The following is a 70,033-nucleotide window of genomic DNA, read 5'->3' on the forward strand; positions in this document are numbered from 1 at the left end:
GTTGCTTGCAGGTGTTTCCTCTGAGGCGAGACTCCAATCTCCTCAATTGTTCCTTATGCAAATATTATGCTAATGACACGTCAGCGCACCCCTGGGCCCAGCTTGGGGAAGGTGAAGAGTGGGTTGATACCCCAGGTTTCACTTTGGCCCAGATGGTCCTCTTCCTCCTCCAAAAGAGGAGCAGATGCTGGTCCTCTGACAACACCAGTCCTGGGGCAGAGAGGGAGAGAGGGAGAGGAAAGACCCTGATGGTGAGAGAAACAAAGAAAAGCCCCAGTCTTGGTAGGAGACGGACAGCCTCCTCATCGCCATAATCATCGACATCAAAAAGGCCTTTGGAAACGTCAGATTCTTCCCCGCCCTGTGAGGACTACTCTACAATTACTGAGGCCCAGCTTCGGGCCCTGGGGAGCTGGGGCGGGGGTGGGGGTGGGGGTGGGGTGGGGGGCCGTTGTTGAGGAGGAGTGAGAGGAGGGAGGGGAGGGCTAGGGTCTGCTCAGAGACAAGTGGCCATTCTCTTATTGTCCTGGAGGGCAGGGGCCTCACTTGGGCCTTCCCAGTGCCCCAGCTTCTTCCAGAGAGTGGGCTCACTGTAAAGCAGGGAGACCGTAAATCAGAAAGTAATCCTGATCTCTCTCTTCTGTGTCTCTCATGAATAAATAAATAAATAAATCTTAAAAAAAAAAAAAAAAAAAAAAGAAAGAAAAGAAAAAGTAATCCTGATCTGGCTTCGGTTCTGGTCTTGCACCTTTCACTTTTTTTTTTTTTTTTAAGATTTTATTTATTTATTCTTTAGAGACACAGAGAGAGGGAGAGAGAGGCAGAGACACAAGCAGGCTCCATGCAGGGAACCTGATGTGGGACTCGATCCCAGAACTCCAGGATCATATCCCAGGCTGAAGGCAGGCACTAAGCCACTGAGCCACCTGGGCTGCCCCTCCTTTCACTTTCTTACAGGCTGTGTAGCTTCACCTCTTTGATTTCCCCAGCTGTAAGATGGGCATCCTCATCCTGCTTCTCTGTGTTCTTGCAAGAATTAAATAAGATCCCATAGGCCTCAATGAAAGATGATCCTGACTGGCAAACACAGTGATAGCCAAGAATAAAGCCAGTGCCCATCCTGCTCCATGGCCCCACGTTTGGGTGGTCAAACAAAACTGGTCCCACCTGCCACATGGCAACGCGATGTGGGATTGGTTTTCTGAATGGAGGTAAATAATAAAGTCAAATGGTGTGTGCCCTCCCCAACTAGTGGGTTGGAGATCGAAGTCTCCGCTGAACATTTAACCTGCCCTGGGAGTTAATGTTGGACGAGATTTACAGTTGAACTTTAGTCTTCTGAGGCTGTCGCCCGGATGGTATAAAAATAGAGACAGGAGGGGATGTACGAAGATGACACTGCAGGCACAGCTACAGCAGCAGGCAAGGGGTGCTGACAAAGCCAATGTGAAACCAGCCCCTTCCCGATAGGGAACCCCTGTGAATACTGCCCTTGTTTTGCTGAGATGTCCAGGCCTGCGGGCAGCTCTGCCATGTCCCCTCCAGTCCCTGTAGAGAGGAACTCCAGCACTTGGAGTCTACTCAAGGGCAGACCCTGCCCTCGAGACTTAATAGGTGCTCAATAAATACAAATTAGATGGATAGGGGAGACAGCCACGAGGACACTGCCAAATAAATACCGAATTGTGCAAGCACCAGGCCACTGTAATTAGACCAAGGAGGATAGTCAGTTATTAATATCAGACACGCAGCAGGGTTAACAGCCACTGAGGGTGGCTATAATGAAGAGAGAGACACCTCCTGTGCCCTCAGGGCCTTCCCTCCAGCCAAGGGCCAGAAAGGGCTGATTGGCACCAGGTGCCCTCCCTGCCTCAGAATCTCCTGCTTTCATAGTGCCCCCAAGTGAGGGCCCTGGCCTCTCCCATTCCTGCCTCCTTCCAGGAACCCCCACAGCCCTTATCTCTAGCTCCATTATGATGCCTATCAGTATGGAGCCCAATTAGCGTTTTTTTATACCCAAGCCTTATCACCACCACAGGATCCTAAACTCCCTGGGGACAGGATTTATCCTGTCCCTATTGCTGTGTCCCCAGTGGTGGAAGCCAGCACCCTCCCAAACCTCCCATAACAAGAAGGAGAAGGGGAGTTAGAAGAGAGATAAAGATAAAGACTCTAGGGAGAGGGAGGACAGGCTAGCTCAAAGAAGGAGGGAGAGAGGAGACTCAGGGAAAAGGAAGAAGAGGGAGATGGGAAGGCAGCAATGTCTGTTCTCTGGTCACAAACCTAGCCCTGCCTTTGTTTTTTGTTGTTTTTTTTTTTTTAAGTTTATTTATTTATTCATGAGAGACCCAGAGAGAGAGGCAGAGACAAGGGCAGAGGGAGAAGCAGACTCCACGCAGGGACCCCGATGTGGGACTCTATCTCGGGACTCCAGGACCGAAGGCAGGCGCTAAACTGCTGCACCACCCAGGGATCCCCCTAGCCCTGCCTTTGGTGTGGATGGTCTTCCTGGAAAGATGAGGAGGCCACACCAAGAGCCCTGCCCCCGTGTTCCTGGCCTGGACCTGCTCTTGTTGCCCTGTCCAGGTCCCCTCACTCCCCAGCTCCCCTTGGCAACCCGCCTCTGAGGAGGTGCTCCTGGGTGCCATCCAGCGGGGTGGGGGCCCGGCAGGAACCATGCCAAGCCAGGGAGCACGGCCAGGAAGGAGTCCGCAAGGCAGATGCCGCCCCTCTCCTGCTGCCTTGATTAGAGAAATTGAGATGTTAATAATATTCCGAGATGCAAGGTGCTAATTAAAGTTAATTACTGTTTCCTTGTGAAGTAACCTCTCCTCGTGTTTACCAGGAGCAAGGCTGCCAGCCGCTCCCCTGGCTCGTGCCAATCACTGTGCCCACTGCTTGGTGTCCCCACACCCTCACGGGTGCCCTCAGCTGCCCCAGCCCAGCCTGGCCCGGGCAGGCACCACCTTCTGAGGCGTAAAGAGGCACCTGAGCATGCATGTCCCATGGAGCCCGGGGACAGGACCAGTGGCTTCAGGGGCTGGTACCCCTTCCCCCTGCTCCTCCCCTCCTGCAGAATCTCACACGATCTCTTTCCAGCTTCTGGATCTGGAGCTATTTACTTAACCTCTTAGAACCTCAGTTTTCCTATCTGTAAATAGGGCTAATTCCTACTTTGTCTAGTTGCTGTGAGGATCACATGAGACACGGCCTATAAAAATGCTCAGCACAATCACAAAGCTGGAATTTAATAAGCTCTCAATTAAGGTTAACTGTGATTATTGTTGTCTTTGTTAATAATCATCTCCCTTCCAAATCCCTCTTCTGTGTGGTCTGGCTTAGGGACTGAGAGTGGGGTGGGGGTGTCAGTTGAGTATACATATGTTCTCTACACACGCTGGGACAGCACCCAGGCACACCACACACAGAACCCCACACCAACACACTTGGGAACACACACACACACACACACACACTCTCGTTGCGGGGGTGAGGGGGGCTGCCTCACCCTCCCTGGCCCCAACACATCCTCTTCTCATGGCGCCATCTCTGGTCTCACTCAGCCTCACCCAGAGAAGTGGAGAGAAGAGAGAGGAAGCTGATAGGCCTCTCTCAGAAACAGTTCTGCAGACCCGGTTGTGTGTGTGTGTGTGTGTGTGTGTGTGTGTGTGTGTGTGTGTGTGTGTGTGTATCTCCACTCTTGTGTTCCAGGCTGCAGAGGGCTTTGGGGGATAGACCACCCTCTTGGGAACCAAGTAAGGTTGCCATGACAACCACTGCAGGTGTGCACCTCCAATCCCTTCCACTCCCCGCCCCCCCTCCGCCCCCGCCGTGACACACAGCCACTCTGGCCAATTCTCTCTGGCCAATTCTAGGGGAGACACGATCATTCTGATGGGAGTCTCCCCGGCCGCACCCCAGCTACTACCACTGTCCCTTGCATGCCTTCTCATGAAGCCCCTGGGCTGGGGAGAGGGCCAAGGAACCAGGCAGAGCCCTGTGAAAGAACTCCTCCTTCACCCCCAGCTTGCTGTGGGGGGCTTAAAGCTAACGAGTGAATTTTGCTGTCACCTTTGATTTGGGAGGTTGGAGGCTTCTAAAGGGGCCTCCCTGGGTATAACCTGGGTGGTCAAAGGGTTAAAGCTTCCCTGCTGGCTCTATGCACACCCCCAGTACCCCAATGGGGAGTGTCCTAGGCTCTGTCTCTGAGGGAAGCACTGGCCAGTCCACCCTGGGGCATTTCCTGTTTATGAACCTAGAAGGGTAAGGGGAGGGGAGCTGAGGCTGGGCATCGGGGCCAGATTTGGGGGTGAGGGTGGGTCAGAGGGACATTGATGGCACCAGTAGGCGCTGGGAAACTGCCAGTCTCTGCTGTTTCTACACCCCACCCACTGTAGCCCCAGACTCAAATTCCAAGCATAGCCTTGCTGAAGCACACCCTGTCCTTATCTCCCAATTCCAAGCTTGACCTCCTCCTGCCCCAAAGCCCCTGGCTCTAGCCCCTCTGGGAGCCTGGATACCTTCCCCCAAATCCCATGTGCCCTGGCTTCAGCTCCATTTATCTCCATATCCGCCTCCCCCCCCCGCCCCCCTCGCCTTCCACACCTCCTTCCCACTCTCTCTGAAGCTCAGTCCTTCTGGCCTATATCCCTACTCACCTGGGACCCACCTGCCCTCTGGCTCCCTGGGCATGCTGTTGCTACAGAATCCCCAAGAAGATTTCCTCTCATTCATTCATTCATTCATTCAGCAAACATTCTGAGTGGTGATAAATAAGTTAAACAAGATTGTTGCCTCTTGCAAGCTTTTATTCTAGAGGAAGAGACAAAAATTGAACGTAAACAAATAAATGAAATGATGATAGACTGGGATAAGGTCAAGGAAAGGAACAAATGGGGAGCTGTGACAGAGCCTCCAAGGGCACCTTCTAATCCCCTACTTAGATATGGAGTCGGGAGAAGGGTCAGAGAGAGTGGGGAACAGGGGCCACCTGGAGGCAGAGATTTGGCAGAGGCAGTCTCCTAGCTCATCTGTAAGTGGTGGACCTGGAAGCCAGGAGACCCTGCTGCTAGCCGCCCATTCTCACCTGCTCTAACAGATACCTTCCTCCTCAGTCAACCTCCTTACACCTCCTCCCTGCTACCCCCACCCCTGTTTCCACCCCTGCCCCCACCCCCATCCCCCAAGCTCTTTCCAACTACTGGGCTCTCCAGATAATGCTGACCTGAGGGACAAAGGGGCCCATCCTTGGGGCATCTAAATGGGAAACTGATGGGCGCCTGGGTGGCTCAGCTATTGAGCATCTGCCTTTGGCCCAAGGCATGATTCTGGGGTCCTGGGATCGAGTCCCACATCGGGCTCCCTGTGAGGAGCCTGCTTCTCCCTCTGCCTATGTCTCTGCCCCTCTCTCTGGGTCTTTCATGAGTAAATAAAATCTTTAAAAAAAATAAAGGGGAAATTGAATGGGCAAGACAAGCATGACCATGTCAAAATACAGCTACAAACCCGCACAAACTCCCACAGCTGTAAGAAATAAAATCTGCATGTGCTGAGGAAGTTTTGGAGAGATCATGGCCAGGAAGGGGTTCATCGGGGCAATTTTCTGTGGGTGCAGCACTTTGAGGGTTGGAGCACATGCAGAGGGTGCTGGGCATGTGGAAAGGCTCCAAGCCATGTGGAGCTGCAAGCACATTCACAAACACGGCTCGGGAACTTTACCCTTCCCAGTGCTGCAGCCCCATGAAATATTTAGGTTTCTGGACATTGCTCATCCCTTTTGTCCCCCTCAGCAAGTACACTTCCCCTACATCATTTATAGTTGTCCCCTTTCCTCCTCTTGGAATACTGCAGAGAAGGGAAGGCCAGACCCCAGACTGGAGGAGGGTCTGACCTACCCCTGTGGCCAGGCGGCAGGATCACAGCCTACCTTGTCACACACCACGCCCCTCCATGGGTAGCTCCAGAGCAGGCAAGCTGAGAGGTCTTTTTCAGCCTGAAAGACTGGGGAAGCCCAATAGGGAGGGAGTTTGGAAGATGCAGATGTCCTGGCTCCAGAAGGGAGAGGAAATGAGTCTGAGAGTGATAAGAAAAGCTGCATTTATTGAGCACTTAACAATTTATTGTGCTAAGCCGGTTACATGCACCATCACCTTAAATCCACACTACAAATTTAGGATTTATTATCCCCATTTCATAGCTAAAGAAACTGATACTCAGAGAGGTTAAGTAACCTGTTCAAGGCAGCCCAGACTGTCTGGCCCCAGAAGTCAAGCTCCACATGTACCAGCGAGGTCTCACCTTAGGGGTGGGAAGAGAGAGAGAGAGAGTGTGTGTGTGTGTGTGTGAGAGAGAGAGAGAGAGAGAGAGAGAGGATGACAGGAGAGTCATGACAGGCAGTGTCTGTCCCATTCCCTCTTACTTCCAGAAGATGAGGTTGCTCTCAATATAATCTCCTCTCCCTGCTTTTCCTCCCCGATTCAGCCCCAGCCAGAATTCCTAAATACTTCACCTGTTTATTAGACAAATACTGTTGGGCAGATATTAGGAGATCCTGAGGAAAGGGGAAAAAGAAGAGGAGGAGATAAAGAGGGGTAGTCAGAGAGAGAAAGAGGGTGGGAGGTAGAGCAAGAGACACAGAGACACAGGGGCCACGCAGAAAGCAGGGGCATTTGAGAGAGTGCTGGGACAGAGGGCCAGGATGTATACTGACCCACAACCTGGACAGTTAGAGCACAGCCCATCCACTGGCTGGTGATGGAAGGGATAAAGGTCATAGAAGGAACTCCCACTCCCCACCCCCAGCTCTGTCTCCATCCACCCTTCCCCCTTCACACCCCAGCTTCTCCTTCCCCTCCCCCACTGTCTTCTTGGGAACAATTCTAATTAGACTAAGTGACTAAGAAGCGGTTTCAGCCTGAACAGCCAATTAGGCAGGGAAGAAGGGAAAGGAGCTCCCCCAAGTCTCCCACCCCCATCCCCCCTCATCTGTCTTTTACCCAGACCAAGTATTCTTCACCCAAGCCTCCACACTGTCACTCGGGTTTCACTGCCCCTGCCTGTGTCCCCATTACCTGTGTCCAGACAGCCCCCAGCCCACTGTCTAGTCCTCACCTACAGTCCCTCCATCCTCAGGCCCTGGGTCCATTCAAGCCTCTCTGGCAGGGGGTGCAAGGAAAAGAGTGGGGTCCTCCTTGGGAGACTGTCTTTCTGAGTCATTTTATTTCTGATGTTTCTCCTCTCTCTCTCCCTCTCTCCCTTCTCTTCCTCTGGCACTTATTTCTAACATCCATGGACCAGGCCTACTGGTTGCCATGGAGACGCAGTGTGCAGCTGGATGGTGAGTGTGTGAGAGGAGCTGTGTGCGCTCTGCAGCACAGGAGGGGGGGGGCTGTGTGTGAAACATATCCATGTGCAAGAAATCTTTCTTCCAGGTCTCCCTGAAGAGAGACCCAGGCAGGTCAAGGAGGAGATTCCAAAGGGCCCCAATGATCCTAAAACGCTGGGCCATATTCATCAGGGACACCTCCTAACCCCCTGCAGGTCAGATACTATAAACACTGTTCAGTCCAGGCTCTGGACTGGCAGATTCTGGAGGGGCCCCAGCCTAACCCTCCTATCTAAGGAAATGATCAGAAACCCTGGGAAAGGAGCAGGGGTAGGCAGAGGCCTTTCTTCTACAGAACAGCTTGAACACAGATTAAGCTGTGCAGATGGACCTACTGATAAGGCTAGCAATCCCCAACACCACTCCAGGGGCTGGGAGTTTGTGGAGGGGGGGGTAGCCCAGCAAGCTGGAAAATCTCCTCCAGTTCTATTTACTTTACCCTGTATTTGTCCAGAAGGGTGGGAGAGGTAAGAAACCTAGATTCCTGCCCTCAGGAAGCTTACCATCTTACAGGAATCAGACAAACTCTTCTCTTGCCTCCCATCCCAGGGCCTTGGCAGGCCCAGTTTCCTGTACCTAGAATGCTCTGTTCTGAGCTCTACATCTCCAGGTGCCATCAGAGAAGCTTCTCAGGCCACAGTAAGGCAGCCCGGTCCTTTCCCCCCCCCCGCCTCGTTATCCTCCTTCATGTCCTACTGTTTGTTTCCTCCACAGCACTTTAACACAATCTGTAATTATCTCATTTGTTTGTTTGTTTGTTTATTGTCAGTCTTCTCTACTAGAATGGAAGTTCCAAGAGACAGTAGGGATCATGCCTGTCTAATTCAAGACTGCAATGCCAGCACCTGGCACAAGGCCTACCACATAGTAGGTGTTAAATATGTGTTTAATAAAAGAAGGGACAAATTGTTTCACTGAAGCCCCACAAGAATCTTCCGTAATGGTAAGATTATTGTCCCCATTTTACAGATGAAGAAATGAAGGTACAGTCATCTGCCCAAGGTTATACCACTGGGAAGCAGGACAGTCAGATTTCTAATGTAGGTCTCTGATTCCACGTGTGAGGGAAGGAGGTAGGGACCATCTTTCCTAACCTACAGTGCACTTGGCTCCTCTTCCTGTTTGTCTGTGGGTGTGTCTCCACTCCCAACCTAGGCATCACCAGAGAGACCTGTGCAGAGAAGTGAGGAGGACAGTCAAAACCTGTGAAGAATGTGAATCTGACCTTTTCTTTCAGGGGCTTAGAAGTTCTCCATGGCTTTGCTTTCTCTCCTTAGGTTGACTAGCAGGCCCTTCTAGGCCTGCCCCCCTGCATTCTTCAATTTTGCCTGCCCTCCTGCAGATCATCACTTTCTTCTCCTTCTACCCCAGGCCCTCCACACTCACAACTCCCTCAGGCCAGATCTGTCCTTTGAAACTCAGCTCCAGCACCCTGCCTTCTGCCTTCCAGGAAGCCTTCTTGACTCTCCTGGAGAAGACACTCCTTTAGCACTCCAGCCTGAATTTACAGTTCAGGGCAGGGCTGAACACATGATGCAGTTATTATCTACCTGTCTGCCTTTCCCACAGAGACTGCGTGTCATTCTCAGGGTGTCCCAGCACCCTGTGCTGGGCAGGTCAAGGGAGAGGCTCAGGAAATGTTTACAGAATGAGTGAACCAACCAAGGGCAGGATTAAAATACCCACGTTTCTTGACCCCTGACATCTTTTCCAAAGCTAGGCCTTAATAGGAGCCCCTCACCCCCAATTGTCTGGCCAAGTCTGGGGTGGAGATGATGTGAGGTTCTCTGATTCACTGGCTGCCTCCACTGATCAAATGAGGCCTCAGGGTTAGGGGCTGGTCAAGTAGGAGGATTTGTGATTCTTTAACTGGAGGATTTGGCGGGGGTGGGGGAGTGGGGGGCGGGATGGGGGGGTGGCGCAGAGGTTGCTCACTGAACTGGAGAGTTGACCTGATCCCTTGTGGGTTCAGAGGCTGTCAAAGGGGCCTCAGCCCTTCCTCCACCCCCCCACCCCCACCCCCGGCTATGGAGCACTAGATCAAGCCTGATCTTGGTGGTGTCTTCTTCTACCCACCGCCGCCTCCCCCGGTCCGTCCCTCACAGCACATCCAAGCACAGGTCCCTGAATGTAGTAAGGGGACCTCGGGTGGGCATCAGGCTCTGCGAAGCCCCGTGTATAGGAATGGATGAAGGGGCGCCCGCGACCTCCGCTGTACCCGCGGCCGATCCGGGTTTACACGGAGGCTCAGCCAGGATTAGTCCCTGCGCTCCGCTAATCCCAGCCGCCGAGGCGACCCCGGGTCGGAGAGCCAGGCCCACCGGGTGCGGGCGGGGCCCGGGCGGAAGCGCGCGGAGGGGGCGGGGGAGGGGCGCCCGGGGAGGCGGGGCCGGGAAACCGGCGGATCCGGCCTCTGTTCTGCGACCTCTCCCCAGCCGGTGTTTACCCGGGAGCCGGACGGAGGAGGCCGGGGCCGCGGCGGCCCGGAAGCGGGGGGAGGGGAGCGCAGTGGGAGGCCGGGGTGAGACCTTTCCGGGCCCCCTAAATCGACCTCCAGCCCTGGTTGCTGAGCGCGGGACGGAGCGACAGGCGTGCCTCCAGCCCCTTCTCCCATTCAGTGCGGCAGGTCCTACTTGTTGCCAAACGCGAGGGGAACAGGAAGGGGTTCCCGCCCTTGGAAGAAGGCAGCAGGGCTCACCCCTCCCCAGCGCCCCTCACCGCCCCCCCCCCGCTGCAGGTGGGGCTGCGTGGCCCGGAGCGGGCGGGCCGGGCGGGCCGGGCGGGTGGCCGCGGAGGGAGGCGCAGGCGCTGGGACAGGCGCGGAGCAGGCGTCCGGCCTCGGCCCGCGTCCTCCCGCCGCCGTCCCCGAGCGGCGCGGATCCAGCTCAGCGGGCCCCGTCCGAGGCCTCTAGCCCAGACTTAGCCCCCAGGCTCCCCGGGACGCAGGCCTGAGTGCCCGGAAGAAGCGAGGTGGGGTCCGGTTTTCACACTTTTATTGTAAAGCTCGGGAATAATTACACGGGTCTTCCATTGACAGCTCAGCAAACAAACCGGAAACGAACCGAACCGGAGAGGGTAGGGGCGGTGCCTGCGCATGCTCGCGGCGGGGGAGGGGCGGTCAGAGAAAGAGAAAGACAGAGACAGAAATCATTACAAATCAACGGGATTGTGCTCGCAGCGCCGGGGGCGGGGCGGGGGAGTAAGGGCGGGGCGGGGGCCCTTCCCGGGAGGAGCGAGGCGGTGGGAAGTGGCACGAACCAAGAGAAACACGACCCCAGTGTGGGCACCCACGAGCCCCAAACCCCCCTCCCCGAACCCCACCCCCCAACACACGAGAGAGACACGGCCCCCCTCCCCACTCCGAAAACCCGAGGAGACACAGTCTCCCTCTCCCCACGGGCAGGGCAGACACACCCGCCCGGGGACCCCAAGGGCGAGGCAGAGTCCCCCCTCCCAGAGAAGTCCCACGCGGAGGCGCCCCCTAAGAGACTTTCTCATGGCCAGCAGAAGCCTTCCCAACACCAGGAGACAGCCCACGCCCAAGGAAGAAATGGCTCCAGAGGCCGGATCCTCGGGAGAGAGGTATCGCAGGGCCTCCAGGAGAAAAGACAACTCGGAGCTGCCCAGTCTCATCCCAAAGTGCTGCAGGTCAGAGACACCCCCAGAGGAGAGATGCAGGGAGGGTCAGAAATATCCCTTCCCAGACATGCTTCAGAGATAGCCCCCTTCCCTGGGAAGAGAGATGGCCCAAGACTGACATGCCTTAAGTACTCCCAGGAACCCTGGGAGGAAAACAGGCTCCCCAGAGAGCCTGGGTAGGGGGGAGACATGCTCCCATGGTCCCCGGAGGGAATACATGTCCCTCCAGAGACTCCCAAAGGGAGAGATAGGGCCTAGGGAGCCCCCAGAGGTGAGAGATGCCCCAGAGACCCTCCCCCGGGGATGTGAGACTCGCTTCAGGGACCCCCGGAAATATGTCCCCATATACCCTCCCCCTACCAAGAGACATGCTCTGAAGTAGGGGGTTGGGAACCAACTAGGTCCCCTCTAGGAAGACACTGACTGGGTCAGGCTGGGTTTGAGGGGGGGGGTCTCCTCTGGCCAAATGTCGTCTATTTGTACATAAAACTGTACGCGACACAAGGCATTGGGGAAGGACTTCACAGACCTAGGACCAACAGGGGTGGTCCCCAGTGCTGTCACCTATCCCCTGCCCACCTTTGGTTTCTCCTCGAGTGCCCAGGTGGTGACAGACTCAGTGCCCTGACCCCAACCAGGGGGCTGGGACTCTGCCTTCGCCTGTGGGAAGGGCTCCTCTGTGCTTCTCAGCCCTCCCAGCCATCTGGGCTACCCCCTTCCTTCTGGCTTCTCCATTGTGCAAAATGCTCCTCTGCCCTTCCACTCAGTGCTCAGGAGTCTCCAAGACCAGGGCAGGGTACCCAGGCCACCAGGGGCTTCCAGGGGAGTCCAGTGACTCCAGGAATGCCTCCTGTCTGGACCACCCTCTCCACCAAGCAAATGGGCCTCATACAATCTTCTTGCCAGAATCCTGACCTCCAGGACCCAGACAGCCCTTGAGGCCACTGCCCCACCAGCTGGGCACCTCATGTTACCAACTCTACCACTATTGCACCTGCCCTGTTTGTGCAGGGGGAAGGGGGCTGTTTCTTTATCAAGCCCCTGGCCCACTTCTGGGCCTCCCCCAGGGAAAGGAGCCTTTGGCCAACCCCCAGACCTGGTTGCTGCTACCTCAGCCCACTCTACCCTCTGCCCTCAATAGAAGGGCTGCGTATGCTGAGGCTACCAGCCTAACAATGCTCTCCTTCCCAGCACTGTTACCCCAAGCCAAGGTAGGGGCAAGGAGCAGAGAATAGGGTGATTCTTCAGGCCCCTAGCTTTCCCGAGGTGCAGTGGGGTCTCTGGGGTTACAGGAGTCAAGACCCCAGCAGCACAGCTCCCAAAGGCACCAGACGACCCAGCAGCCTGTACCCACCCCTCCCACCCTTGGGCCGGCCCCCAAGCTTAGACTAAGTCAAGCAAGGGCCATACCCTGAGTCTCCAGCCTCCCAGCCTGGGCCCCTGGGGAGCTGGAGAGGTATGGGCCAAGGCAGTGGGGGTTTCTGGAAGGAAGAGGGACTGAGGCTTTGAGATGGCCACAGTGGGAGATGAGGGCTCTACAGGATGCCCCTCACACCCTGGCCCCCTGAGGTGCAGAAAGCAATCCCACCTCATCATGGCTGACTAGGCTTTTCTGCCCCCCAATCTCCCCACCCCCTCCCCCAGGGGACCCCTGACCCTGGCAAAGGGAAGCCCAACTGGAAGAAGGGGGCCTGGAGCCCAGGGTGCCCTGAGGCAGCGCTTCCCACCCCCTGAGATCAAGGCAATGGTGGTTTTACAGGCTGAGGGGTCAGTCATGGCAGGGGCTGGGGGGCGGGGCAGGGAGGGGGCAGGGTGCAGGTTCCCCCTGTTGGAGGCAGCAACCAGCCACCCCTTGAGCAAACCTTCCTGCTCCCAACTCACCCAACCAGGCCAGAGGCACAGTCATCCCACCCCTGTCCAGCTGCCCCCCCACAGCCTCAGGGCCCCTCTGTGATGCTCATCTGGATGTGGGGGGGCCAGCCTGAGCGGGGATCCCCCCAACCCAGGGCACAGCGCAACAGTTCCAAAAAAATAGAGATTTGTATTTTTAAAAAAAATTAAATAAAAGCCCAGCTCTGCTGATAGGCGAATGTTACCCCCATCCCCACCCTCACCCACCCATTGTTTCCCTGGCCTGCACCCCCATCCCACTACGGCCCCAGGGGTATTTACAACATGGAACAGTAGAGGCCTGGGGTGGGGGGCACTGCGGCAGGGGGGAGGGGGCACAGGGTAGCCTCCCTCCCCAGAGGGGTCCCCCAAGACAACACAACATCAACAAGAAAAGTTGCAAATCAGGCAGAAATGGGGACATCATTCCAAGGTCCTTATATACAGACACTGCATGACCAGCAGGGAAGGAGGTGCCCGGATGGGATCAGGCATGGGCATGTGGCAGGCAGGTGGGCCAGCCCAGGAGCAGTGTAGGAAGACATGGCCTCCACCCCACTCCCACCCCCATCCCCACCCCACCTTTGGTAACAAAAGCCCTTCAGGGAGCCCCTGGCGGTCAAGAGTTTCCTCTGGGAGTTCCCAGGGAGAGGGGCTCCCCAGTTCAGCCCTGAAGCAGGGCTGGAATGGGGACATCCTGTCTCCACCCTGGTCGGCCATGTGGGAAACGATGAGTTAAAAGTGTGTTGCCCACCCTTGACTCCACCATCTGCCGAGGTGAGGGGGCGTTCCCCAGAAGTGGAGGGAAGGGAGCCTCGTCATTGTGGAGGAGCCCTCTTGGGCACCAGCTGGGGGGAGCCCCATAAAGGGGAAGAAGGGCTCCCAGGGGCTGGGGCTGGGGGATGAAGTGAGGAGAGAGAACCTGGACCCTGCTTGGGGGAAGGGCCTGCGTGGTCATGAGGCCAGTACTCACCCCAACCTGGGGCCCTGGCTGGGAAGTCCACACTGGAGGGGTCAGGAGCAGGACCCTGGAATGGGCCCATCTGGGACCTGGCCGGTGGCTGGGAGGGGCAAGGCCACCGGCCAGGAGGGGGCTCACAGGTAGATCTCGCGCTTGGCTGTCTGGGCAGATGCCGGTGTGGCTGCAGGTGGGAAGTCCGAGGTCTGGGTCAGGGGGATTTCCTCCAAGGTGGCCGAGTCCTTGCAGGAATCATGGCTACTGTGGGAGAAGGCACTGTAGGAGGGCAGGAGGCGCACGGGGGCCGTTTTGGTGTTCCGGTCTTCCGGGGGGCTGGGGCTGCCGGCGCCCACAGGCTCCTGCCCTCCTCGGTCCTGGTAAGGCACGAAGGTGGAGAGTTTGAGGGCGCTGCTCTTGGTCCGGCGGCTGGGAGATGACTGGCCAGGCATCCAGCACGTGTCGGAGTGGCCAAACTCGCTGCACTCCTGGGTACATGTGCCTGTCATGGCAACGTCAGGCAAAGGGCGCAGGTCTGCAGGACAGAATGGGGAGGACAGTCTTCAGGCAGAGTAACATCACAAAGCTCCACTCCATGGCTTCCCACGGCCCCTACGCCCTGCCTCGAACAGGGGTGCACGCCCCTTTTGCCCACTGAGTTCACAGGCACACACACCCGCAAATAGACACTCTCCCACCATCCACCGCAGGCTCTTCTCTCTCTCTCATACAATTTATCCTTAAATAGATGTGTTTCTCCATCCTCAGCCACCCTCCAGCTCGCCTATCAACACACCCACCAAATCTTCCCTCAGACAGGTGCACAAACACACAACCCATCTAAACACTCCCTCATCTATCTCCAGTCAGGCTTAAACAAGCAAGTCTCTCCTTAGGGGTAAGGAAACCCCCATCCTCATTTAAGGGCACAATATCTCCATCTGTCTGTCAGTCATGCACATTCACACACTCACACACACACACACACACACACACACACACACGCCTATCCTCAGATTAGGTATGGACACACAAATCTATACTGGGCATCTCCATCCTCAGATAAAGGTTGGGCACATACTTTCCTTCTGAACCCCCTCAAGCCTCACCGTTCTCCCAGCTGTCCTGGAACCCACCCTAACCCAGCATGGTGAGGCCTTGCTTGAAAGCCAGGGAGAAGGGAGCTTCTGTGTGGGGAGTTCACATAGAAGCACACACCCACATACTCATAAGCACACTCATGCAACCCCTCCCCAGCTCACTCCAGCCCCCTATGCCAACCACCACCCTTGGTCTAGTCCCGGCTCCCTGCCCAGAACACCCACGGGAACAGGAGTTGGCCGCCTGACATCAGTAGCCGGTGTGGTTGCTGGGCAGCGGGGGGTCTCCATGGGAACGGCTGGGCCATGAGCACTTCCTGTCATGGTTGCCCCTGTCTGCCCTCGCTCAGGGACAGTACCAGGTGGTGACCCTCCCTGAGGGACATGACTGAGCAGCACTGCCTGGGTCAGGGGCTCCCCGGGTCCCACCCACCCTGGCTTGGCCTCCTGCCAGTGCAAGGTGAGGAGGGGACAGCGCTGTCATTAACCCTCAAAGCACCAAGGCTCTTCAGCTCAGAGTTGAGGGACCCAGCTTGGCACCAAGCAGAGCAAGGGCGCTGGGTGGGCGGGGCTGGGTGCTGGGCCAAATCCCCCAGACCCCAGACCCCAGAGCAGCCCCCACATACCTGGCACTCCACCTCAGGGCCTGCTCCGGCCAGCCGGCTCTGCGCGGGCACAAAAAGGACGAGATGGGCATGAGAGAGAGCACGGAGGGGCAGGGTGGGGCGGAGGGCACTCGGAGACCTAGGGCCTGGGCTGTCAGACAAGGGCCCTGGGCCTGACGGCTGGGTGTGGGACGTCGCAGCGTTTTTGTGGGGGTCAGTTTGGACTGAGGGAGGGGACAAGACCCAGAGGACAGCTCCAAGCGGGAGAGTCTTTCAGTCCCAAGGGGAACCTTTTTGAGTCTCCTCCTCCAGCGGCTATCATGGATGCCCTCACACACACAAGCATACGTACTACGCACACACACACATTTTGACAGCACATTCACTGTCCATTCCCGCACTGACCTCTGCTCTGGCCCAGACCTCCCTTCTGCCATCACCTTCAAACCCTTCCCAGACCAGCCTTTCCCCTCCCGAGACCTCCCACTCCCTTTCCTCAGCCAGACCCTCTCTGGCTCCTCCCCTCAGGGGAGTGGCATACCCTTTCCTGAGCTCCTCACAGAGGAACTGGACTCTTGAATCCGGGGTCCCCTCTCTTTTCTCAAGGCCCTCTGACCCCATGAAGGGACCCCCCCATTCCCTCAAGTTTCCCTCACCACCGCCTGAGCCCCTGGCCACTCCTCTCCTAGGCCCCGTTCAGGAAGGCAGTAAGATGTGGTGCTGAAGGCAAGGTCTCTGAAGTCAGAGAAGCCTGGGTCTGAATCCCTCCCAGCTCTGTCACTTCCCACATGTTACTTTGGGTAAGTAAGTGACTTAACCTCTCTGAGCCTCACATGCTTGCACTATAAAGAGAACAGTGAAGTTCTCACATCAGAGTCGTGAGGATTAAATGAACGTATAGCTGAAAGTACTCAGCACAGTGAGTACTGCTGAACACATGGAAGACATTGTTGAGGTCTCCTCACCATGCTCAGCTGCTACCCATTCCCAGGGGGCCCTGACCATGCTCACACTCCTCACCGTTCTCGGGGTGCTCCATCTCTCCTATGCTGCCATCAGGGGTGGTGCGTTCATAGTGATCCTCAGGCAGAGCCAGGGGACCGAGTCGGGGTCCCGAGGATGACTTGCTGGATGGCGTCTCAGACTCCTCCAGGCCACTGTCATAGTAACTGTGCTGGGATGGGTCCTGCAGCTCTTGGGCCTGACTGGTGGCGGAGAAGGTGACGCGGCGGTGAGGTAACTGCAAGGAGAAGGAGGGTCACTGCTGGCAGGCCAGCCTGCCCCAGAGGCCCACCACCACAGTGATCTCCACCCCCAGTCTGGCCCACCCCAGAGCTCCTGGTCCCCCAGGCCTCAGCAGCGACTGAGAAGAGGCCCAGCTCCCTAGCACAGCAGAGCCCCCAAGGAAGCACAGACCCCGATGGAGGACTGCCCCTTAATTGGGACAGGATAGCCAAGACTACACGCAGCAAGTCCCACCACAGCACAGGCCCCAGTGTTATTATAGCCCCCAGGCCACCACAATAAGCCTAACCCAGTACAACCACTCTCACAGCACAGCTTCCCAGTATTGGCATAGCCTTTAATTCCAGAACAGCCCACACCAGAATAGCACAATACCAGCCAACTCCCCTAATTCCAGCATAGCCTTCAATCACAAGCAAGCTTCCAATTTCTAGAACAGCTTCCTTAAAGCAGTATGAACTTCTCATTCCAAAACAGCTCACCAATACCAAAACAGTTCCCTAATTTCCAAATAGCACCCCTGAACTTCAGCTCCTCACCTGTCTCCTTGCTCTTTGACTTCCCATTGCCTCCATATAAATGAGATCCCAATGTCTTTCTGATCCTCTGTTCCTACCCCTGCAGTGATGCTGTAGGCAGCCTCAGGACTCCCTGCTGCGTCCCCTCCCACTGGCGGAGGGGGGGGGGGGCTTTGTCCCCACTGCATCCCCTTCCAGAGAGGCCTGGGAGTGGAGAACGGTGGGAGGGAAGAAGGAAAGGGAGCCCGTTGAGAAACCAGGGCCCTTTGGGGGTGGGGAAGCAGAACAATGGAAACTCCCCCATCCTCCAGATCAGGAAGCAGAGTATTAACTGTAGAGGGCAGGGCCCAAGAGGACCTGGGCAGAGGGGGAGGGGTCTGGCATCCATCAGGAATTAGGAAGGCTGGCCTCAAATGGAGACTCCTTTTAGCAAATAGGAAGGAGCTTCTGGGAGGGGACAGGCTTGGACTGGAGGTTGGGGTGGGGGCGGTAGAACTGTGCAGGCTGCTCCCAGCGAGCAGCCCCACATGCCTGCCATGGGTTAACGATCCTCCCAGGAACCTGGCAACCTCAGCTTGGCACTTGGCACAACCAACCAGTCACCCAAATGCCCACCTGGGACTGTCACTGATTCTCCTGTCATCCAGAAATTAGGAGTGGTGGAGGGTGTAGACACAGGGTTCCCTGGAAGCCAGGAGTGGGAGCAGCTCAGGCCAAGGCCCTGCTGCTGCTAAGACTCCAGCCTCCCTCCAATCCTCTAAGACTTCACAGGTGCTTTGTCTTTACTCTAAAACCCTCAATAGGAGGTTATCAAGAAGGCCACGAGAGGAGATCCTGGGTTTGCAGACCCATCCTCCTGGTACCTCCTGATCCATCACAGTCTTCATTCCATTCAAGGCAGCTGGGGTGGGGGAGGCTGTCAGGACGAGGAGCTCTTAAGCTGTTGGGAAGGCGGCTCAGAACTGCCTTTCCATCTTGGCTCCCATCTCATCTTCAGGAATAGGCAACCCTTCTTGGAATCTGTGTTGTGATCCAAAAAAACACCACAGGGTCTGGGTGATGACAGACAAGATCCCCCAAATTGACCTGTGGGTGGGATGTTGTAAAGGGGCATCATCCCCCTGGTCGAAGTGAACAGTCTCCAGGAAGGGTCTGTGAGTCACCGGGCAATCTGGTTGTCAGGGGCTTCTCTTTGCAGTTTTCTCCAAGATGATATAGCCAACAGTCCTCCCTCCCTAAAAAACCTACACCTGGTAATTCAAAGCTTCAATCCTGCCTACTAGGCGTGTCACTTGGTCCCTTTTGCCTATGATTTTCTTTTTCTATAAAATGGAGGGTTGGGGCATGCTCAACCCTAAACATTCCCTATACATCTATTACTATCAAATCTTAAAAGGTCTAGATCAGGGATCCCTGGGTGGTGCAGCGGTTTAGCGCCTGCCTTTGGCCCAGGGCGCGATCCTGGAGACCCGGGATCGAGTCCCACGTCAGGCTCCCGGTACATGGAGCCTGCTTCTCCCTCTGCCTGTGTCTCTGCCTCTCTCTCTCTCTCTGTGATTATCATAAAAAAAAAAAAAAAAAAGGCCTAGATCCAAAATATCTCTGATGCTAGTCCTCAAGTTCTAGACATTTGCTGGGTATTTCCTATTAGCTGTCCTTACTGGCCCTTCAGATTCAACAAGTCTGAAACCCAATTCTTCTTTTTCTTCAATCAGTTTTTGCATGGACAATGATTTCGTCACTATGCCATCACCCAGACACAGAAAGATCATGTCCACCTGGGAATGCTGGTAGCTGTGATACTCATTGCCCATCCCTACAGTATATCCAATTATCCTTTGAGTCCTAGAGGTCATTTCTCCCTAAGTTTAGCCAAATCCATCCATCCATTGTCCCCACTGCCACCATTCTAGTCCAGACCTCAGAGTTTCAATCCTGTACCTTCACCTCTACCCCCTTTATACATACACCATACACTCTGGTGATTTTTTTAAAAACTCAGTTCATCCAAAACTCATGAGCGTTCATTGCATTCCCCATTAAAGAACTTTTGGCAAGGCATCTGTGTACTCTACAACCTCTAGCTCTTCCTCTCTCATCTCTCTGCTCCCTCCTGTGCCCTCCACTCTAGCCCTAATACTTACTCCCCTTTCTGCCCTCTCCCTGTCCTCCACTTGGCCATGCTCACTCCTGCCTCAGGAGCTGGCTCACTTGGTTGAACCTCCTGCCCAAGTCCTGCTCATCACTGAGGAGCTGGCTCAAGTTCAACATTTTCCTTCCAGGAGCCCACTCCCATGTCCTATGCAGGTTTTCCCATTCCCATACCGTGTTCCTCAGAGAGAGGGAGGGGGCACTGTGGTCAGATAAATTTGGAAAACCCAGAGTTTCACAAAAGGTTAGCAGGCCCCTTTCTTCAGGCCTTGCAGAGCTTTTAATAGGCTCATGTGATTGTACGTCCCCTACTCCCTACACTGACTTAATCGTGGGACCCCTCTTGTGCAGCATTATGGCTAACAGCAGACTCTGGAGATCAGATTTCCTGATGCTTTGTGTGTGAATTCTGACTCCACTGCTAACCAGTTTTCACTTCTGGAAAATGAGCGTTAATGATTTCTGTCACAAAGAGTTATGAGCATCGAATGAGCTAATTCACATAAAGTGCTGAGTATGGTACAATGCACCTCATGTAAAGATTTAAAAAAAAAAAAAAAAAAAAAAAGGAAGCACCTAGCAGCAGAAGGAATAGTGGAGCAGCAAGCTGGGGAAAGCTTCACTATGGCACTTCCTGCTCCATGGTCAAGATGCTCAAATGTGTCATCTTTTCACTCCTATGTCTTGTATGTACACGACCACTTCCCCTCAGGGTCTAGTACCATGCTGATCTCACAGGAGAAGCGTGGCCTATGTGTTTTGATGACGACAATGGTGTCGTGGTTTGGTTGTGTCTGAATGTTGGGAGGACATGTTCAATGTGGCTCCACGGATGTGTTGGGTTGCAGCTGAGGAAGAGATAATCCCTCAGACCCTGGGAAAGAAAAGATGAAGAGGCTAAAGGAATAGAAGAGCGACCTGGCGGTAGCAAGGATAAGAATAAGAGAAGAGAGAATGGTAGGTCAGGAGTTGCTGGCTGTCCCCCTAGAGATGCTTATTTGTCCAGGAGAGATGAGACATGACTAGATTTCCCTTGCCATACCCCATTCCTCAAAGCCCCCAGGTGTGTTTATTTTGGGGGTACCCCCAGGGCACTGGGGAGTTTGTGGATGGAATCAGAGTAGAGTGCTGGTGCCTTGGACCTCCTGGGAGTGTCTCAAGCCTCTTCAGTTGTCATGGAGACATGTTGCCTCTGGCCTCAGAGACTCCCCTGGGACCTGAGGCCCCTCACCCAGGCTGTAGCCCCAGTGCCCGTCAGGCACAGCCAGAGACAGGGCAGACCCAGGAGAGCAAGAAGTGAGAGACGGAGAGAGAGAGAGAGTGTGTGTGTGAGTGAGAGCCAGCAGCCCAAGGTGGTCAGAGCAAGATGCCAAAGGAAGGGAAGGGAGGAAGGGCAGGGCTAGGGGACCTCAGCCTCGGTCAGAAGGGAGCACCCTAAGAATGGGAATACAGAGCAGGCCAATCCAGAGAACCTGAAGATTCCCTCCCCTCTCCCTGGGCCCTCCCTCCCAGTAGCCCAGGCTGGTGATCATGGTGGGGACACACAGGGCAGGGCCCAGTAATTGTTGGGTATTGAGTGATGTTGAGATGAAGAAGCTGGGAAAGGGACTTTGGAAGATCTCGTCCTGAGGGAAGGTGGCTAGTAGAATCAAGGGCTTCTCTGCCTTCACCTGAGGTGGGCAGGCTGCACTTCACCCTCACCCAGGTGTTCTGGCCTGAGCTCTGTCAGACGCTGCTCAGGTGAGCAGATTGGAAGGGTCAAGTCTCAAGCAGGGGACAAAGGGCAGGACCTGGGTGCAGCTCGCTTGGGTGCTCCTGCCCTTTCTTGGTGGAGGAGGTCATTCCTAGGGAGGAGGCTTCACAAGTATGGAGGGGACACATTGCCAGATGTGGGGGTAGATGGGACAATGGTAAATGAACATAGGGCTGGGATAGAGGACAGGTCTAGGAAGTGGGAAGGGGCAAAGAGAAGGGATGGGGAAATTGGGTAGGCACCTAAGGACAAAGGGCCATTTCCAGTCTCTCTCACTCCTTCTCTCAGTTCCAGGAAAATAAGAAACAAAAACTCCAAAAATAGAGAACTTTATTGTCAGGGAAAAGTGTTTGGGACTGGGGAAGGGGAGCCGGGGCCCAGCCCCAGAAGCCTGGGGTGGGGAAGAGGCTGACACAGCACACACAGGAGGCACAAATAGGGAGCCTCCCCCTCCCTGATAGAGTCCCTACCCAGTTACCCAATAGGACCCCAGGTCGCCCTGTTTCCCTTCTAGAGAAGCACCAATGGGTAGTCTCAGCTAGAGACCCAGGTTTGGAGTAGACTCTACTTCTTCACTTTCCTTCCCACCTTCTTGCCTCTGACCCTTCTGCTCACCTGCCCATCAGCCCCCACTGGCAAGACCCAGCAGCTGGTTTGGCATCTTGGGACCTGACAGTCATAGGCCTCTCCCTGTGGGGAGGGGGCAAGAATGCCACAGAGCACACCCTCCCTCAATTTTCACTCAGTCTAACCCTCCATGCCTGGGCGAGGAGGCAGGGTCATCATCAAGGCCCCGGCACCCCCAGATCCTCAGTCCCACCTCCCACCACTGGCTTGGGTCGGTCCCTCTAGGCTGGTGAGCCTGCAAGTTGGATATGCCTGCTTGGTCACTCCCATACCTCAGTCCAGATGGCCCCATGGTAGGGGTGGGGTAGGGGCCGGGGTGTGCTAAGCCGCAAGGGCTGGCCTACCTGCTTGCTGGGGTATTTGGGGGGGTTGGTGCGGTAGCTGTAGTCGGAGTACTGCTCAGAGCCTGTGGACGTGGTGTCACCAGTGCCCACAAATGTGTTTGCGGGTGGCAGGTCCTGGACCACCTGGTGCTTCTTGGAGGCCGAGGGTGACTGGGGCTGCAGCTGGATGGAAGGCAGTGGGGAGTTAGAGCGGTAGTGGCGGCCCAGATCAGGGCTGCCCGGTGGGTAGTTGAGGGGCAGGTGGATGCGGGGGCTATCTCCGGGGGCATCGCTCATCAGATTGAACTTGAGGGATTTCTGCAGCCCGGCCTCGTCCTCATCTTCCACTGGCTTCACGGGCTTCGGGGACTTGCTCTTCTTGCCCTTGCTTTTGTTGCCCTTGGAGGCTTTACTGCTGGGCTTGGGGGCATACAGGTCCTTGGTCTCCTTCTTACCAGCCTGGTAGCCACTCTTGGCCTCCCGCTGCCGGCAGTAGCGTACAAGCACTGCCAGGGCAATGAGCAAGGCCACAGCTACGACACCAGCCACCACACCGAAGAGGATGTTGCCACGTTGCTTGGAGCGCTCATATTCTGGATCCCCAGCAATGTCGATGTCCAGTGGCGTGTCCAGGCTGTGGCCCAGCAGGGTCTCCAGAAGCGTGCGGTTGGCCAGGGTCTCATTGACATAAAGGTGGACCAAGGCTGTGCCATAGCGCGGGGGCTTGCCACGGTCACTGACCTTTACCACGAGGCGGTGTAGCCCATGGTGGCGCCGCTCAATCTCCTTCTCAAGGGTGATGGCACCTGAGTGTGACCCAATCTGGAAGAGTCCGTAAGGGTTGCCACCAGCAATGCTGTAGGTCAACTCTGCATTGACACCAGAGTCAATGTCTTCAGCTGTCACCTGGCTGACCGTCTCACCAAGACGGGTCTGGGGGGTCAACAGCTGGTGAGAGGTGTTGGAAGGGGCAGTGATAAAGGGCGCATTGTCATTCTCATCCAGCACATTGATGGTGACACCAACGTAAGCTGAGCGAGGTGGGACACCACCATCCACTGCCTTCAGCTGGAAGGTATAGGTGCTTTGATGCTCTCGATCAAAGCTCAGGCTGGAGAGGATGGTGCCCGTACCGTTTTGGATAACAAAGTCACCATTGTCCTGCTCCACCGTCAGCTGTACCCGGGCATTCTCCCCTTTGTCCCCATCAATGACAGTCACCATGCCCACTGGACTCAGCGCTGGCATGTTCTCCATCACTGAGAAGTTGTAGCCACTCAGCATAAACTTGGGGTCATTGTCATTGCAATCCAGAACATTGACAAGGACGGTGGCTGTGCCCTGCAGGCTGGGACTGCCCCGGTCAGCTGCCACCACTTTTAACTCATAACTGTCCCGCTGTTCCCGGTCAAGGGATGTCTTCACCCGGATCTCTCCAGTGTCAGGTGAGATGGTGAAGAGGCCCTTGGCAGCCGGCTCAGGCTCCAGAGAGTAAACCAGCTCGGCATTAGAGCCTGAGTCGGCATCACTGGCAGTGACTTCAGCGACCACTTCACCCGGCTTGTTGTTTTCTGGGAAGGCGACCTCTGTGATGCTCTGTGTGAAGACAGGGGCATTGTCATTGACGTCCACCACCTGGACCTTGAGGGAGTTGGTGCTCGAGAGTGGGGGGTTGCCAGAGTCCACAGCAACAATCTCTATGGTATAGTCTTTGACCTTCTCGTAGTCGAGCGGAGTGGTGGTCTGAAGGAAGTATTTCTTTTTGCTGTCACTTCCTGTCTCACTGGCCTGGCGTAGCTGGAAGGGTACATCATTTGCCACCACACAGGTGACAGCTGCATTCTCTCCCTCATCTCGGTCAGATACCTGCACCAAGGCCACTGCTGTTTCCTCTGCCACATCCTCTGAGATATTGGCCATCCCGTCTTGATGGGTCACCAGCCCTATGCCCCGGATCTCAATGGTGGGGGCATTGTCATTCATGTCCTTCACAGTCACTACCACTTGGGCACGGGCACTCTTGGGGTTGGTGCCTCGGTCCTTGGCGAGCACCGAGAAGCGCAGGGTACTTAGGTCCTCACGATCCACGGGGCCCTGCACAGTGATAAGTCCAGTGTTTCTGTCCAGTCGCAGGAGACGCCTCACCACCTCGGGCGCCTGGTGGAACGTGTAGTCAATCTCCGCGTTGGCACCTTGGTCCGAGTCATTGGCCTTCACCTATAGGGTAGAAAAGGAAAACAAGGAAAACAGGGACAAGTTAGTCTGGGGATGGCAAAGTAAGGGACATGTGTGCTGCCTTGGCAATGAGCATGGCAGATACAACTTATCTAAAGTGACACCCTTTCCAAAAGCAGCACATAGACTGCCCTTTGCCCAAGCCTGACACTAGGGCACAGTACTGACCTCTTTCCCCAAGGAGGAAAGATGCAGCTGGCAAATCTGAACAGTGTTACAAGTGACTAGTAGAGATGGGACAGGGCACAATTTAACTCCACTTACTGTTCCTGTGCTAGTGTGCCCAAGTATGGGGATGAGGATCCAGTTGGCAACTGGGGCAGCCTTTCCCCTCAATTAAACTGTCCTTCAACCTATCTGAAGACCTGGAAAGGTATGAGGCACGTATATATGACATATATGTCTAATATGTGTGCGTGCACTTACATGTGTTCTGAGACTGGGATTACCTGTTATTGTGTGAGAAGGCATGTGTTTATGCATGTGTGTGTCTGCTCATGAGTGGAGACCCACATGCCCACCTGGAGGCCACAGGTGAGGGGATTTCTTTTGAAAGCAGCCAGGTAGGGATCTGGGTCAGAAGGAGCCTGCCAAGGCCACTGCTCTCTCAAACTGGGGAAACCTGTTTCAGCAGCTTCTTCCCTCCTGGTTGGCGCTGGCTAGGCACCAACTTGAGGAATCTGGGCGGCTGCGAGGGAGGGGTTGGTGGAGGCCACAGAGCCTGCTGGCAGCGGGCTGGGATCCCAGCATCAAACAATGAACTGTCTGTCCCTTTGCAGTGGGCACGCCCTCCCACGCCAACGCCGACGTACACTCGGCCCAAGTCTCTACAAACATGAGTGGTGATGGGGCAGCGGGAACCTGGTGGGAATGGCCATGAGGTACCACCGGTCAGAGAGACAGATGGTTGGAATTATGTCCCAGTCATGCAGAACGTGATGGCCCTGGGGGTGGGGGAGCACGGTGGTAAATGGGGAGGACAGGACAGGTATAATTTGGCAGAGTCTCCAGGGAGCACAGCAAGAGTCCTGGGTTCAAATCCCAGATGCGCCCAGTTCCCAAGTAACTATGTGACCTTGGGCTAATTTCTCAACCACCACAAGCCTCAGTCTACAAGTGTATAAAATGGGATAATAATAGAATCTATTTCATGGGGCTGTGGTGAGAATTAAGTGAGATAATACTTGTAAAAATGTCTAACACTGCCTGGTATGTGGCAAGTGTTCCCTAAATAGCACTTATACCTCTTTTCATCCATCCATCCATCTGTCCAGTCTCTGAAAATCAGTGCTAACACAGTGCTGGGCACTGCATCTAGCGGAGTCTCAAACCACTGCTGGTCTCCTCTCTTTCCTGTTAGGAGTAGGACTTCTTCACAGCGGAGACACCTGGGCAGAGGGCTTCCCAGCTATACCAGTCCCTGCTCACATCCTGTCAAAGCCAAACTCCGTTTCTTCTCATCACCTGCCCTATCCTCTTTCTCTCTCTCTGTACATACCTTTTCGCGATGACTCCCACTTCTCCCTGTCTCTAGACTGGTCACCCAGCTTCTTATCTATCTCTTACTGTCTTAGCTCCCTCTGTCTCTGTGACTCTTCATTTCTGTCCCTGTTTCCCTCCCAGTCTTGCTCAGCTCTTTCTGCCTCTTTCCAGTCCTTCTTTTCTGCCCCTTCTCGAGCCCTGTCTCTGTCCCACTCTCCTGCTTCAGCCTCCTGGAATGGGGTGTAGCTGTTACACACACAGGCTTTGAAGCCAGACTACTGGATGTGGCCAGAGTGGGATGTGAACACATCAGCTGGGTGAGATCAGGCAAGTTTCCAAATCTCTGTGGGCTCAGTTTCCCATCGGTGAAATGGGGATAATGCTTACCTTGTACTGTGAGGATTACATGACATAATATGCATAATGTGTTCAGAACCGTGCCTGGCACCCAGGCTGTTATTATTCACCATCTCTGACTGTCTGTCTCCCTTTTATTCCTGAGTCTGTCTTCTATGTGTTCAAGTCCACCAGCCTCTAAAAAACTGCCTAAAACTCCTCCCCATGCCCCACTTCAATTTAAGGACATGGAATGAAGGGTTTCCCAGGACCATAACGGTGTACAGGGCAGGCTGATCCCTTCTCAGCTCCCTCACTTCAAAGACAGACAGCTTCAGCCCAGGGGGAAGGAGAAAGGAGCTGGGGCTGGCGGGAGGCCAGGGCTGAGATGACAGTGGGAGATACGCCCACCTGTCTGCAGGGACGCTTTCTTTGCTCCCTCCCAGGCCCTGGCCCCACCAAGCTGCCCAGCCCCTGGGGCAGTTCCCATGGAGAAGGGTGCTGAGAACTTCAGCAGAGTTAGCCACCCCCCCCACTCTGTCAGAGCACCCCCATTCTCATGAGAACCCTGTGCCTAGGCAAGGAAGCTGGTGTACAGTCAGACATCTGAACACAGTTTTCTAGAACTCTGAGGACTCACTTGGTTAAAATAATCTCATTTGACTGTTAGGAAGAGGCAAAGAAAGGCTCTGTCCTCTAGCTCAGGAAAATCTCATCTGGTTGGGAAAATATCTCATCTCTAGAGAGATTGTTCTTGTTCTAACTTGGCTCACCCGGCTGGAGGATGAGCCAAGCCATTTGACTTGGGAGGGGGTTTCTCTTCTCAGGAGTTTCTCCAACTTCGGTCAATTTTGGGGATGGGGGCATTGCTATTCATATGCTATGTCACTCTCACTGAGTAGCTTGATAGAGGAAAATTATATCACCTGCTGGGGTAGGAAGGTCTCACCAGATTGGGGCTGGGGAGAAGAGCTCTTACCACAGTATCCTGACAGTTCCCAGAGAAGGGAAGTCTCGCCAGGTTGGGTTGGGCTCCCATTTCTAAAGGTGGGAACCCTGACAGACGGAGGGACCTCTCACCTGGATGACCGAGTGGCCTATGGGGCTGTTCTCAGACAGTTCAGCCTCGTAGGAGGGCCGTTCAAACTTGGGGGCGTTGTCATTGGTGTCAAGCACAGTGACTCGCAGCAGGGCACTGCTGGCACGTGGGGGGCTGCCACCATCCTGCACCTTGATGGTGAGGTCATAGGAATCCCAGCGCTCCCGGTCCAGGTTGCCCATCACGATGAGCTGTGGCTGCTTCCCCTCCTGGTCCTCTGCCACCTGAAGCCCAAATAGCTCCTGGGCCTCGGGCCCGGCCTGCAGCTCATATGATGCCACACCGTTGGGGCCAGCATCACGGTCAGAGGCCACCGGGATGGGGAAGAGTGAGCCAATGTTGGTGTTCTCCGGGATGGGTAGCGTGATGACTGGTGAGGCAAAGTTGGGTGTGTTGTCATTGATGTCCTGTACCTCTATCTGGCCCTCTAACAGCCGGGGACTGCCATTCTGCACGAGGTCCGTAATAGACACCTCAAACTCCAGGATGCAAGGCTCACCGGGGAGCTGGTTCTGGCATTCACGCAGCCCCTCGCGGTCGATAGAGGTCTCAGTGGTGAAGATGTCTCCCGTCTTGCCATCCACTCGCAGGTATGGGGCGCCTACCTCTAGTTTGTACAAGTGGCCCACATCTGGAAAGCCATAGTCAGCTGCGAGGCTCCCAATGAGGGTGTTGGGTGGCTGTTCCTCCGGTACTTTGTACACCACCCGAGTGGCATGACCTGGGGATGCAGCCAGCAGAAGCAGCAGTGCCAGCAGCAACCGTTGCCCGCTGGGGCCTGGGCTGGGCTTCAGGGGCCCCATCCTGGCAGTACCTAGAATCAGGAGGGCTGCAAGGAAAAGAGGCAAAATAGGAGGTCAGCTGGGAAGAGGAACCTGGCGCTGAGGGTTGCCCAATCCAGGCCCTGACTCTCCCTCCCTCTGCTATGTACACACTATCCCATGAAGAGAGCTCAGCCCCAGCCCAGAACCCTGATCCCAGAACCCAGAATCCTGAGTTTCACCCACAGCCGGGTGTAACAGCAGTGTCTGCTCCAGCTGGTGGAGCGGGTAAGGGCCCCGAACAGGTCTAGAGCAGCTCCCGCCCATGGAACGCCCTGACCCTCCTGACACTCCCTCCTCCCTGCTCTCTATTCTGTGCTTTGCCCAACACCTCCTTCTCACCAGCATCCTGCCTTAGTCACCCATGGTAATTACCCTGATACTGAGATATGGAGAGACAGCAAGTAGAAGAGAAAGGCCTTAAGCACCCCTCACATACATGGTAAAAAAAGGGACACAAGCTCCCCTAATATTCCCCAGACCCCACACTGAGGGCCACTCAGGATGGTTGGAGGGAACAGAAAGATGTCTCGTTTCTCTTCCTTCTAAGAGGCCAGTCAGTATATGCGTATGAGATATGACATGTCAGATCTCTCTTTTCTGATGATAATCACCCAGAGTGCCCAATGCCCCCACCACCAGCTTAAACTAGGCACCCATCAGGCCTGGAAACAGCTAGAGTTGAAGAGTAGGAGTTAGCCACCTACCTCCCCCAAATACACATTGCCCCCAACATAGCTCCCAGGACTCCTCCTCCTCGTCTCTCCCCTGCTCCCACTAGGGGGAGGGAAGACACTGACAGTTGTGTGGAAAAAGAGTGTAGAGGTCAAGATTGGGGTCAAGGCTGTGGTCAGGGCTGACTAGCCCTGGAATTGGCATTGGGAACTGCCCCGGCCTGTCCTTAGCAACTGCGAGCCCAGCAGGTCTAACTGGGACAGAGCTGCCAATGACACTACCAGCTTTGTCCTGACCACTCCCCTCCAAGCTCTGCTCACAGTCTCTCAGTAAACATCTGGCTCCTATTTAACCCCTCTCCGTACAAACATCTGGCCCCTATTTCATACCTGGCCCCTCCCTCTTTGAATGGTCCAGTACTACCTCTGACCTGCTTCTCCGTGCCCACCCCCAAATCCTTTCAATTGGAGCCCTGTATGCCATAGCCAACTATAAGCTGCAACCCCATCACCCCAATAACCCACTTATGCCTACGCCCCCTCCCCCCAGCTTTGAGGCTATGCATTTACAGACCCTAGCCACACCTGCTACTGTCCCAGTCTTGACCCCTTCCTCCTCTCCAACAAAACCATGGCCAGCCCCTGTATTCTAGTCAGGCCCAGTAATTTCAGCAGAGGGCTCAGGCTCGCTTTCTTTTCCCCACCTCCCCACTTGCACCTGAAATACCTGCCTCCCACCTTGAAATCCTAGCTATCCTTGTCATAGACCACACCTACCCCACTTAAGGCAGGCTCTACTCCCCCCACCCCCGGCCCCTCCAAGCCTTCCCAGGCCTCTCCAGCCCATGGTGACCTCTCCTTTCTCCAACTCACAGCCACTATTGTCTGCCCCAATCCCGAGGCAATGAATCACTGAGCTACCTTGGACCCCGCCCGCCCGACTGTGTTGTTCAACCCCAGTACTATGTACCTATTCCTGTGTTCTCTGGCTCTCTTGGCAAACGCCAGACTTCCTGAAGGTAGGACCAGACTCCCTACCCTCATTCCCTTGCCTCAACCTATGCGTATTCACAAAGCTGGCCACCACGCATTCAACAAACGTTTACTGTGCACTTACAATGTGCTAGGCTCTGTTCTGGGCACTGGGACACAGCGGCATCCAAGATTGACTCAATCTGCTATCCTGGAGCTCACAACAGTTCTAACTCAATGACTATTTGTCATTTCTCTTTGGTTGTAGTCATTTGGCACATGTAAGGAATCAGGGTGGAGATGACATCAGACAGTCTGAGGAGAACCCCAGCTGTCCATTTCCTGGCTGCTAAGCAGGAGGAAATGATTTAGGGCCTCAGTTTCCTTATCTGGAAAATGGGAATAACACCACCTAAATGTCCTAGGAAGTTTGAGATCATGTGGGCTAAATGCCTAGCACACAATAAGTACTCAACAAATGCTCCCTCAAAGTACTTACAACTGTAGTTACGTAGCCATTGGGGAAATAATTTGTCAATTGTCTTTGTGGAGACTGAGCAGAGAACAGGAGAGCCTCTGTTTTGTTTGTTCCTACAACCTCAGGACCCTGCCCTGGACCTGGCACACAGTAGGCACTCAGTAAGAGCCTCTGAATAACTATTTTAGTTCCTAGAGTTAGCCTATCCTAGCACTTTCTGGGTGGTCACTGCTTATTCCCTTGCCCAATTCCATTACTCTATCAAAGAACCTACTGGGGTCAAATTTAATCCTCTGTTCAGGTCCATAAGCTCTCAGCAAATGCTCATTGAATGCAGATTCCTTATACTGAGTCCAACACTTTGCCTCTTTCAAACACTTCGCCTCTTTCACGTAGCATTCCCAAACCACATCTCCTCCCTGGTCACTCCTTGGCAGTAAAGTACTCAACGTATATGAGGCTGTTATCAGATTAGTGCTTGTTCCTAGTTGCAATCTTAATCACTTTAAAGGAAGGCGGAATTTAGCTAATGCTTCTTTTGGATCCACCCTCCAGCCACTTTCCATCTACCGACATGGACCGGGCACAAGGCTCATTTTACTTTCAAGCTCCCAACCCAAACACACTCCCAGAGGACTGTCTCCAAAGAACCTCATTCCTTTCTGGGTACCTTAGCCTGCCTCCCCACCCCCTTTTGCACACATACAGTGGATCATCCTGCACACCAGTTCCTTGCATAAGTCTTGGCAGGGTGGGGGTTATGGGAATTACTCTAAACGTGACACAGAAGGAGAAATACGGCAGTGACTGTTTGCCTCACTTAGTCTCTCCAGAACAGGGATTCTAAACTTTTTAGATCACAGCCCTCTTTATGAATTTTATGAAACTATTGTACAGGTTTTTCTAAGAAAAATGAATGCTCACAAATTTTGGCTATAAATTCAGAGATTTGTTTTCTGACAGAGTCAGGGTGACTTTGATTTGTAGCAGCTCTGAAGTGCTACAGAGTAAGCCCTTCCTTCCCCCTCTCAGGGTCACAACCCTGGGCTCTAACCCCTCAGGCCTACCAGGCAGCACAGACACTGTAAGACCCTCACCCCACCCCCACACATTCTTTTTCTGTCTCACGCATTCACCCTGTCACCCTTAGGAGATCCCTTATCTCCAACCATCAGAGTCAGAAAAGGATTATGGTATACAACTTCTGAGTTGGAAAGAGAACCACAGAAATATCTAAAGCCAGGAAGGTATGGGGAAAAGGATGTTTCTGGGAGGTAGGAATTTGGGGAACATGGGTTTGGAGGGGTGGCTACTCAGAGAGAGGGCAAGAGTTGAAGAAGGTTTAAGGCCCGTGAAGCATCTGGGAAGTTCCTTTAAAATGAGTATTATCAGCAACCCCCACCAGGAATTCTGATTCTGCGGGAGGGACTCGGAGAATCCTCCAGGCAGTAGAGTGGAGGCAACAGGATGCACCATGAGGGAACTATGATCTCTGAGATGTACTAGGTCCTTGGATTTAAGAAAGAAGTGCAAATTCTCCTGCCACCTTTACCACCATCATCGCTGTCATCATCATCATCATCCCAGCCAACATGCTCCATTTACATACATTATCCCATCTAATCCTCCCCACCCTCTGAAACAGGTACTTTATTATCACACCACTCTCCATTGTACAGATGATAAAATTGAGGCTCAGAAAGAATCACGAACTGTCTCAGGTCACGGGAGTAGTAAGCAGAGTCAAGATTTGAGAAATAAGAATGCCTCTTCACATCCATAGGGCTAGGGGAAAGGCTGGATGCAGGGGAAGGAAAATCAACAGAAATCACAGAAGATATAATATGTTGGCTGAGTAGTGACCCCCACCCCCACCCTGGGCTGCCAAACTTGCCAGGCAAGGAAAGAAAGAAAGAAGGCTTGGGGTTCAAGGACTGAAAAACCCCAAGCCTCCCAACCTGTAGCTGTCTTCCCCCTATCCCCACCCCCAGAGGTCCTAGGGATGCAGGGACAGAATCAGAGGAGCCAGGAGCAGCAGTGAGGCAGCCGTTTCTCATCCCTGCCCCCACCATCCCTGAACTTTGCCCAGGTGGTTGGTTATTGAGTCATTAGTTCCAGGGGACAGCTTTTGAAGTGATTGGTGTTTTATCTGCCCTTGCCCAGGCCCTGGCTGCCTTCCTGGCAAGGGTGTCCCCACCTCTGCCCAGTGACATAGGCACCCAGGACCCTGAGAAGCAGAACTGCAGCATACACAGTGACTCATTCTTCTCAGGCCTGAGGAGAGCAGTGAGGTATGAGGGAGCAGAGCCCAGGGAAAGCCAATCTGTGTCAACATGTTGGGGGGTGGGGAGGATAGCAATGAGGGTTCACCTGTAACCTTTATTTCCAGCGTCCCTGGGAGACCAGGGCCCACTTTCTGCTGAATGCTAAAACGCCCAGAGGCAGCCATCAGTGTCCCAGTGACCAAGTCAGCTGTGACCCCTGACACTTACCCCTGCACTGTTACACAACAACCACTGCCACTGGGGGCACACAAATCAAAGGACAAAGCCAACCTCTGAGAGAGAGAGAGAGTAGGGTAAGCCTTAGTGGGGCTGTGTGGGGTGGAGCTGTTCAGAGGCTTCCCACAGTGAACAAGTGCACAGCCCTCAGCTCCTCTCCCCTCTCTTTCACAGCCCTCTATTAGCCTCTGCAGGGCTTCCAGGCACCTGCATTCTTGAGTCAGATTGTCCGGGTTCAAACCCTTGCTCCACCACTTCCTAGCCATGTGACCTCGGCCAGGTGACTTCACCTTTCTGAACCTATCTGAACCTATTTCCATATTGTGAAATGGAAATAATAAATTTTGCCTCTTGGAAGTTATTTGGGAAATGAGATCTGTTGCATTAAAATCTACTATACTGTAAAGGATATATATATATAGCTGAATAGAGCATTTTATTTCCAGCACCAGGCACACAGTAGGTATTCATTGGCTCAGTAAATAAATGAACCCATCTCCTGCTAGTTGGGAAGACCTATGAAGACAAGTTTGGTGTTTATCTTGCCACTATACTGCATCCTCAACCACCCACTATGGGCCCTTGCAGATACAGATAGCAGGTGCTCAATACATTGTTGAAAGAATCTCACTCTGCAGCACCAGCTACCCTTGTTCACAGGAGGGGCAGCCCTAACCATAGGAGAAGGACCTCCTCCATCTCCCACCCCCATCCCAAGGCCCTCTCCTGGTGCTTCCACCCCTTTTCTCCCAGCAGTGAGCTCACCATCTCTCTCTCTAGCCCAGATCCCCTGACCAAGTAGCCACAGCAGCAGCCCCTCTGCTGGCAAGATGCCAGACCAGCAAGACATCCTCTTCCAGCTGAAGTCCCTCTCTGAACCGGGTTAGCAGAGAGAGGGGAAACAACGCTGCTATAACTGAAACTACATCTCTTCCCCTACCACACTACCCCTGCCTATCTCTGGAGGCCCTTCTCGGCCCTGACCCCTGATTCCACTCCATGCCCTGGTCTAGTTGTAAGCACAGATTTCAATTCTCCTAGACCTCCACATCAAGAAAGTAGCCCCCATCTCCAGACTGTCACAAACACCTGAGCGCGCTCTTTCTTGGCAGCTACCGAAGGTTGGCCCAGAGCGGGTAATGAAAGGCTCCCTCGGTCTTCCGATGTCCCGGACTCCGTCGCCGCCGGGGCAGCCCCGTCTACACCGCTGCGGTCACCGGCGCTCCCCGGCACACACCCGGAGCGCGGGCGTCTCCTCCCAGAGGACGCAGCTGTGTTGGGGGCGGTTGGGGGTGGGGTGGGGACGGCTGTTCCGCCACCATCCTCGGACTCGGGCGGCCCCACCCCCACCCCAGCGACACGGGGCCTTCGGGAGCTCAAGGCGAGGCGGGGGCCCCCTGCGCCCCCTGCCCGAGGGGCCGCCGCGGGGAATCTCTACTCCTCCGCACCTCGGGCCTCTGCCTGGGGTCCCCGGCCAGCCGGCGTCGGCGGGAGGCGAACAGCGGGCGCCGGGAGGGGGCGGGGAGGGAGCCGGCGCCGGAATCACAAAGCGCGGCGAGCCGGGCCGGGTGGGGACTTTCTCCCGAAACGGACCCTCTCACGGCAAGTGGAAACGGGTCTTTGCCCTGCGCTCAAACCTCAAAGACCTCAACGCTGCACCGACTATTTCCAGCAAGAAGAAACAGTCGCCGATCACCGCCGGGGAAACTGAGGCCAGAAGTCTGGGCTCCCGAGGGTAGCCGAGTCCATCTTGCCTACCAGTTTTGCTCCTGCGCGAGCCGCGATCTCCCTTCGGGCCCCAGGGTCTTGCCCGCGCGTACTGCTCCGGCCTGCAGCCGGCAGCCGGCGGAGGGGGCGTCCAGGTGTGAGAGGGACACAGGTGTGCGAGACCCAGGTGTGCTGGGGACCCAGGTGGCTCGCAGAACGCAGCCAAATGGCCCGAAGAGGGTCGCAAACACTGCCCCAGGCTTGCACCCTCTGCAAAGGGACCTAGGGCCTTGAAGCCCGGGGGAGCCGGGATGGCGCGGCCTGCCAGTCCAGCCTGTTCCGGGAATACCCGGCCGGCCGGCCCGGAGTGGGGGCGGGGAGGCGCAGGCGGGGAAGCCGGTCTGGGCAGCCCCCAGGGTTCCCGGGTGCTGAAATTCACAATAACAATGTCGTGATTAAGATGACGGGGCGCCAGGGGCTCGCCGACAGCCCCGCGGCTTCCCAGGCCGGAATCCGGCCTCCGGCCTCCGAGGCAGAGGCTGAGCGTGTGTGTTTGTGTGTATAGGCTGCAAGGTGTAATGTGACACTGTTGGTGTAAGGTGTGTGTGAAACCCAGTGTTAAGATGCGTGAAGCCGTGGATTCTGGGTTTGCACCCGTGAGGCGCCGCTGTAGATTCTACTTTCTGTGTTAGGGTGTGTGCTGTCAAGGCGTGTGCTGAGACACCGGGGTAGTGTTTATGTGGGTGCAGTGGAGGAGGGGGAGCGAGACCTGTGTTGTGTATCTATGTTCTGGCCAAGGAGTGTAACATAAATGATGTTAGGGTGTGTTCCTTAAAGGAATATGTATGTGCTAGGTTAGGTATTGAGGGTTCGTCAGGCGCACTGTGTCCGTGACGCTCATACACGAGGGCTCGGGATTGTGTGTGCCCGTGTCGCCGAGTGTCACACCCGGTTGTGTCCTGGTGCTCTCTTATGGCCATGGGCTGTGTGTCCGTGCTGCTGAGCGCGCAGACGCTGAAGCGGATTCTGAGCTAGCGACGGGGCCCCAGGGGCGCTGGTGTGCGGGAGGTATGTCGGTGTGCACATATGTACGGATGTCTGTGTGCGCGTACGTATGCCGGTGGTCCGGCCCTCCGCGTGCCCGCGGGAGCGGAGCTGGTCGCCCAACAAGTGTGTGTGTGCGCGTGTGCGTGTGTGTGGTGTGTGAGGGTCCTCGCCTGCCTCGTCCTCCGGGAGCCCCCTCCCCCTCAAACTGGGGACTGCGCGCCTCCCCCAGCCACCTCCATTCGGCGCGCTCCTGGAGTCCCCCATTCCCCGCCGCTCCAAACGCGCAGGGGTGCGGGACGCAGGGGTGCGGGACGCAGGGGCACGGTCCGGTTCAGCACCCCTCTCCTCGCTGCGCGCTCGCCGCGGACTTCGGAGGCCGGAGTGTCCCGACCTCAACCCCCGGGTCGGGGCTCCCAGCCGCCCCCGCCTCAGCCCCGGCGCGCTGAGCACCGCCCGGGCCCCCGTGGCCTCGCGCCGCTGAGCACCCCTCCCGCAGCTCCCGCCGGCTATGGCCGCTCCCGACCCGGAGCCGCCGCCGCCTCCACCGCCACCGCCACCGCCACCGCCACCGGATCCTTACCCGCCTCGGGGCAGCGCGGGCCGCCGGCCCCGCTGTCCATGAGCCGCCACCGGCCCCGGCCCGGGCTGCGGCTCGCACCGCGGGGGCTGGCGCTGCGGTTCAGGCTCCGGCTCCGGCTGGCTCCGGGCACGGCAGCCCCGGCGGCTTCGCGTCCGCGCCGCGCTCCCGCTGCCCGAATGTGTGAGGCGGCGGCGGCGGCGGCGGCGGCGGCAGCGGCGGCGGCGGCGGCGGCGGAGCCAGCAGCGAGCGGAGCGCACAGCCCGGCCCGCCCCCTCCCTCCCCCTCCCTCCCGGCCCGCCCGCCCGCCTCCCGCCCGCCTCCCCGCCCTCCCCCCCCGGCCGGGAGGTGGAGCTCGGGACCGTTCTGGTCCCTCTGGGAGGGGACCCCGAGCACCGCTCCCCAAAGCCACGACCCCCCTCCGCTATCTCCTCGCTACCCGGGACCCGAATACCCAGCGCGTGCCCCTCCCTGGCTCCTCGCCGTGCCGAATCCCACCCGAGCCCCCAGCTGGGACCCCCTGCATTCCGCTCCCAACCTCGCTCAACACCTGTCCCCTACCGCGCCTCCCGGGAAGCCGGGGCAGGGGAAATGTTTTCCCCCGTGCCTTCTTCCCTGGAGGGCATCTGCTTCTCCACGTCCGCCTTCTTCCCACGCAGACCCCCGGAGCACCCGGCGTGGCCCTCCCTCCTCGCTGCGCTCCGGGGAAGTCCGCCCCTCCCCCTCCGGCCGAAGCCGCAGAGCGGTCAGCCCCGGTGGCCGCAGCACGCCGTGGGGGTGGGGCTAGGGAGGGGACCTTGGGAGGAGGAGGGGAAGGGGACCCGAGGGCTCTTCTAGAATGAAGATGGGGGGAATATACGAGAGTGAGAACGAGGTGACACTCCAGGGCTCAGGCTTTTCGAGGGTCCCCCGTCACCTGCCCCCAGGGTGGGATGGAGCTGTGGCCTCACATATTTACCAGTGACATACACACATTCACGGACTCACACGGGCCCCTGCTCCACGAGGCCGCGCAGTGTCACGGCCTGTGTCACACGCCCTCACAGTGCCACACGCTCCCTGTCACACTCACACTCACCGAGTCACACACGGTCTCACACGCAGTGTCTCACACGCTCGGATTCTGTTCTCCCGCTCAGCTCTGGCTCTCTGGCTCCATCTAGAGGCCCCTGAGCGGCTTGGGAACTCCCTTGCCGGCGCTCAGGGTTTGGTACCCCAGGCACCAAAGCGCTCCACTTCTATAGGACCTCCTGCTTTTTGCCACATACAGGCCTAGCCAGGGTGTTCCACGTCCGAAAAATGAGGAAGGCTATCCCCGGCAAGGCCTGGCACGGGGTGTGGAAAGGCCTTTTATGGGATGACTGGTTGCTGTGCCTCTATTTGCCGTAGCCTCGTAGCCTCGGCTCCTTCCTGTCCTCCCAGGTTTCCCCATCCCTACTGCTCTTTTATTCCCTCTTTCCTCTTCCTCCCCTCTCCCCCCCCCCCCACCTCTCTGTGGTACACTTTTCAGGGTAAGGTGGGATCTCTGGCCACCTAAGGGGCAAGCAAGGGCTGCCCAAGTTCTCTTGCAGAGCAGCTCCCCCCAACCAGCCTCCCTTTCTGGGCTGGGCCCTGTTCTAGTCCCTACTCCCAGCCCTCAACCCCAGGAGCCCAGGTGGGTGGGCTCTGGATGGGAGATGCCATGAGCTAGTGAAAGGAGAATCTGTCTTGTAGGTGGCTTCTCTATCTCTGTCCCCTGCAAAACTCATACTCTTCTCATCATTGAGCACAGCTCCAAGGAAGAAATCAGTGGCCCGGAGAGAAGAAATCTTCCACAGAGGAGCTGCCCCATCCTCCCTGCCCCCAGCATGTGCCCACTGCCCACGACAGCAAACCCTCCCCAGTCGGCTTGCTTGGAGCCATTCAAAGGGTCCTCTGTTCTCATTCCTTGCTCAGGGTTGAACAAGATAGGCAGCCGCAGAGCTGGGCAGGAAATGCTAATTTCCCAGATGTTCTCCTCCATCCTCCCTGCTCCACCACCATCAAACCCAAATCCTGCACCAAGTGGCAGGAGCAGAACTGGGCCAGAGCAACCCAGGATGTGCCTACTCCTCTCCCTGCTCCCCATCCCCTCCTACCCCAGCTGCATGGCTGGGCTCTGGGGGGGTGCGGCTGAGCCTGGGGAAATGCAGATATGAGAATGGGTACTCTCTCCCCCAGAAAGGAAGGTAGGCAAAGGACAGGGACTAGGAGGTGGCATCTGAAGAGATAAACCAGGCTCCTGGCTTCATACCAAACTGGGACCTGGCTGGCCAGTGGAGCACCGGGAGGCTCCCAAAACTGATGGTGCCTGAGATTCCAGCTGAGACTGTACCAGGGACTGGAGACTGGGGGATGCTGTGTGTGGATGTGGTTGGTATTCTTGTGGTTTAAGGCCCTTGCTGTGATATGCGTGTACCTGGGATGGGCTATGGGTAAGAGGACTAGGGTGCTGTAGGGCCTGGCACTGTAACACAAAGGTTGTTTCTGATGGCAACTCAAATGCTGTTGCAGTGCTGTGTTGCTGATGTGCATAGGCTACAGCCAGAACAATAACCAGATTACCAAAGAGTCTGTTGCCAAGCCGTGTGTGTGTGTGTGTGTGTGTGTGTGTGTGTGTTCATGTGTGCATTTTGGCAGGAGGGCTGTAACTGAAATGCCATTGGGCCTGGAGCTATAGGTGAAAGGCTGGCACACCTGAGAGTGGCTATAGCAAAGAAGCGGTTCTCTGATAATATGACGTAGGTCGAGCTGTAGCTGGATCCATTGCCTAGGTCCTAGGAGGTGAGAGGCTGTTGCTAGGAGCCTGTACCTGGGAGGAAGTCTGTTACCTGGGATAAGAGCAAAGCTACTGTTGTGTATATGACTGTAGCTGGGCTGCTATTGGTCCTGAAGCTATAGCTGTGATGACAGCATATCAGGGATTGGCTATAGCTAGGATGCTGTTGCCCAGGCTTGTGGCTGTGCTGTTACTGTGTGCAGGATTCTAGCTGGGATTCTGTTATGCCTGCAGCCATAGCTCTGAAGCTCCAGTGTAGCTGGGAGGCCATTTCCTAGTGATATAGCTGGACTACTGTAGTGTGGGGGCTGTAGCCCAGGCTCTGTTGCCTGGGAGATGAGAAGCTGTTTCCCAGGATGCTGTTCTGGGAGGCAGCATGCACCCTGAGATGGGGCTGATCTGCTGTTGTGCTTGGGATGGTTCGGAGTGTCTGTTGTTGCGCTTGTGGCTGGCTGGGTGGGGGAAGGCAAGCCAGTTCTGCCTTGAGGTCTGGGAGATGCCAGGAGCCCGAGGCTGGGCGGGGGCTGCCGCTCTGGGGAGGCTTCAGCAGCTGCTCTGCTGTGGAGCTGGGAAGCCTGTTTTCATTACTGTTTTAACTCTTTTTTTAACCTTGTTTTTCTCTCGGCTGCACTTTCGCTCACTCATTAATTTTGGTATTTTTCTCACGGTGCCTCAGCCCCTGTCACGGCTGCCATGGCAACAGGAGGCAGTGTGCACAGTGCCAAAATATCTGATCAAAAAATAACCAAAATAAGCAAACACCAAAACGGCTGTGCTAGGGGCGATGGCCAAGAGAGAGCCCATGGCTCAGGTCCAGGAAACCCAAGGCTCCCAAAGGACCCCTTTCACCACCCCCTCTTCTTCCTCGGAGAAGCTTTACTGAAACTCCTTATAACCTGGAAGGCCCCTTCCCAAGAGAACCCCACAACACATTCTCCCAGGATTCTGATACTTCCAGTGGTCCCTCCCCAACAGGCAGCTTTGCCTGAGCTGGGAGTATGGGGAGGCTGTGAGAGCTTGGGCTCTCTTCCCAGGAGCTGACAGTCAAACACCTAAAAAGTGGCCTCTAAGAAATGGCCGCTAAGGGCCACACACATCCACACCCACTGACCCACCCTTTTCCTGGGCTCTCCTTCCTTAGGCTTCTTTTGCCTTCTCTGCTCCCATCCCCTACTTGGCCACATCTACTTTCTTCCCTTCATGCCCCAGCATCCTGACAGGATGGATGGAGAGGAGAGAGCTACAGCCTTCAGGCCTGCAGCCTTAGTAGAGATCCCAGGGAGAGATGCCACAAAAGTATCTGACACTTATAGGCCCTCTGGCCACCTCGAGGTCCAACTGCCTAGAGGTAATTCCTGAACAGCCCTGAACACCCACACCCCTCCAATTTCCACTCCTCTTTCATGGCAGCCTTCTCATTTTCTGGGGAGCCTGCTTCTCTCAAGTTAACATGTCCCCAGGAAAGGTAAAATGATAGAGCTGCATAGGAAATAGCAAAGCGCAGAGGTCTTGGTATTACCTGTCTCCTTTCCCTCATCACCCACTCACCATTCACTTCCCAGCAGTTATATATCGGGCTACTCTTCTTGATACTCTCTCCCCCAACAGTGATAGTTTGATTTCCAACAGGTCTCTGTCCCTACCTGGGAATAGCTAGGCCTCACCTTGTGCTCCTTACTTTCAATTCCTATCCCTGCTGCCCCACTGCCCGCCCTCCCCCCCCTCCCCACTCCCAGCAGTACTGGCCTTGCCCTCCTAGCAGAGCCATCCTGGGCCTGTTGCCATAGAAACTGGGTAGTCTGCACAGTGTGAGAAGGGGAGGGGAGACAGGAGCAGGGAGGAGGGACCAGACCCTAGGGCCAGCCCTAGGAGAAGGCATATGGGCACTGAGAGAAGGGGGCAAGCAGCCCTGTCCAAAGGAAGTGTGGGACCCTGATTTGGGAGGGAGAACAAGGAGACAGCAAAAGCTTGGCAGGTTCTGTCCTCATGCAGCTTGCTATGCTGCCTCCTGAGGAAGGGACACTCAACTGTGTCCTCCCCTGGCAGGGGAATGGACAGTCCTCTCTCCCCAAACCTTAAAATCCTTCTTTAACAGGAACTGCCTGGTCCAGGATGAAACTCTTTTCCAGAGCCACCACTCTTTTTAACAGGGACTTAGGACACCTTCCCTCCTCTAAGAGCTTCACACTAGCTCAAGCCTCGTGGCTCCAAGCTCTGGAGCCTGAGCAGCCCCAGGACCAGTGGCCGCTGCTGACCCCGTGGCGTGCAGTTCTCAAAGGCCCCATTCATCTCTGGGGGCTGAAGGCGCCATTGTCCCCGGCTGGGGGGTGGTGGGGGCAGTGGGGGGTCTCGACTCAGAAGGAAGGAATGTGTCTGGAGAAGTTGCCCCCAGGGCTCCAGTCCCCAGATCGCCACCAGATCTCCATCAGGACCCCTTCACGACCCCAAGCCCTTTCCCCCATGGGCTCCCAGCCGCCTTCCTGCGGTCTTCACAGAGTGGGAACTGCCCCACCCCTCCTGCTCTCTTCCAGAAACCTTTTCCAAGGCTGGGAGCTGTCCAGCACCTCGGGTCCTGACGGGCCTCAGATTCGCCTTGATCAGAAAAGAGGGTGCTCAGGGCCCTGTGGGCTTGAGAGCTCTCCTCCACCCCTACCAAGACCACAAACCACACCTGGCCTTGGGTACAGCTCTGGACATGGGAATCCATGAGTGCTGAGAACTGACCTGAGGAGCAACTGATGCCTGCCTTATCTTAGCAGAATTGAAGGGTTAAGCACCACCAGGCCACTCCCCTGGAATTCTGTCTCCAACTGGGGCAAAAGAAATAACCATGAGAGGTCAGGCCCCGCCTCTCCCTGCCCCCAGTCTCTCCCTAAGCCTCTGTTTCAGTTTTCCTCCCGCTGTCTCCCTCCTCCTCTCTTTCCCTCCCTGCTGGGCTGGGGGCTGCTGAATTATCATTTCTCAGCTCTGCTAATGTGCTCCCTGCTGCGGGGAGGGATCATAATTCTGGGAGATGATTAAGTTTCAAATTGTTTTTCTTTGTGTTGTGTAGATGAGGCTTTAATATGGTCCCTCCCCAGACAGGGGGCCTGGACTGGCCCCAGCCGCCTGCCCCCATCTCCTCTCTAATAGACCAGGTCTGGGACTATGTCCTTTGGGGTCCCTGCTAAACTTTTGTCCAGGGGGTGATGGGGGCACCATTGTACCCTCGACTCAAAGGGGAATAGATACGGTATAGTGGTGAGGAACGCTGGTTTTGAAGTCAGACAAATTAGAATTCAAATCCTAACTCTGCCACTTACTACCACCGTTATCTTGGATGAGTTACCTAAACTATCTGAGCCTCAGTTTCTTCATCTACTAATTGGGGATGATTTAATAGCTGCCTCATAGAGTACTTGTGTGGATTTAGATGATGCATGTAAGTGCTTAGCAGAGTGCTTGGCTCATGGTAAAATTTAGTAAATCTTAGTGGTTATTAATATACACATACCCCACCTGTGTGATCCTGCCTCCCTCATCCTCCTTAATTTTGTTCTTCAGTTCAGTAAATGTCTATCTAATGCCTAATATTTTCCAGGCCACTGTGCAATAGAGATGAAGTTATCTAGGTGTGAGGAGGTTAGTCTGCCTACTTATCTTCCCTAAAACACCCCTTCATTCACCTCATTCCCTCCTTTACAATTTAAATTCACTATCATTATACCCTCCCACCTACTTCTAGCTCTTCCTTCATTATTCCCACTCAATTCTTCCTTCTTCCACTGCAGTCTTATTACCTCACCTTGATTCTTATCCTCCTAACACACATTCATCTTTCACCTTTTACATCATTCTTAATCCCTTTTGGGGCCATCATAGGAAATAAAGGGGTTGAATTTTCAAATGGGGAGAGAGAATCCTGAGTAATATTCTGTGTGTGTGTGTGTGTGTGTGTGTGTGTGTGTGTGCATGTGTGTCTAAGGGTCACACATCACACATGAGTTCACATTCAGCAGTGAGTCTAGAGCCGACTTGTTAACTGTCATATTTGAACTGCTTATTTGCTTGTCTATCCCCTATGTATAAGCCATACAACCCTTGAAATAGAAGTCTATTTCTTAAACAAACTGAGGGTTAGGAAACCTGGGTGGTTCAGTCAGTTAAGCATCTGCCTTCAGCTCGGGTCATGACCTCAGGGTCCTGGGCTCCAGCCCCAAGTCAGCTCCCTGTTCCTCAGGGAGCCTGCTTCTCCCTCTCCCTCTGCCTGCTGCTCCCCTTGCTTGTGCTCTCTCTCTCTCTCTCTGTCAAATAAATAAATAAAATATTTTAGAAAACAAAACAAAAAACCAAACAGGGTTGATGGAAGGAAGGTGGGTGGGAGGATGGGGTAATTTGGTGGTGGGCATTAACGAGGGCACATGATGTGACAAGCACCAGGTATTATATTCAACTGATAAATCACTGCACACTACATCTGGATCTAGATATGTACTTTATGTTGGCTAATTGAATTTAAATTAAGAAAAAAAGAAGTCTATTTATTTTTTTTTTTTTAAGAAGTCTATTTCTTTACCTACCTTCCTTCCTGCTCTGCCCTGCCTCTATCTTTATTACACTCTGAATGGGAAAGCCTGCTGTTTGTCAGTAAGAAAAGCTGATTTATGATAATGTATTTTTGTCTCTGCTTAACTGGCTTTCTACCCTTCACCATACTGGCTTTTTTTGCCCAGTTTTTCCAAGATGTCATTTCACGACTCTTTGAGGGCTTCGTTCAGTGTAAAAACAGAAACTACTCTTTGTATTTTAAACTGAAAGGAAATTAATATAGGGAATTCAATGCTTGCAAAAACATTGAAAACACTTGTGGAATAGACTCCCAGTAACTGTACCAAGAAAGCTAATGCCAGGAGAGCTATATATGTATGCCATGATCAGAAAGATGGGACTCATCATGCCACCATTGAAACAACTAAAAGAACACATTGCCAGAGATTTGCCATCTAGGAATTAGAAGAGACAGGAAATTGGAATGGCTGTTACAGGAGAACCCCATGTCTACAGGATCCTGCTTGCCAGCAGAAAGCCCAAAATAGCAGAAAGAAGGCCTCTTCCTCCTTTTTGTCTTCCAGTCACACAAGTGCACTTAACTGCAAAGGAGTCAGGGAAATGTATTCTAGCTTTCTGGTAGTCTCTGTAACACAGTAGAAGAAAGTAGAATTCAGGATGCATGCCAGTTGACCATATTCAAACTAAGTTGGACTCTGCCCTTTAGAAGTTCACAAACTTGAGGAGATAACACCAGGATCAATGCAGATTGAAAGGATAAGCCAGATAGTTTCTGTGATGGACCAAACTTCAGCCTCATGAGGTCTGGGACCTTAGCAGTAAACTGATTCCAGGCCTAATTTGGACTGTGGAGCTCAGACTCTGCTAATCGCTGGAGGAATAAAGCTGAGGGCAGTGTTCTAAGGAGAGGGGAAGAGACGATGACCCATTTGTCCAAGACAGTTCTCATTTCTAGCAAAGGGCTGTACATGGTAATCTAGGGCCCTGGGCGCAGTCCCAAGAAAGCAAGGCCCATGTTCAGTGGCAGCTTTGCCCACACATTGATTGGTTTTGGTTTATGTGGCCTTATGTGGCTCACCTGTCACCTGCTTCAAGACCATCATTCTAAAATGATGCCACCAGGATCACCCCTGGAAGAAGAAAAGCATGCCACCAGGATCATCCCTGGAAGGGAAAAGACTAGAGTGGGCCCATCTCTCCAGCAGGTGTACCTGTGCCCAGGAGTGTTTTACTGGGCAATTCTGAGGAACTGGCACCTTCCAGCTATCTATATCTTCTTCCTCCTACAATTCCAGATGTTTTGGCATCTCTCCTCTTCTATGACTCCAGGAATCAGGTCCAGGTTCTAAGACAAGGAAATAATGGCGGCCTCCAAAATCCCCAATAAATCACAAGTCCAAAAATGCCTTCAGTTTATATCTACTAAGTGAGTTTAAAGGTTTAGGTGTAAGGAGTAGACTGGCATTTCCGTATGGCCTTAAAGTGGAAGGTAACACATGCTGGTGGGTAAAGGCGTGTCCTCAAGAGTCCTGTCCTGAATTAGCCACTTACTAATTGTATGACCTTGGGCCAATGATTTAATCTCTCTGAGCTTGTTCCCTTTCTGTAAAATGGGAATAATGAGTACTTATCTCACAAGATGGTTGGATAATTAATTGAAATAATAACACATAAATATGCATAAAGTGCTTAGCCCAATGCCTAGCATGTACTTAACTTTGAATAAATGGTAGCTGGTAGTATTTTTTGTTTGTTTGTTTTTAAGATTTCATTTAGTTATTCATGAAAGTCACAGAGAGAGAGAGAGAGAGAGAGAGTGGCAGAGACACAGGCAGAAGGAGAAGCAGGCTCCACGCAGGGAGCCCAATGTGGGACTCGATCCCTGGACCCCAGGATCACGCCCTGAGCCAAAGGCAGGCGCTAAACCACTGAGGCACCCAGGGATCCCCCCATATTTTTATTATTACTATCAATATCATATGTTCTGAGTGACAAAAATCTTCCATCTTAATAATCAGGAAATATATAGAAGAGGAGATTCTTGGAGTGCCTGGCTGGCTTAGTCAGAGGAGGATCCAGCTCTTGGTCTCAGAGTTGTGAGTTCAAGCCCCACATTCAGTGTAGAGATTATTTAAATAAGTAAAAACTTAAAAAGAGAGAGAGAGAGAGAGGTTTCCTTATGCAAAGCTTTCTCCAGAAATATGAGCTCTTAGTCACATTCTGGAAAAATGGGGAAGCAGATAGGCCAGGATGCAAGCCTGTTGCCTCCAGCTGAGCAGTCTGTCACCTTCAATCCTAATGCTGTCCCTGTGTGGTTCCAGTGGGCATCTTAACATGGCCCAGGAGGAGGGGAACATGGTGTCACTTGGGCAAGTGAGGAAGGGAGAGACTGGTGATGTTCAGAGGCCCAATATCAAAGCAGTTTGGAACATTTGGTCTGAACTTTTTTGCTCCTTTTTCTGCTCTGCTCTCCTTTCTCCAAATTTTCCAGCTTCATTTCAATTTTATTGAACATCTACTGGGCACCAGGCACTGTGCTAGGTACTGCTCGTACAGTTAAGAACAGAGAGAAAGGCAGTTCCTAACCAACTGGCACTCTCAGTTGAATGGGGTTACCAACTATACAAATATATCACACAAATAACCACTTAACTATAGTTATAATAGGTACTTCCAAGGAAAATGTAAGAGAGTAATGTGAATGGATAATAGGGGAACTTAACCTCCCTTGTTAGTCTAGAAGAAGAGGGAAGAGGCAAAGAAGGCCAGATTAGACCTGAGGAATAAGAGTCAGCCAGCCAAGGATGGGGAAGTGCCCTGGGCAGAGTAACTTCCTGCCAAAATGTTAGATGATAACTCTATGGTGTGTTGTCTTAACCAGAGGTATTTGATTCTTAATTGAGGACTTCCAAAAGGATAACTATTTAATTGTGGGATTTTTGAGAAAAATGTGACCAGCTGACTGTTAGGATCAAGAGGCTTTCTCAACAGCATAAAAGCCAAACCACGTGGCCAGGAGGCCTATCTCTGGGTGATTGGTGTGCATGAGTGTGAGTGTGTATGTGTAGGAGTGTAAAAATGCATGTTTGTGATAGTGAATGTCAGTGCAGGTGTCTATGGATAAATGCAGAACTGTAACTAATTTGACATCTGGGCCAAGCAGCAGAAACACATCTTTTTTTTTTTTTTTTTTTAAGATTTTATTTATTTATTCATGAGAGACAGAGAGAGGCAGAGACACGGGTAGAGGCAGAAGCAGGACCCATGCAGGGAGCCCAATGCGGGACTCAATTCCCAGGACTCCAGGATCACGCCCTGGGCTGAGGTGCCCAAACACTGAGCCACCCAGGTGTCCCCAGAAACATATCTTAAAATTCAGAGATACTCCAGCTCATGGTAGAATTGGGGGAGAAAAGAGAAAGAAAAGTGTTCTCTCATGTGCATACAAGAGCCCCAGTAGTTGGATTCCTCACCCACAACTTTGGACATTCCAGATCATCCATCTCTGCCAAGTATCAGGGGCAAAATAGCCAACCCTGCTAGGAAAGCATTGGTGTTGAAGGTGGGGAAGGAGGAGAGGCTTTAAATTTCCACAGGCTGTTAGAAAGTATCTAAAATGTTGGCACCCTCTATATTTTTGTTCTTGGGCTCCTGGGGAGCATACCTTTTTGAGACTTTGAATATATACATGCATATATATGTGTATGAATGTTGGTTATATGTGTGTATACGTATGTGTGTATGTATATCATGTGTATATGTATATTATGTTTGTATAGGTATACTGTGTGTATATGTATGTATATTATGCACGTGTGTGTATATTACATGTGTGTATGCATGTGTGTATATGTATATTATGCTTGTATATGTATATTAGGTATAAATGTGTGTGTATGTAAATTATGTGTGTGCTTATGAATGGGTGATTGGGGACTACAATGTAAATTGTGATAATTAAGAACCCCTGTGTGTTTGGGGCCAGCAGGCATGTTCCTGTGCTTTTTCTCTCCCACTATGCCTATCTCTACTGATCTCACAAGGAACAGAGGCGGTGATTGTCTGCTGGTCAGGGCTGAGTACCTTCATATTAACAACAGTCTGAAAATGTACTGACCGCAACAAGGCAAACGAAAATAATATGCTCACGTTCACCTCCATTCCATAAAGCAAGTGGAACCTGGGCCCATTGCAGTGAATGAGCTTCAATAATTCATCCCAGCTGCCGATGTGATATTGATATAAAGCTAATTTAACATTGGGGGAACCAGGAGAGGTGAGGAGCAATTATGCCATCACCTGCAGCACATTCTGCTACCTCTCTGGTGCCACGGTAGAAAGCAGAATCCCAGAGTGCGAAAAGGGCCAGAGAGGTCAGTTGCCCCCTTTGCAGACAGTTGACTTTCTGAAGCTGTTAGGAGGGTGTTCTATTTTCTTCTTGATGATATTCCCTTTTTTTTTTAAAGGTTTTCATTTTTAAGTAATCTCTACACCCAACATGAGTCTCAAACGTATCACACTGAGATCAAGTCACATAAACCACTGACTGAGCCAAACAGGCCCACTGATGATTTTTTTTTCCTTTTAAAGATTTTATTTATTTATTTGAAAAAGAGACACAGAGAGAGCACTAACAGGGGGAGTAGCAGGCAGAGGGGAAAGGAGAAGCAGGCTCCCCACTGAGCAGGGAGCCCAACTGGGGCTCTATCCCAGGACCCTCAGATCATAACCCAAGCTGAAATCAGACACTTAATCCACTGAGCCCCCCAGGCTCCCCCTTTTGCCACTTTATAGTTAGGTTGCCTTGGGCAAGTTACTTCTTTCCTTTAAGTCTCAGTTATCTCATCTATAAAATGGAGATGATAATGCCCCCCACTTTATAGAACTGTTGTGAAAAATTAAGTTAAATAATGTTCTAAAGTGCTTACCAGTGGTTGGCATATGCTGTCAATAAATTACTATTATTGCTATTCTGATTATCCTCAGATACTCCAAGTTCATTATTACCCCCAGGCTTTATTTGGCACAATTTGTTCCCTCTGCCTGGATCACACCCCATTCTCTTTATTCATTTATATGCATCTTTCAAATAACAGTTGAAATGTATTCCCTGGAAGGACTTTCTTGACCCTTGTATCACTGGTTCTCAAACTTTAGTGCATCACTAATCACTGTGTGTGTGTATGCACACGCGCCTATTATAGAACCCATTACCAGTTTTAACAAATTACCATGGTAATATAAGGTGATAATATCAGGGGAAACCAAAACTAAATGAAAGATAGACAAGAATTCTCTCTACTATCTTTACAACTTTTCTGCCAATCTAAGATGGTTCCAAAGTAAAAAATTATTTATTTATTTATTTGTTTGTTTGTTTTAAAGATTTTATTTATTTAAGAGAGAGTGAGAGCCCAGGACCTTGAGATCATGACCTGAGTAGAAGGCACACTTAGCCAACTGAGCCACCCAGTGCCCCTATTTATTTATTTATTTATTTATTTATTTATTTTAAATATTTTATTTATTTATTCATGAGACACAGAGAGAGAGGGAGAGAGAGAGAGAGAGGCAGAGACACAGGCAGAGGGAGAAGCAGGCTCCATGCAGGGAGCCCGAAGTGGGACTTGATTCCAGGTCTCCAGGATCATGCCCTGGGCAGAAGGCAGGCGCTAAACCGCTGAGCCACCCAGGCGTCCCTATTTATTTATTTTTAAAGATTTTATTTATTTATTTATGAGAGACACACAGAGAGAAACAGAGAGGCAGAGACACAGGCAGAAGGAGAAGCAGGCTCCCTGCCAGGAGCCCGATATGGAACTCAATCCTGGTATTCTAGGATCATGCCTTGAGCTGAAGGCAGGTGCTCAACCACTGAGCCACCCAGGCGTCCCTGAACTTGTGGTTTTAAGTTCAAGCTCCACATTTGATATAGAGATTACTTTAAAAAATTAAATCTTGGGCAGCCCTGGTGGCTCAGTGGTTTAGCAATGCCTTCGGCCCGGGACATTATCCTGGAGACCTGGGATCGAGTCCCACATCCGGCTCCCTTCATGGAGCCTGCTTCTCCCTCTGCCTGTGTCTCTGCCTCTCTCTCTCTGTGTCTCTCATGAATAAATAAATAAAATCTTTTTAAAAAATTAAATCTTACAAAAAATTTAAACAGCAAGTTTCTGGGCTTCAACTTCAGAGCCTTTGACTCAGTAAGGAAATGGAAAAGCTGATCCTAAAATTCATATCGATTTACAAGGGACTCTGAGTAGCCAAAACAATCTCGAAAAAGAACAAAGTTGGACCACTCACTTTTCCTGATTTCAAAACTTACTACGAAGCTACAGTAATCAAAACAGTGTGACACTGTCATAGAGATAGATGTATAGATCAGTGAAAGAGAATTAGGAATCCAGAAATAAATTCTACACCTATGGTGAACTGATTTCAATAAGACTGACAAGACCAGCCAATAGTGGTGAAGAATAGTCTCTTCAACAAATGGTACTGGAGCAACTGGATAGGATATCCACATAACAAAATGAACAAACAAAACAGAAAAAAAAAAAAATGAAGTTGGATCTCTATCTCATATTATATACAAAAATTAACTCCATGTGAATGGAAGGCCTAAATATAAGAGCTAAAACTATAAAACTCTTAGAAGAAAACTTAAAGGGCAAATCTTTATGACCTTGGGTTTGGCAATGGCTTCCTGATATAACACCAAAAGCACAAGCAACAAGAGAAAAAAAGGATAAATTAGACTTTCCCAAAATTTAAAACTTTTGTGCATCAAAGAACACCATCAAAAAAAAAAAAAAAGGAAGACATATTTCCTTTCTTTTTTTCTTTCTTTCCTCCCAAATCATATATGCATTAAAGTTCTCATATACAGAATATATGAAGAACTCTTACAACTCAATGACAAAAAGACAACCTAATTAAAAATGGGCATAGGACTCAAAGGATTTGCATAGACATTTCTCCAAAGAAGATGCAAATCCGAACAGAATGAGAGAGCACTTCACACCCACTAGAATGTCCATAATAAAAAATAATAGAAGCACCTGGCTGGCTGAATCAGTAGAGCATGCAGCTTTTTTATCTTGGGGTTGTGAGTCTGAGCCCCATGTTGGGTATAGAGATTATGTAAAAAAAAAATCTTTAAATAATATTAATAAAAGGAAAATAGCAAGTCTTGGCAAGGATCTAGCAACATTGGAGTTCTCATACAACTCTAGTCAGCATGTAAAATGGTATAGCTGCTATGGATAAGTTTGGTGCTTCCTTAAAAGGTTAAACATGAAAAAAAAAAAAAAAGGTTAAACATGGGGGCACCTAGGTGGTTCAGCGGTTGAGCATCTGCCTTTGGCTCAAGGTGTGATCCTGGGGTTCTGGGATCAAGTCCCTCATCAGGCTCCCCACAGGGAGCCTACTTCTCCCTCTGCCTATGTTTCATCCTCTCTCTGTGTCTCTCATGAATAAAAAAATAAAATCTTAAAAAAAAAAGTTAAACATGGAATTACTATATGACCCAGTAATTCCACTCCTAGGTGAATTGAGAACAGGTACTTAAACAAATCCTTGTCCAAGAATACCCACAGTAGCAATACTCACAATAGCCAAAAGGTAGAAATAAATTTCTGGTAGATAAATGGATAGACAAAATGTGATATATCTGTATAATGGAATATTATTCATCAATAAGAAGAAATGAATGAACCGCAAAAACACTGTGGTAAGTGAAAGAAGGAAAACACAAAAAGTCATGTATGATTTCATTCTATGAAATGTCCAGGATATGGGATGCCTGGGTGGCTCAACCGTTGAGTGTCTGTCTTCAGCTCAGGGCATGATCCCGGAGATCTAGGACTGAGTCCTGCATGGGGCTCTCTGCTTCTCCTTCTGCCTGTGTCTCTGCCTCTCTCACTCTCTCTGTGTGTCTCTTATGAATAAATATATAAAATCTTAAAAAAAGAAAAAAAAGAAATGTCCAGGATAGGTAAGTCCATAGACAGGACGCAGATTAGCAGTTACCAGGAGATGCTGGGAGGAGGAATGGGGTGTGACTGCTTGTTGGGTATGGGGTTTCTTTTGGAGATTTTGAAAATGTTTTGGAATTAGATAGAGGTAAATGACAGCACAACACTGGGGTTGTACTAAATGCCACTGAAGTATACACTCTTAAATGGCTAATTGCATGTTAATTAATTTTGCTTCACTTTTTAAAAAAGCATATTCCTGGCCCCACCTTCCGAGCTTTTGACTCAGTGCATCTGGCACGAGGCCTAGGAATCTACATTTTGTACAAGTATCTCAGTTGTCTCTGACACAGGTAGCCCAGCTACCATATTTTGAGAAACTTTACTGAACTATGTTAAAACTTCTTTGATCCTCTCATAAAGACCCCTGAGCCTCTCCATTTGTAACACATCTCCTAATTGTACTTATCTGTCACCTCTTTCCCCCTAGACCATAAACTCCTTGAGTCAGGGTCCACATCTTCCTCATTCACCACAAGATCCTCAGCATTTGAAAAGCACCTGAACATTGAGTGTCATCAGCAGATATAGGGTGAATTGAATTACTAAACTGGATTAGCTGGAAGGGGTGAAGGTAATGGGGGGAAAAAATCTAAGGTGCCTCAAGCCCAGGAATCCAGAGTCTGTGTGGGGAGTCCAATGTTTGAACTCTATTCTCTTCAGGACTTCTGTCACATGACAAAGTGTATCAGCCCTTGGTGTGGAAATCAGCACACTCTGGTTTAGAAATGCCTTCCCCAGTACTGCATACTGGGCCCTTTATGGGGGGTACATCTAGGGAGCTCGTGGCCAAGCTGGGGTACGCGACTTTATTCTGAGACCTGTGGACATGGTATGCAGAGGTGCACACCCCAGTTGGCATCTCCTGGCTGGAAGACCTTGGCCAGGTTTTCCTGGCTTCCTGGCTAATCTCAGCGTCTTTTGGCTGGGTAGCAGGTCTCATTCTTGGCTGCTTCCACAGTGCCTTAGAGCACATAGTCAGCAGAATGGCTTTCCTCATTGCCACTGAGCTGGGCCTGAGCCATCGACTGTGTCCTGTGCTGATTTCTGAGGCCACATCCACACTGGAAGTATGATGTAGCCATGAGGGTATAGGTAAGACATCTCAGGGACTGCCTGAAGCCTCATGCCTGGGCCTCCCATATGGGGCCTACACAAATGCAATTTTCCCCTTACTGCTCTTATCCCTCTCGTCCAAGTCCCCAGAGTCCTCCTCCTCCCTTTGTCTTCTCTGAGTGGGAGAGTGAAGTTTTCTGACTCTGCACTAAGTTTATGAATGTCAATCATAACATCATATCTTCTTTTTTTTTTTTTTTATTTATGATAGTCACAGAGAGAGAGAGAGAGGCAGAGACACAGGTGGAGGGAGAAGCAGGCTCCATGCACCAGGAGCCCGATGTGGGATTCGATCCCGGGTCTCCAGGATCGCGCCCTGGGCCAAAGGCAGGCGCCAAACCGCTGCGCCACCCAGGGATCCCAACATCATATCTTCTTACCACATGTAGGAGTTCCAGAAGACATCATATATGGATGAAGGGTTAAGGGCATGTGCATTTCCAGGTTGAGCTTAGTACCAAATCACAGAGTCCTAGATATGCAGCCGTACGCTGTCCCGCAAGGAGAGTTCCATGTAGCATGTGCAGAGAAGCTTGGACTGGATGGAATATATATCAGGAAGGAATGGGAATTCAGTATGTACTTCACAAAGGATGATGCTGTGCAATACATCTCACATTTGGAGTAATTCCACCATCCCACTCCAGACTGGAGATACAGCCTTTAGCCTCAACACAATAGGTTTTATGGGGCTTGGTCTGTGGTCATCATGGTTTCTTACATTCAAATGGTCCCATTGAGTGGTCTGTAGGTCTCTATTACCTAGAGGCATCCTCAAATATAACAGACTGCCCAACAAGGGGGTGAATTCTCTGCACCTGTCAGGGAAGCCTGTAGGAATGAGGTAGGAGACAGGATGAGACAACCTCAAGATCCTTTCCATGTCTGGGCCTATGTTCTAAGTTTCAATGGATAGTGTTCTAAGGTGTCAGACATCCTGAAGCACTCATTTCTAGTCTTCTCTTCTGCCTAGTGGAAAAGAGGGTACCCCCTTTCTGCCAGGCAGAGGGTCAGTCCTGGGAAACTTGAAGGAGCAGCTGGACAATGGGTGGGGGTGAGATAGGATGAGGATGAGAAAGGCCTAGATATGTGTCCTGGTTCTAGTCTACTTGAGCAAACCTCTTAACTACTCTCTGCCTCTGTTTCCTCATTTGGAAAATGTATCAGAAAAATAATCATTCCCGTTTTATAGATGAGGGATCTGAGGCTCAGAGAATTCCTGCATTCAGGATTCAAACTTCAGTTGACTGCAAGGTTGAAGCTCTTCCTTATTAAGAATTACTACTGAGGTGGGGGTGTGCAGGATGAATTCGGGGGAGGAAGAGATACTGTAAAGTATTAAATGCGGACATCCACAGTCACGTATTTTCTGGTTTCCAAATTGTTAAACCAAGAGCAAGTGTTTTAGCTTGAAGGGAACGCGGTATTGTGGGTGGGCTGGAAGGAGAAAGGATGGAGACGCAATATGACTTGACTGTCTCATGCTGTTTCTTTCTGGGGTTTACAGCCTCCGGCAGGCCCCAAGCAGAGAAAGTGCCACGTTAGCGCGTGGCTAGGGCGCCTGTCCCCCAAGATGAGACCCCCAAGGTGCAGGCCTTTTCTGCAGGGTGCCACTGACTCTCCCTACACCGCCCGCACTCCTCCCCCCAAGCCAAGGTTTGGAGGAGGGCTGATGGGGTGCAGCGGTTGCCACAGTTTATGCTCCTCCAGAGCTTCGGAGCAAGATTTCCCCAAAAAGCCATATTAAATAAATAAAAGGAAATTCAGCAGATGGGAACATGAATCAATGAAAACTCCCATATGAGTGCAAAGATTTATGTCAAAAAACAAAACATCAACATCTGGGAGCTGCCGCGTCTCCTCTTGGCTGCTCGCTCGGAATGGATTCTCACTGTCGCTTTCCGCCTCTTTCTGGCCCTGGGAGAGGACAGAGAAATAAGGAATGAAGCCCATTTAAAAAATAGTCATTTTTAATCAGGAATGAACGCTGTTTTCCCCCTCAAGGCTGGAGAGAACGTGATCGGGCGGCGGGGCTGCGGCGCCCGGCTCCGGGATCGCGGGGAGACAGAGCCCCCTGCCGGACGCGAAGGGCCGCCCCCGCGCCCGCCGCCCCCGCACCCCTCCCGAGCCCGTCACCTCGGGATCGCAGCTGCCGGGCAGCGCGGGCGCGCACCCGGGGGCCTCCGCACTGCGGCCGGGCCCCGCGGCTCGGTGGCTCCGGCCCCAGCCCGCCGCGTAGGCGGGGGGCCGCGCGGGGCCGGAGCGGAGGCTGCAGCCTCTCGCCAGCGCAGCCCGCTGCCCCTGGGGCCAGAGCCAGCCTCTGCGTGGGTCTCCGGGGAGAAGAATTGCCGACATGCGTGCGGCGAAAGAGGAAGCCAGGCCTGAGGGACGTGCGGCTCGGATCAAAGGCCGCAGGTAGCTCTAAGGCCTGGCCACACAGGCATTATGAGGGCAGGCCCTGGATCCTGATATCCGGGTTCAGATCCACTTCTGCCACGCCAGCTGTGTGCCCTTGAGCAATTTAACTTCCCTGGGCCAGGGTTTCATTATCTGTAAAAAGGGAATAATAGCACCAGCCTCCTAGGGGACTTGTAAACAGTATATGAGAAAACACATGTCCTTAGTACATTGCTCATATACATAAAATGGAATGTTCGCTATTATCATTAGGCTAAAGGCTCCAATCCTCATCATAGTCTGCAAGGCTCTGCCTAACGCATGCTGCTAGCACTGTGGCCTTCATCACCGAGTTTTGGCTGCATTCATCTCCTCTGGCTGCATTTAACCATCCAACAGCCTAGTTCCCTTCTGCCTCAGGACCTTTGCATGTACTGCTTCATCTGTTTGGCAGGGTATTTTCCACCTTCCACTTCAAACCAGCCTCACCTTTCTTAGAACTTGAATTTACTGGGGATCCCTGGGTGGTTCAGCGGTTTAGCGCCTGCCTTTGACCCAGGGTGTGATCCTGGAGTCCCGGGATGGAGTCCCACATCGGGCTCCCTGCATGGAGCCTGCTTCTCCCTCTGCCTGTGTCTCTGCCTCTCTCTCTGTGTGTGTGTCTCTCATGAATAAATAAATAAAATCTTTAAAAAAAGAACTTGAATTTACTTGTCGCATCATCCAGGAAACTCATCCTGATTTGCCCCTCCCCCAGATGTAGCTAGCCTCTGCTCTATACTTCCCTTTTTTTTTTTTTTAAGATTTTATTTATTCATGAAAGACAGAGAGAGAGAGAGAGAGAGAGAGAGAGGCAGAGGGAGAAGCAGGCTCCATGCAGGGAGCGGGATGTGGGACTTGATCCTGGGACTCCAGGATCACACCTGAGCTGAAGGTGGCTCTAGACCACTGAGCCACCCAGGCAGGGATCCCTACCCTATACTTTCATAGCAGCCCGGGCTTCTCCTTGCTAACAGTGCTCCTAGTTGAAATGTATCCCCAGTTTTGTTATGTTTAATGTCCACCGCCCCCTGAAGAGTTTGCTCCAGGAGGCCAGAAGCCCATCCCATTGCATTCATCTGCCATCTCCAAGCCCCAGAACAGTGATTGGCTTGGGTTCTCTATTTGTTGTAAGTGATCCAGGGTGGACGGTGAGACCCTGAGGCGGGAGAGAATCTTACGTCTTCTATACTGTTTCACCAGTTCATTCCAACAATGGCATTCAAACAGGGGCACATTCTGCTGTAGAGTCAGAGCTCCTACTTGTTTGGCCTTTCTAGCTCAGAGCAAACAGCTCTGAAATTACCCCCCCTGCCCACGACCCCCTTTGGCAGTGGGTGTGAGCAACTCATCACGTTGCTGCCAGTAGGAGTTCTGCCACCCAGAAGCAGAGAGGCAGGTGGGAGCAAGGGGCTGAGGGGCAGGTGAAAGTTGTACACTCCACTTCACACATTGAGCTTAATGAGGAATGTTCACAAGAGTGGCAAAGGAGACCTGTAACAGCTCAGCTAAAAACAGGAGTGCCTCTGGCTTCTGTGCTGCCAAATCCCCGGCACTGGAGGGAGGCCCCTGCCTAAGCCAGCCTCAGCACCCTGAGGGTGCTGTTCTCACCTTTCACACCCACCTCAAAGCTCCACTGATCCGGCTACATCTCCTCTCACTACCCCTGGGGCTTTTTTTTTAAAAGGTTGGATTCACATCCTTCATTTGCTCTCTTAATGGCAGCCCTGCCTGCTCTCCTGGATTCCAAGAGTCAGCCAGCAAAGGGTTTGGAGGCTTAGGGGGCGTGGGGGGAGCTGTTCTTCAGAGTTTTCTCTGCAGAGACCTGGCTGAGGTTAGGTGGGGGCTCCTTTCGAAGATTCAATGAGACCACCCTTCTCTGTTCAGGTCCCCTCCATTTTCTATGTCTCAGAAAGCTGCATCTTCCAGCAGTGCCTGGTGAATTCTGACAGGTGGATGGATCTGAGGTCACAGCAGGACATCTAATGGAAAAGTCTAGTAGATGATGTCAGGCTAGAACTCAAGAAAAAGAACAAGGGTAAAGCTAATAACTGTTGTCATCTATTGAGTTCTTTCTGTGTGCCAGGCGCTGTGCTAACAAAGCACTTTATATGTGATTGCTCAGTGTATCCTCACATCAACCCTGTCAGGAAGGTACCAGTACTGTCCCCATTTCGCAGATGTGGAATTTAGGCTAAAAAATTTCAAGTCACTTTGCCAAATTCGCACAGCTAGAAAGTGGTGGGGGATTCAAGTCCAGGCTGTTATGACTCTGGAATTCAAACTCTTAACCACTCTCCTCTCCTTCAGGAGCCAACAATACAGAAGAGTTCAAGAAAAGGGCAATGGACAGAGAACTGAAACATAGGCAATGCTTGGACTCCAGGTCAGGAGGAGGAAAAGGCAATGGCAGACACAGAATGATAGGGAGGTAAACAAACACAGGAGATGCAGTGCAAGGGAAGCTGGAGAGGAAACAGATTCAAGGGCCTGATGCAAAAGATGGTGATTTTTTTTTGATCAGTCCTGGGGCCTAGGTAACTGTGGGAGTATCAGGTACCTTTGGGGAATCTGTGCAGATCACTAGAAATCCAGAAAGAAAGTTAGAGAGAGGAGACTCACTTGATTGAGTCCTAAGTCTACAGTCCTGGTCTTTCCAGCTGCAGCCTGCCTTTGGGGTGCATTAGATCCCCCCCCCCCGCCCCGTATCCTGATAAAGCTTTTCCAAAAAGGTAGCTTTCAGTGAATTTCTAATATTTGCAATAAAAGTCAAGACTAATGTGAGAGCAGAGAGGGGAGTCGAGCTAACCCTGAGTTCAAGGTTTCTTTCCTGAATGGCTTGCGGAAATGATACAATTGACAGAAATAAGGAACTGGGATGATGAGGCCGTTTTGTATGTGGAATTAAGGAGTGGACAGTCAACTGAGTCAAGTGCTCTGGGCCTAGGAGATTGATTGAGCAATGGCTCACTGGTGGTTAATGAGGTGGTCTTTGATGACCGCACTGACAGCTGTGTCAAAAGAATAGTGATGGAAGCTGGGAGACAAAGCTGAAAAGCAAAGGAGTGGAGAAGTCATGGGAGGCAGTATGTGTGCTACTTAATTAAGAAACCTGGCAGTAGAGAGAAAGAAACAGAATGATAGCTGAAAAGGGCAGGAGGATCAAATAAAGGATTTTCCCCCCAAGATAGGAAAGGTTCTTGTATATTTCATAGGAGGAAAGAAAATAACTAGTAGAGAAACATATGCTTTGGCATGAGGGTCAGGATAATTATAGAGACAGGGTTCTAGAAAAGACAGGAAGAGAATGGGACTAAGAGCAAACACAGAGTTTGGTCTTAGAACAAAGGGAAGAGACAGACCTCTCCAAGTGAGTCTATGTTCTTGTCATTTCCTCTAACTCATATTCATGCCTTACATTTATTTGTATAATGTGCAACTAAACATCCACAGCTATGCTCATAGCAGCTCTCAAGTGAGAACTTTCTTCATTATCACCATTTATTGACCATGTATGTGCCAGGCAATGTATGTACTGTTATCTCACAAGGAGGCTATAATTGTCATTCCCATCTTACAGATGAGGAAAGTGAGGGAATAGATTTTATCATTTATTTTAAGCCTTTTAGTACTGTTTGACTTTTCCCTAGAATAGGGGCTCCTTTTTAACCAACCATCACTTAACTGAGGGTAAAATCCATTGAGCCTGGCCTGCTCCCTGTTCTTGGCAGGCAGGCTCTTCCTGAACACACTTTACACTTAAGTACAAATTGTTTGACCACCTGACCAGTCTCATGTCCATATCCTACCAGGTAGCAGGCTTCCTATGATATGTTTTTTTTTTTTTTTAAGATTTATTTATTATTGGTTGAGGAAGAGGCAGAGGGAGATAATCTCCAGCAGATTTCCTGCTGAGTGTAGAGCCTGACTCAGGGTTCCATTCCACAACCCTAAGATCATAATCTGAGCCAAAATCAAGAGTCAGGTACACAACTGACTGAGCTATCCAGGAGTCTGGGTTCTTTCATGTTCTTTTCAAAATAAAAACAAACAAAAACTTGTAAAAGGAGCTTTTTTAAAAAATGAAAATTTCCACTAATAGAGGTGACTGGCTCAGTCAGTAGATTATGCCACTCTTTTTTTTTTAATTCATGAGAGACACACAGAGAGAGGCAGAGACATAGGCAGGAGAAGCAGGCTCCTTGCAGAGAGTCTGATGTGGGACTTGATGCCTGCACTCGGGATCACACCCTGAGCTGAAGGCAGACGCTCAACCGCTGAGCCACCCAGGCCTCCCGATCATGCCACTTTTGATCTCAGAGTACTTAAAAAAAAAAAATCTTAAAAAAAATCCCCACTAATAAAGTGCAAAAAGAACTTGTATCATTGCTAAGGTGATGACTCAGTCTCAGTGACAAAGGTGAAGTTGATCACTGGAAAGAAGGTTCTGGGTGAAAATGAAGATTTGACCCCCTCCAACCCATCCCCCACATAGCAGCCAATAGTCTGTGTAGGATCCATCTGGCTTGATCATGCTCCTTCTTCCTTCCTTGGTGTCCCATGCCCTTTGGACAGAGTCCAGACATCTTGAGGCATTTACAAGACTTTATGATCTGGCCCCATTTATCTTTCCAGACTAAAGGGCTATCACTATCCCATACTACCCTCTCCACCCCCAACACCACTCCTCACCCAGCTATAGCCACACTGATCTTTTTTTTTTTTAAGATTTTATTTATTTATTCATGAGAGACACACAGAGAGGGGCAGAGACAGGCAGAAGGAGACACAGGCTCCCTATGGGGAGCCCAATCTGGGACTCGATCCCAGAACCCCAGGATCACGATCTGAGCCAAAGGCAGACCCTCAACCACTGAGCCACCCAGGTGCCCCCAGCCACACTGATCTTAAATTGTGCTCTCTTTGCCTCTCTGGGGCTTTGTACCAGCTGTTTCCCCTACCTGAACTTGCTTGCTCTTCCCTTCATCTGGTTAGTTCCCAGACCTAGTCATAGAGGTTCATCAGTTAAGATGTTGCTGTTTCCAGGAAGTCTTCCTGACATCCATCCATAGATGTTCTCATAGCACCCTGTACTTTCCCCACTAAGCCACACTTCCTAGTATTTGTGCTGATGTGTCTTCTCTTCATTGCTTGAGAGTTGACTCTATGAACTGCTTTATCCAATGGAGTATAGGTGCAGGCCCCAGCTTAAGGCTTAATAAACCTGGCAGCTTGTACTTTTGGACATTCAGAAGCTCTGAGCCACCATTTAAGTTCAGCTGCTCAGCCAGAGAGGCCCTGAGACCACATGGAGAATAGAGGGTCAGCCATTCCAGTGTCCTAGTTGAACCTTCATGACTCCAACTGCAGTTGCCATCTGACTGTCACCTCATGAGAGACCTGAAGTGAGACCAGAATTGCCCAGCTGAGCCCAGTCAGTTCATAGAACTGTGAGAGATAATAATAGTTTTAAGCCACCAAATTTCAGAGCATTTGTTATGCTGCAGTAGCTAAAACACCATGCCGTATTTTAATTGTCTACTGAGTCTGTCTGCCCTGCTAGACTATTTTCTCTGTGAGGACAGGGACCACATCCATTTTTTTAAAAAAAGATTTTATTTATGTATTTGAGAGACAGCGTGAGTAGGGGGAGATCAGAGGGAAAGAGAGAGAGGGATAAGCAGACTTCCCACTGAGCAGGGAGCCTGATGTTAGCCTCAACCACATCCATTTTTTTTTTTTTTAATTGTGAGGAGGCACCTGGGTGGTTCAGTAAGTTAAGTGTTTGCCTTGGACTCAGGCCATGATCTCATGGGTCCTCAGATCAAGTCCCACATTGGGCTCCTCACTCAGCAGGCAATCTGCTTCTCTCTCTCCCTCTGCCCCTCCGTGCTGTTCATGCACACACACACACACTCTCTCTCTCTCTCTCTCTCAAATAAAATCTTTAAAAAAAAAAAAAGTCACCATCAAAATAAAATTCCCATTCCAGAGAATTTGAGTTGGTCTGGGGTGCAGCTGGTTGTCTACCTTAGGCTCAGGTCATGCTCCCAGGAGTCCTGGGATTGAGTCTCACCTGGCTCTCCCTGCTCAGTCGGGAGTCTGCTTCTCCCTCTGCCCCTACCCCTGATTGTCCTATCTATTTCTCTCTCTCTGAGATTTATTTAATAAATAAATAAAATCTTTTAAAAAAATTGTAATATAGTCAGGACATTTTCTATAGCATAAGCACTAATATATTTGCTTTTTATTTTTTTAAATATATTTTTTAAAGATTTTATTTATTTATTCATGAGAGACACACAGAGAGAGAGAGGCAGAGACACAGGCAGAGGGAGAAGCAGGCTCCATGCAGGTAGCCCAATGCGGGACTCGATCCCAGGTCTCCAGGATCACACCCCGGGCCGAAGGCGGTGCTAGACTGCTGGGCCACCAGGGCTGCCCGCACTAATATATTTGATTAAATTCAGAATCTCTACAAAAACAAAGACAATAAAAAAAAAATGTCTAGTACTCACTCACTGTGAATATACGGTGTCATCAACAAAAGGTGAAAAGCTGGATATCTGGGCAGTAGGTTCCTAATATTAAGTTAGACAGTTTCTAGGATCAAGTCAAATTGATTGGGCCACAAGCCCACAACAGACAGCAACCTTGGGACCTGAAGAGAGTAGCCAGTGACTAAGCCAACAAAGCTAAAGATAAGGGAAGAAAGCTGTCATTCTGATGGTGCTCCTCGGGGCAGCACTGAATAGGTGATCTGGTGTGCTAGTGAGGACTCCAGCTGCCCTGCCATCGACCCCTCCCACAAGTGGTTAGTGTTTAGATTTCTTTTTTTTTTTTAATATTGTTCTTATTTTATTGTTAACTTCATTATTTTTTTAAATTTTTATTTATTTATGATAGTCACAGAGAGAGAGAGAGAGAGGCAGAGACATAGACAGAGGGAGAAGCAGGCTCCATGCACCGGGAGCCCGACATGGGATTCAATTCCAGGTCTCCAGGATCGCGCCCTGGGCCAAAGGCAGGCGCTAAACCGCTGCGCCACCCAGGGATCCCAGTATTTAGATTTCTAGTGACAAGAGACATCATAATGTCATTTTACACAGGGAAACAGGACACCTTATCTTCACAATTTTTTCAACTAGCTTCAGATATGAAGAGCCCTCAGTGTTTGTATGTGGAATGAATACATTCCTACCCAAATCAATAAGTCCCCGATTGGGGTCTGGTGCTCTTGTCTGTAATCAGCAGCAGCACAAGGTGTCCAGTCAAGAGACATTGTTTGACAATTTATGTCAAGTTCTATGTGGGCCACAAAATGGGCAAATGCCATCCCTCCCCTGAGGGAAAGAACTGGGGAGAGTAGACTTACACAAATGAGATAATTAAATAACAGGACAACATATAATTACTGCTAAATTGTGTGGTAAGAAATTAAGTGCTACAGGAATTGGGAAAAGCAGAGAACAGTGAGGGCTCAAACAGTTGGGGAGTCATCACTGAAGAGCTGGATGTGGCCCAGCTCTTGAAAAGAACTGCAGACAGGATGACAGGAGGAAAGGTGCAGAAGTCCCAGGAGGAAGAACAGAGCCAAACCAGCACGCTGGTTATTTTGAGGCAGCAACACAAGGAATGTGAAAGGTGGCTGCCCCAAATCCCAAAGCAACGGTATCTCTGAATAGTTTCCCAATATTTGCACTCCTGGGCCTTTATTTTTTGTTTCTTTCGCTTCCAATTGCTTTCTCCCTTCTCCACCTAGCAAACTCTTCACTCCTATGTAAAGGTCCAGCTCAAATGCAACTACTTTTCTGAATCGTGCCTCAGTACCCCATAACGCAGCGCTCATGCTTCTATTGGAACCTATCGTTTTCGCCTACTCACCTCCACCGCTGCAATGAACAGTCACTTATGTTAGGCTTACTACGTGCTACAGGCTATGCTAAACATTTTATTTTATTTAAAATTTTTATTTATTTATTCATGAGAGACACAGGCAGAGGAAGAAGCGGGCTCCATGCAGGGAGCCTGACGTGGGACTTGATCCCGAGTCTCCAGGATCACGCCCTGGGCTGAAGGCGGCGCTAAACCGCTGGGCCACCGGGGCTGCCCTAAACATTTTAAATGTACTATTTATCCTCAACACTTTCATAAGGTATTCTGTCTATCTTATAAAGAACCTGAGGCTTAAAGTGCTTAAGTAAACTGCCCAAGAACACATAGCTAGGAAGTAAGAAAGCTACGATTCAAGCCATTTGTGGAACACCAGAGGCCCTTCTTAAAACACTGGACCGTGTGTTCGTCGAGGCTACAAATGTTCTTTACTCATCTGTCATCTCAGATTCTAGGATGGAGGCTGCCATATGGCTCAAATAGTGTTGAACAAATACAACTTCCTATCAGATGCCAAGGTCTAAAAATAGGTGATCCCAGCAAACTGTTCCCGCAGGTGTAGCCTTCCACCCAACCAAAAGTCACGTATCTGGGGGGAAAAGAGGATAGTGGAAGTATAAGCATCCTACATTTGAATGAGTTCCTTTATTTTATAGCTTCTAGTGTGGTGAAAGAACCTTTCTCTTCCACACAAAATGCACAGATAACACTGGGTGGGTCTGAGGATGAGGACTCTAACAGTGTGTGTGGGTGGCGGAGGGAGTCTCCTCTTAGGTATTTCGAAAGCAACTCAGGTTGTTTCTGTCAAGGCAGGAAAGACTAGTCGAAATCCTCCCATCAGATCCTTATCAAGGCACAGGCCGAGGCCCAGAGAGGGGAAGGGGTCGTGAGGAGCATCCACGGCGACACAACGCTGAGGCAGAGCTGGAAGCCCGGAGGCAGAAGGCTCACCCCACCCCGTCGGTCTGGGCCGGGGCGGGGGCCGGGGCCGGGGCCGGGCCGGGGCGGCTGGGACTCCCGACTTCCCGTCGGACGCTCGCGCTCCTCTCCTCCCCCCACCGGCCCCGGCTTCCTTCCACCGCCTCGTCCAGTGGCGGGGCTGGGGAACACTGTCCCCGTTCGCGTTTCCACGCCGTTTGCAAAGTCCTCCTCAGCTACGAGGCCGCCCTAGCCCTGCGTCCCCGCAGTCCCTTTCCTGACGCGGCCCGGCTTGGCCACCTGCGACCTCCCGCCGCCGCGCGCTCTCCCCTCCGGGCGGGGGGCCCCTCGGCCACGGGGAGGTGGGGCCCACGTCCCTGCCCTTGCCGCAGTTCACCTCCTCGCCAGCCCCAAAGACGCCCGCACCCCCACTTCCGGCAGCGCGGCGCGCGCCTTCCGGCTGCTCTCCTTTCTAATTGGCCGGCCGAGCGCTTCCTCAGTCCGCGGCCCCGCGGAGGGTGCCGCAGCGGCCCGTCGAGCCGCCGCCCCGGGGTCTGGGCTCGGCCTCCGGACTGCGAGTTCCCTATGCTGTTGGCGACATGTGGCGCCTCCCGGGACTCCTGGGCCGAGGTAAGGGGCGCCAGAGCCGCGGGTCGTTAGGCAGCTGAGACTTCGAACGGGAGGAAGAGGCCCGGCCAGAGGACGCAGCCCGAGCACTAGCAGGCGGGGTTGGAGGTGAGGGAAGGCAGGGCCTAGGGGGGGCGGGGCTGCACCCGCCAGTCAGGGGCCGCGGGAGTTCGAGGTGTGGGTGGGGCTCAGGGGAAGAGGGTGGAGCTTAGAGTCTCGGAGATGGGCGGGGCTATTGGAGGGGGAGGAGTCAAATAGCTGGTGCTCAGCGTCTTTGAAAGATGAGGCGGGGCCAGTGGAGAGGAGGGGCCAGTGGGAAGGGGCGGGATTTGGGGACGGGGAGCTTCAAACGCGGAGGGAGTTTGTGTGTGAATGTCTGGTAATTTTGTTGTAACAGTAATTGTCAGCGCTGGGAGGACATCAGAACACCTGGGGAGCATCTTCAAAATATGCCCTGAGTGATCCTGGTTTATTGGTTCAGGATGGCACTTCAGAAACTGTACTAAGCAAGAGTCCCACGTATGTGCCTGTTTAAGAACTGCCTCATTTCTGTGCATGTCGAGGTGATTGATCTTTGTTGTTCTACACAGTTCTTCCCCGACTGCTGGGACCTGGCCTCCGCGGGGTAACGCCCAAGTCCACCAACCCAGATGGGTCTCAGACTGCCTCGTCCAACCTGCTGGTCCCTGTGACCAGATTTGACAGGTGAGATACTTCCATTCTGTCACCCATCTCTTCCTCTGGTCTCCTCCTCTCACTTGGGATAGAAGTTGATAACCTTTCTTGCTTTATCTAGGGCAGGCCCCCATGGCCCAGGCCCAGGCACAAACAGGGGCCCAAGGTCCCATGGATGGAAGGATGCTTTCCAGTGGATATCTACCCGTGTTTCCTCAAACTCCTTGTGGGATGCCCTATCATGGGTAAGGCTTCCCTAGCTCTGTACTTGACCTTCTGTGTGGATGAGAATGATCCTGCATGGGAATAGAGCCTAGAAACAAGAGCTAGGGCATCATTGTCCCCACACTCAAAATTTGATTAACCCATGGCATTGGAGCCTATTTGGGGAAGTATTGCTGCTTCTCATCCCCCTGCCCTATTCCTCCTTTTTCCAATAAACATTTTTTAATACCTCTGAGCCAGGCATTTTTCTTATGTGCTAGTGACACAGTGGAGAATACGATAGATATGATTTTTGCCTTGATGAAGCTTACAATGAATAATACTAATTAGCTAACTTCTTATGTATTAATGCAAATATTATATATGCATTACCATATTTAATCCTTAGAAATATCTTGGAAGGGAAATATAATCTCCATTTTATAGATAAGGGAAGTCAGGTTCTGAAACTTTAGGTAACATGCTTAAGGTCATAAGCTATGAAGTAGGGAAGCCATTTCTTCAGGAGCTCATGCTCTTAGCTTCTGTGCTCTACAGCTTATTGTTTATTTCTCTGTGTACTCAAATTCTTTCTCCCTCAATGAAGATGTAAACTCCATGAGGACAGAGGCTGTAACTTGTCTTTGCCAGTGTACCCAGCACCTGTTGTAATAAGTATTTGGGTGTGCACAGGACAGATCCTGGTCCATGATTAGTTGCTCAAAAAATATTTGTTGACCCTGATCTATAAAGTCAGTGCTCAGTAGCGCACACTAGGTCCAACAAGGCAGAATCTCTGCCATGCAGGCTCTGCACATGTGCCTCTGCTTCTGTCACATGTCTTCCCTATCACTTCCATGCTGTGTACTTTGGACAGGTGACTTGACTTCCCTGAGCATCAGTTGACTCATCTGTATATTGGTGTCATCAACAGAATGGAGCCTGGAGTCTCCATGGCAGGGCCACTTCTCTCTGTGGAGCTGTGGACTAGGGGCATAGCGTACCTTGGAGAGCAGAGCATTTTCCCAATTTGTCAAAGATTGGAGCCCTAGAGCAATTCCACAGAGAGTCCTTCTAGAAACTGGACCTGGAATCCAGGGGTTTTAATGCTGTCCCTCACTGCCTTTGTGAAAGATCCTGAGTACAAGCTGTCCCCACTGCCATGGATACACGTCCCTGTTATTACATGCTGGCACCTTCCCTTCCTTCTGGCTTCAGCTCACCCATCACCCCTACAGAGAGGCTTTCCTTGATGCCCTATTTTGTCAGACCTCCCTCTTATGCTTTGTGTAAACTCCTGGTTTGTTTCTTTTTTGGCATTTATCATAAAGTTATTGTGCTTATTTCTCTGTGTACTCGAATTTTGTTTTTCTCCCTCAGTGAAAATGTAAACTGCATGAGGACAGAGACTGTAACTTGTCTTTACCAGTGTACCCAAAGCCTATTGTAATAAATACGTATTGGGTGTGTACAGGAAGGGACAGAGAAAAGCAAACACTCACTGGGCTAGGAGCTAGCTTAGGTCTTCCACAGACCTGTCAGAGAAGAGACACCTTCAGCAAGTCTGTACCTGTGAATGTGTCTGTAGTGGGGTGGCTTGGGCAGAGGGAAGGGAAGAGTTGTACTCCAGGCTAGGGAAAGAGACTGAACCTGATGGGGACCTGTAACCTGTCACTGCATTTGTGGCCAAGCCCCAGCTTACCACGTTATTTCTTGCCTGCTTAGACTTTATTTATTCACTAACTCATTATGCATTTAATAAATACATGCATGTATATATTAGTTCTTTATTTTAGTATTCTCCTAGGCTCCGGGGATACATTGATGAGCAAAGCAGACATGATTCCTACCCTCGTAGTGCTTAGAGACTAACAGGAGAGACAGACCTTAGCTAAATAATTGTTGAGGTGATGATTTAAGTACCAGGGTGACCAGGGCTCTACAGGGGAAGTGTGGGCACTGGGAGAGTATGAGTTGGCCTCAGCCAGGAGTCTGGAAAGGTTTCTCAAGGAAGTGATGTGTGAGCTGCAGGATGAGGCTGGAGGAGGTGATGAGTGCAAAGCCGGGCCCTGACGTGCTGTCTTTCCCAGGGCACCCTGGCTGTGCTGGCCCTGCAGCTGGCAAGGCAGATCCACTTCCAGTCATCCCTACCAGCAGGACCTCAGCAAGTGGAGCGTGGCTCTTGGCACAGTCCCCTGGACCATTTCCTTTCGTCTCCCTTGTGGCATCCGTGCTCCTGTGAGTTCTTAGTCCCAGGGACAGGAGGGCTAGGCCGAGAGTTTCTCTGGGCCAGGAAGTATCTCTGACACACCTCAGGAAAAGAGCCATCAGCAGCTCCTTGCCTTTCCTATCTGAAGTCAGAGGAAGGAGAATGTGAGGAAGTTCTATCCACCCAGGGTGTGGGCCACACCTGCCCTTCAGTGTCCTCCCATGTCCTCCCCTCACCTCCCATGGAGGGAGCCCCGCAGGGATCCAGGCCACTTTAGATCCTGGGTGTGGCTTCCTGCTTACCACTCAGCCAGTTGGGGCATTCTCTGGCTAGTCATTCATTAATAAATGAATCTTCATTGAATAGCTATTATGTACCATGGTACCCAGGCAGTGCTGCCTAGTGGTTAAGGCCCTAGAATTAGTGTCAGGGTTCAAGCCCCAAAGCTGTTGCATACTAGTCTTGTGTCCATGAACAAGTCACTTTTAACTTAATTGTGCCTCAGTTTTATCATCTATAAAATGGGATAATAATAAAACCTACCTCATAGGTTTTGGGGAGAAGTAAAGGAGTTAATACATGCCAAAGAGTTAGAATAGTGCCTGGCACATAGTAAGTACCCAGTAAGTATTAGTTTCAGTTCTTGTTCTTATGATGATTTTTTTTTTAATATTTTATTTATTTATTTGTGAGAGACACAGAGGCAGAGAGAGAGAGAAGCACAGGGAGGAAGGAGAAGCAAGCTCCATATGGGGAGCCTGATGTGGGACTTGATCCCGGGACTCCAGGACCACACCCTGAGCCAAAGGCAGACGCTCAACCATCGAGCCACCCAGGCATCCCTGTTCTTAAGATTATAGTCATGATTGATACTATCATCAAACAAAGTGCCAGGTACTGGGGCTATAATAATGAATAAGATAGATGCCTCCTTACCATTGGAAGAATTCAGGCAGAGGAATGATTTATACCTAGGGCAGGAGATCCACATAAGTGTGGGCCCCTCTTGACCCCTACAGAGGGAAGTGGCAAAGGAAATGGAGAAGGGAGGTGGAGGTGTGTGAAGGAGGTGTCAGGAGAGTCCACAGTCTTCCCCCAAATCTCAGGGAACACTCAGTAAAGCCTGAAAAGACCGAGCTGATCCCTCTTCTGATGTGATTGCTCTTACTGGGTCTTTCCAGCACTTCGGAGGCACATCCTCCCCAGCCCTGCTGGCCCAGCTCCCAGGCATACTGGTCTCAGGGAACCCAGGCTGGGCCAGGAAGAACCCTCCACTCCGCCCGAGAACCTCTCTTCACACAGCTCTCTGAGGGCATCCAGTCTTCAGGATCCCGTTGAGGAAGGTATGTTTCTACCTTCTAGAATCAGCAAAAGGTAGAGGGGGTGGGTAATTGGACAGATGGACATTTGTTGCTATGTATTCTGGATAAGGGAATTGTCATTCTTGCAGGGCCCCTGCTTTCTGGGGAATGATTTTGTTTCCTGGCAGTGGTGCTGCTGGAGGGGCTGGCGAGACTGGGATGTTGGGAGAAAAGGAGAAACCACATTCTTTCTCCTTGCCCTGACTGGGTGTCACCCATTTTCCTTGCAGATCCCAGTGATCTCAGCTTCCTGCACACCAGTAGTAGCTTCAGATCCAGGGAAAAGCCAGCCCAGCCTCAGCCCACTGGAGAAAAGCAGGTATTGTTCAGATTTGGCCTCCGGATCCTCATAATATTCCCCTGGGCAGGTGGCAGTTCCAATGAACAGTCCCATGATGAATCTTTATATTTCTTCCTCAGGAACAAGATAAATCAAAAACTGTTTCCCTTGAGGAGGCTGTGACTTCCATTCAGCAGCTCTTCCAGCTCACTGTTTCCATTGCTTTCAACTTCCTGGGTAACTGGGTGGACCCTGCATCAAGGCAGGCAGATAGGAAAAGTGGAAGGGGTATGGGGCTAGTCAAACAGAATTAGGGTAGGGAGTAGTTTAAACAAGAGAGAGTTTATTTTCTCCCAGGTAGGTAAACCAAGTGGTGGCATGGTGGCACAGTGTGTCAGGGGACCCATCCTCATGATTCTGCCATTCTTTTTTTTTTTTCAAGTTTTTTTTTTTTTAAGTTTTATTTATTTATGATAGTCACACAGAGAGAGAGAGGCAGAGACATAGGCAGAGGGAGAAGCAGGCTCCATGCACCGGGAGCCCAACGTGGGATTCGATCCCGGGTCTCCAGGATCACACCCTGGGCCAAAGGCAGGCGCTAAACCACTGCGCCACCCAGGGATCCCGATTCTGCCATTCTTAAAACTGGCTTCCATCTCAAGGTCCAGAATGTAGGCTTATGGCCACACTTACTTGCAGAGACCAGGAAATGTAGCCTTTAGCTGAATGACCATGGGCTTACCTGGAAATTCTTTTTTTTTTTTTTTTTTTTTTTTTAAGATTTTATTTATTCATGAGAGACACACAGAGGCAG

At 51.9% G+C, this 70,033-nt stretch overlaps 2 protein-coding genes across 7 annotated transcripts in view; one reads left to right on the forward strand and one right to left on the reverse strand.

The window, feature by feature from the left end:
• Nucleotides 1-10,360: 10,360 nt before the first annotated feature.
• Nucleotides 10,361-36,822, reverse strand: PCDH1 (protocadherin 1). Of its 5 annotated transcripts, XM_041766050.1 has the most exons (6): nucleotides 36,123-36,392; nucleotides 27,324-28,171; nucleotides 22,212-24,407; nucleotides 16,594-16,813; nucleotides 15,595-15,633; nucleotides 14,268-14,403 (listed from the first exon to the last, which is right to left on the reverse strand). In XM_041766050.1, exons 1-5 carry the CDS (start codon nucleotides 36,160-36,162, stop codon nucleotides 15,608-15,610), a joined length of 3,330 nt encoding a protein of 1,109 aa, XP_041621984.1. In that variant the 5' UTR covers nucleotides 36,163-36,392; the 3' UTR covers nucleotides 14,268-14,403; nucleotides 15,595-15,607. The 5 variants fall into 5 exon arrangements, with proteins under 5 accessions (XP_041621980.1, XP_041621979.1, XP_041621983.1 ...); XM_041766046.1 differs by lacking the exons at nucleotides 15,595-15,633; nucleotides 36,123-36,392 and adding an exon at nucleotides 36,681-36,822 and having other exon boundaries at nucleotides 10,361-14,403; XM_041766045.1 differs by lacking the exon at nucleotides 15,595-15,633 and having other exon boundaries at nucleotides 10,361-14,403.
• A 27,120-nt stretch (nucleotides 36,823-63,942) lies between these two features.
• The window catches only part of DELE1 (DAP3 binding cell death enhancer 1), a 15,262-nt gene continuing 9,171 nt past the window's right edge, over nucleotides 63,943-70,033 (forward strand). The window contains exons 1-7 of one of the 2 annotated variants that reach the window (XM_041767591.1): nucleotides 63,943-64,493; nucleotides 65,081-65,195; nucleotides 65,287-65,410; nucleotides 67,460-67,607; nucleotides 68,760-68,921; nucleotides 69,170-69,258; nucleotides 69,360-69,456. In XM_041767591.1, coding sequence (XP_041623525.1) covers nucleotides 64,463-64,493; nucleotides 65,081-65,195; nucleotides 65,287-65,410; nucleotides 67,460-67,607; nucleotides 68,760-68,921; nucleotides 69,170-69,258; nucleotides 69,360-69,456 — 766 coding nt within the window. In that variant the 5' untranslated portion in view covers nucleotides 63,943-64,462. The remainder of the gene's footprint in view (nucleotides 64,494-65,080; nucleotides 65,196-65,286; nucleotides 65,411-67,459; nucleotides 67,608-68,759; nucleotides 68,922-69,169; nucleotides 69,259-69,359; nucleotides 69,457-70,033) is intronic. The other variant, XM_041767590.1, reaches the window with a different exon arrangement.

The sequence above is a fragment of the Vulpes lagopus genome, chromosome 8 (assembly GCF_018345385.1).
Source record: "Vulpes lagopus strain Blue_001 chromosome 8, ASM1834538v1, whole genome shotgun sequence".
Classification (NCBI taxonomy): Eukaryota; Metazoa; Chordata; class Mammalia; order Carnivora; family Canidae; genus Vulpes; species Vulpes lagopus.

What these genes read in the sequence shown, in the direction of transcription:
- PCDH1 (XM_041766045.1), bottom strand. Translation starts at nt 36,162, where the DNA reads ATGGACAGCGGGGCCGGCGGCCCGCGCTGCCCCGAGGCGG. An exon ending in TAGGCCACTCGGTCATCCAG is followed by an intron (nt 24,408 to 27,323) that starts GTGAGAGGTCCC and finishes TCTACCCTATAG; the next exon opens with GTGAAGGCCAATGACTCGGA. An exon ending in CCAAATACCCCAGCAAGCAG is followed by an intron (nt 16,814 to 22,211) that starts GTAGGCCAGCCC and finishes TTCTCCTTGCAG; the next exon opens with TTACCTCACCGCCGCGTCAC.